The following is a 60948-nucleotide window of genomic DNA, read 5'->3' on the forward strand; positions in this document are numbered from 1 at the left end:
GGACACTGTACGCAGACAGCACCAGATCTCTCACCGAAAACCACACAACAATAGTTTTTATGAACATCAGGGTATTGGAACGCCCCCTCATGCGTAAAGTAGGTACAATACAATCAATGTAGACAACTTTTAACACATTAAAAGAACATCTTCTTCTTCCCGAGGCCAGATCCTTCCCAGTAATCTTCTAACTCTGCTTATCCCCTGGAACAAACAGTTTCTCCTGCAAGCATAATCAAACAGCTACAAGGCCTTGCAAACTATTATTTAAATGTTTGAACTCTCCCCTCTTCATGAATTTAACTACTGCTTGTGTGTGTGTGCGTGTGTGCCTTGACCTCAGCCTTCACTCTGTCTATAAGGACAGAGGCCAACTCTTCATGTGTGCAATAACCTAACTGAAACCATACATGTAGTCTGTTGAATAAATGTTCTAATCAAATGCCACTACTCAAAGCTTAATAAAAGAATATAAATGAATAAAGGATAATGATGACTAACATGATATATGTGTTTTGTAAGCATGTGCGGCCTTCTACGCTCTACGTCACTTCCCTCAATAGATCAGCCAGACATCCCGCTGACTGTAGCTTTTAACCCTTACTGACGTGAGCACAACTCCATAATAAGCACCAAGCGGCAATATGTATAAAGATGATCATGGTTACACCTGTAATGAAAGATTATATGATTATACCAACACCTGTAAATAGAAGATTAACATGAGGTTATAACAATCACTGTAATACAAACGTTAATGTAATGTCAATAGCTTCAATAAATGCTTTTAATGCAATGCTTATTATATGATTGTGATATAATGATAAAATAACAGTAAAATATCTCTTCTCATTACCCAGCAGCAGGGGGCGGGGATACTGGTCCTATATATTAGAGGACCAGAGGACACTCCCAGCACTTTTTCCCCTCTGCTGTTTCCCTCTGTCCGGCTCTGTGTTGCTCTGCTGTCTGTGCTTAAGGCTGTACACCCCGGGGTTTTGCTTTGCTTGCTTTCTGCTGTGTAACTCTCTTGCTAAATGTCTGTATGTATTTTTCCTGCTGTTCATATGATTCAGTGTAATTCTACTCTTTTCCAAAGCATCTTTTTGAGAGTCTTGATTTTAATTGGATCTAAAGAGGTTGGATCTCCACTTCGTTGGTGGGAGAAGGTTATCAAGATGGCTTCAAAATTTGCAACCACAACCTCTACTAATTCTTTTAAATTTGATAAAAATCTACTTCCACGGTAATGAGCAGTAAGCATAGGGACCACTTAAGGATGTTGGGCATTCTTACAAAGTCTGTTTATGATCACTGTTTAAAGACATTCACATCAGTGACCTGCTGGGGAAAATTATCTCCACCTCCGTCATTCCTCTTTACACAAAGGAACAGATATCGGCCCTGCCGATAAGTTAAGGACCTTCTACGGCCCTGCTCAGCTCTTATAGAGTAACTATCTCCTTGAAACTCCACCGTTTCCTTTAGGCTGTGCTGGGAGACACAGCAAACCTTTTGGCAATGGCACATATTGAAGTGGCATCCTGAAGGAGCTGGACTAACTGTGCAACCTCCTGTAGGCTCCAGGTATTCCCTCATGCTACCAGTAATGACACTGACCATAGCTGAATGCAAAACTAGTGAAAAAACAAACAAACGTAAAAGTTGAGGAAGGAAAAATATCAGAAGCCTCCACCTGAAAAACTGTTTGCTGTTTTAGGGTTGCGGCTTGAGGAGGAACAAATAGTGCAGCGGATGTCATCAAGTAATGACGCCATGCGTTTGATATTTAGTTTAATTTAATAATGAAAAACGCACTGTTAAGACAAGTAAAAGAAGCTTGATGCATACTGACACAGAATCATACTGACACTGGCTCAGCTTCAGCACCTGGTGAGCTCATCATTGGACCCACTTCAGTTTGCATACCAACCTGGCATTGGAGTGGATGATGCCGTCATTCACCTCCTACATCGTTCCCTCGCTCACCTGGAGACCGCTGGGAGCACTGTGAGAATCATGTTCTTTGATTTCTCCAGTGCCTTCAACACTATTCTTCCCTCGGTTCTGAAGGACAAGCTGGAGAACGCAGGAGTGGACCATCACCTCACTACCTGGATTCTGGACTACCTCACCGACCGACCACAGTATGTGAGAACTCAGGGCTGTGTGTCGGACAGGGTCATCTGCAGTACGGGGGCCCCACAGGGAACGGTTCTGGCTCCGTTCCTCTTCACCATCTACACTGCAGACTTCTCCCACAACTCCACCCAGTGCTTCCTGCAGAAGTTCTCTGATGACTCTGCAATAGTCGGCCTCATCACTGATGGGGACGACAAGGAGTACAGAGGACTGACTCAGGACTTTGTGGACTGGTGCCAGCTGAACTACCTCCAGATCAACACCAGTAAAACCAAGGAGCTGGTGGTAGACTCCGCAGAGCACAAACATCCTCCACTGCAACCACTGAACATCCAAGGTATGGACATTGAGGCTGTGGACAGCTACAGGTACCTTGGTGTTCATCTGAACAACAAACTGGACTGGACTCATAACTCAGACGCCCTCTACAGGAAAGGGCACAGCAGGCTGTACCTGCTGCGGAGACTCAGGTCGTTTGGAGTGGAGGACCCACTCCTGAAGACCTTCTATGACTCTGTGGTGGCCTCAGCCATCTTTTATGGTGCGGTCTGCTGGGGTGGCAGCATCTCTGCCAGGGACAGGAAGAGACTGAACAGGCTGATCAAAAGGGCCAGCTCTGTTCTAGTACTTCATGACAAACTAGTCACTAAGTAAGTTAATTCAGTGCAAATAAAGAAAATTTGTTCATTATCACTGAAATGTGTGAGATGTATTCTCAGCAGATAGTAATATAGAGTTTCCAGGAAGAACTTATGACTTTCAGAGTGACTTTATTGATGGTTGTAGGTCAACTTGTTGAAAAAAAGTTTTGAACAATAAAGTGTGTTTCATGGAGAGTGGCCAAAAGTTCCCTGCTGAGATGCTGATTTTGATTTGTAAGCAAAAAGTGCAGCCTAGCCTTGCTCAAAGCCCATAGAAAATGTAAACCAAGTACACCAATGTAACTTTCTGAGTGTATTGGTGCACCGGGGATATATTTTTCATGGGATTTCACTTTACTGCATGATCGTCAGACAAGCAATCATCTGTGGGCCAATGGATTTTGTAACATAAGATCTTACTGTGACTGTGCTGACTAGTTATGACTTGGTGGTCTTTCTGAAAAAAGGTGAAACTGAATAAAAAGGAATCTGATTTGTGAGATCAGGGGCCTCTGCATGCAATGTGTGCAAATGTGTGTGAATAAGAACCACATGTGGTCCTCTTTGCTCCAGTTTCACTGTGGCAACATGTATACTTCGCAGAAACAACCATACAAACCAGCCACCACAAGCGCAACATGAAATGCTCAGAACAATCATTAATCTTTTTAATTTCTTTTTTTTCTCCTTGTTTGTGCTGTTAAATATATTTATTGTTGTATGTTAATTGTAATCTTTATGTTTATGTTTTACTAAGAGTTTTCTTCTTTCGTTTGCCTCCTGAATTCCCCTCTGTGCCCCTCTGTGCCCCTCTGTGTCTCTCTACGTGTGTGGTTTTGGTTCCTCTTTCTGTTTGATTCCTTCCTTTTAAACGTTAGACCCACATGTAACTTACAAAGACCTGAGTCTTTGTCAGGTTGTCAATGTTTTCTCATGCTGATGTGAAACGTGGGGGGAAAAAGGTTAAGAAAAAAAGAAAAGCCATCTTTTTTGATGCAAGTTTTATATTAATGTTACAGTCAGACATCACTGAGGTGATAATTCAGTCAAGTATTGGCTAAATTATTTGTTTATTCCCTTCATTCATCACTGATTTTTAACTAAAAGCTTTTATTAATGCAGCGCATTGTTATGAGCGGAGGACTGTAGCAGCGAAAACAATTCATGAATCAACACGCTGAGCTAAAGTTAGCAACCCCATAAAAGTGGTCACCTTTAAGAAGAAATAAGTTGAAATCTTATGAAATTAGAGAAACTTTGGGTTTGTATCTTTCACAAGAAAAATGTAAAATGCATGCAGACTGAGAGCAGCCAGGGATCAAACCACCAACTTTCCAGTTCCAGTAGAATTTGGCATATCAACATTACAAATAATAATAATAATAATTATAAAAACACAACTTACATTACAAATAAGTAAAGTTTGTACAACAATACAACACGTTTGGTTTCCTGCATGTGTTTTCCAGAATCCATTTTGTCGTCAAACTTCATTACATTGTTCATTAGGTTCTTGGAAATGATAGATTTATGTATCGACTTCCTTGTATGGACGCTGGCGAAATCGGAGTCTACAGACAGACCAAAATGTTTTCAGTCACGAGACTCTGAGGAATATTTTCAATTGGAGCTTGGAATTTGCCCCCCGCATGCAATTTTGTGCATCCCTGACCAATTAACACGGATTGCCTGTCTTATTTAAGAATCTGATTTCACTGTTCGACATTGTCAGACCAAAGGTATGCTTGTCTTGAAGAACTCACTCATTAGCTAACTCTTAACTTAGGAAAGGGACTTTCAGTGCTGCTGAAACAGTAAAATTAAATTCACTTGTTCATTTATAGAAACATCAATTTTTAAGGCAGTAAGTCCAAAAAAAAAGAGTTAAAGAGATCCAACCATCTAGAATTAAATATTCAGCAGCAGTCCAAAGATCACTGGAGAGCATATACACAGACCTTCTCCAACACGCTGTATGAAAAGTGAAGTTTGCTAACTAGATGTGATGTGAGGAATTCCTTCTTTTGCTTTCTGAGTCTGCTGTTTCAAAGTCCTCTTACCAAAACACTTAGGACCACCACAGGTGGTCAGGACTAAAGACACAGAAAGTGGAATAGCCATTTGGACATTAGCATGAGGCTGCACCTTTTTGGCAGGCTTACCATGGTGGAAGAGTTGGATGAAGGCTATCAAATTAGCAGAATAAAGCACAACAAAAAAATCACATCATTTCTAGACTCATAGTAGTAGAAGATACTTGCAACAAGTCCCAGTTGGACTTGTGATGAAGCGTTCATGTTTATTTAAAATTTGTGTAAATATTTATGTTTTAAAGGGTTTTTTTTCTCTGACCTGTAAGATGCTTTACATTGTTTGACCTGTTGTGCACTCGCCAGCCAGCGAGGTCACTAGGTCAGGTACTAGGTCACCTCTCCAATCAACAGGATGTATTACTCCTGTCATGGGTCTGGGTCTGGGGACCCATGGTTCATGTGTGCGTTATGGACTTCCTCATGTTCCTTTTTTTGTGTGTGTGTGTGTTCTGGTCTCTCTGCAATGGTCCTGAGACATTTTGACCCAGTGTTTTGTTTTTTTGTTTTGTTTTGCTTATTTTGATCATTCTGTATTTAGTTCACTTGTATTCTGTGGTTCCTAGGTTATTCCCCTTGTGTCTTTGCTCTCTCTTGGACTTGTAGTCAAGACCGCCTAAACCGAGACCAAGACAAGACCAAGGCCGAGACAAAAAAGTCTTTAAATTGCAGCCAGATGCTGCTTCGTTTACGGGTGTGAGGCATATTTATGTGTTTTTTGTTTTTCGCACAGCCCTCCTCACCACTGTCTACTGTCTCACTCACTTACTGAGAGGATAGACGCACGCTACACTTGACTGTCGCGTCCATCACCCTCTCTGTTTTTCACGTAATGATAATATGGTAAATGGCCTGTATTTGTATAGCGCTTTTACTTGGTCCTTAAGGACCCCAAAGCGCTTTACACACTTAGTCATCCACCCATTCAGACACACATTCACACACTGGTGATGGCAAGCTACATTGTAGCCACAGCCACCCTGGGGCGCACTGACAGAGGCGAGGCTGCCAGACACTGGCAAAGTACACTATTTAGATTCAGAAAAGTTTATATAACTATTTAGCCTTGTTGTGCAAACAAGCCTGCATAACTTAATAAATATAGAATTTGAAAAGTAACAAATGGTATCTAAAAAGATACACTAGTTACTAGATGCATGTTCTGATGAGTTTTGGCAAACAACCATTTGACTAAAATGTCTGTCTCACCTGGCTCGTGCTCCATCTCTGTTCTGTCCTCATTCTCCTCTCCATCTCCCTCTCTGTTCCTCTCTCTCCCTCTCTGTTCCTCTCCATCTCCCTCTCTGTTCCTCTCTCTCCCTCTCTGTTCCTCTCTCTCCCTCTTTGTGCTGACAATCAAGCCAAACACCAACATCATCAAATATACATTTGAAACCAGATATTTACATACTCTTCAGATAAAAACACAAACACTTTTTAAAAAAATTGTACCATCAAATCAGACTAAATGTTTATTTTTTTTAGATTGATAAATATAAAAACCAGTTTTGGTTAAACTACACGCCTTTGGAGCAGAAGATCGCAAGTTCGATTCCTGCCTGGGGCGTCTGTATCCAGTAAGGGTCCTAAGGCTAGACCCCCTATGCTAAGTGAGCCTACCATAGACATGAGCGAGACAGATAAATATGAAGGCATGCCGGCTCGGACGTCACCCGGATCAACAAGGTCCGCGTCAGGTGTTGAGGAACCAGGGCACCCTGACGACAAGTGGGCTACTGGAACAAGAAGGCATCGGTGGGCAAGAGGCGAAAACAGGCGTTGTTGGAATGCTACTACGCAAGTAACCCTGGCGGAAGGGGTTACATGAATAGGATGAGGGACCTATGGATTCTTCGATACCCAACATCCACAATGACGGCGAAACAACTAGTAGCTCAGTGTTCCACCATTCGAAAGAAGGGACTGCTATCACAGCTAGAGATTGACGAGGTACAACATAAATGCTACGGCAAGGAGGAGTCAGGATGCCAGGTCAGGGGGGAGATATCATCACCCCCACCCGAGATTGGGTACACAGCCCCAAGTGCGATAGGAGAAGGATCGTTGAGTGCGAGAGGAACTGACCTGAAAAATAGGATCATGGCCAAGCTTGAAACCTGGATCCCCCGTAGCTGGTTACCAAGATTACGTGAAGTACCCTCAGAAGGTCTGCTAGATGATGTTAATGCAGCACTACGGACGATACCTACAACCACGATTACCAACACTAACAAGCTGATCTACAATACGGAGGCAGTGATCAGTGAGATGCTTGGCTACAAGTTGAACAGCCACAAGGGGCAGTACCCTCCATGGAGAAGGAGGCTAGAGGCTAAGATCAAGGTAGCACAGAGGGAGATTTGCCAACTATCGGAGCTGGAGGAAGGTGCCTAAGAAGTACAGGAAGCTGTCCATCCCTGAGGCCTTGGAAACTGCCAAGCAACGACTCACAGCCTTGGCCAGCCGCTTGAGGAGGTACACCAGAGAGATCAAAGGCAGGAGAATAAACCAGCTGTTCTCCACAGAACCAGCAAGGGTGTACTCTCAGTGGCAAGGGAACAATAAGAGAACAGCACCACCAAGGCTGGAGACGGAGCAATACTGGAAGAGCATATGGGAGAAGGACGCAACCCATAATGGCAATGCTCAGTGGCTAGTGGATCTGAGGGCAGACCATAGCGACCTCCCTGAACAGGGTCCAGTAACCATCACAGTGGCAGATATCCAAGAAAGGGTCTCCAGTATGAAGAGTTGGACAGCACCAGGGCCCGACATGGCTCACGCCTACTGGCTGAAGAAGCTGACTGCACTCCATGAGCGTCTGGCAGCACAAATGAACCAGCTGCTAGTTAACGAGAGACACCCGGAATGGCTAACCGAAGGTCGGACTGTCCTGATCCCCAAGGACCCCAAGAAGGGACCGGTCCCATCCAACTACCGACCAATTACCTGCCTCGGTACTACATGGAAGCTCCTGTCAGGCATCATATCGGCTAAGATGAACAGGCACATGGGTCAATACATGAGTGGGGCACAGAAAGGGATTGGCAAGAATACCAGAGGTGCAAAATACCAGCTACTGGTAGACAGAACAGTCAGCCGAGACTGCAAGACCAGACTGACCAACCTGTGCACTGCCTGGATTGATTACAAGAAGGCCTATGACTCAATGCCCCACAGCTGGATACTGGAATGCCTAGAATTGTACAAGATCAACAGGACCCTAAGAGCCTTCATCAGGAACTCAATGGGGATGTGGCGTAAAACACTAGAGGCCAACTCCAAACCCATAGCACAAGTCACCATCAAGTGCGGGATCTACCAAGGAGATGCTCTGTCCCCACTGCTGTTCTGCATAGGCCTGAACCCCTCAGTGAGATCATTAACAAGACTGGCTACGGATACCGACTACGGGCGGAGCAGTTGTCAGCCACCTCCTGTACATGGATGACATCAAGCTGTATGCCAAGAGTGAACGAGACATCGATTCACTGATCCACACTACCAGGCTATACAGCAATGACATTGGAATGTCGTTCGGACTGGAGAAGTGTAGTGGGATGGTAACAAAGAGAGGGAAGGTAGTCAGAACTGAGGGATTGAACTACCAGAAGGCAACATTGCAGACATAGAGGACAGTTACAAGTACCTGGGGATCCCGCAGGCGAATGGGAACCATGAAGAGGCCACTAGAAAGGCTGCAACCACCAAATACCTGCAGAGGGTCAGGCAAATCCTGAGGAGTCAGCTGAACGGTAAGAACAAGAGCCGGGCCATCAACACCCCACGCCCTGCCCGTGATCAGGTACCCTGCTGGGGTAATAGGCTGGCCAAAGGAGGAGCTAGAAGCCACTGACATCAAGACAAGAAAGCTCCTGACCATGCATGGAGGGTTTCACCCCAAGTCCAGCACCCTGAGGCTGTACACGCGCTAAGCGGAAGGAAGGGGCCGGGGACTGGTGAGTGTCAGCACCACAGTCCAGGATGAGACAAGAAACATCCACGAATACATCAGTAAGATGGCCCCAACTGACAACGTGCTCAGTGAATACCTCAGGCAGCAGAAACCCAAGAAAGAGGAGGAGACGAGGAACCATCATGGAAGGACAGGCCCCTGCACGGTATGTACCACCAGCAGATAGAGGAGGTGGCTGATATCCAGAAATCCTACCAGTGGCTGGACAAAGCTGGACTGAAAGACAGCACAGAGGCACTAATCATGGCAGCACAAGAACAAGCTCTGAGTACAAGATCCATAGAGGCTGGGGTCTATCACACCAGGCAAGACCCCAGGTGCAGGCTGTGTAAAGATGCCCCAGAGACAATCCAGCACATAACAGCAGGGTGCAAGATGCTAGCAGGCAGGGCATACATGGAACGCCATAACCAAGTGGCCGGCATAGTGTACAGGAACATCTGTGCAGCGTATAACCTGGAAGTCCCGAGGTCAAAATGGGAGATGCCCCCAAGGGTGATGGAGAATGACCGAGCTAAGATCCTGTGGGACTTCCAGATACAGACGGACAAAATGGTGGTGGCTAACCAACCGGACATAGTGGTGGTAGACAAACAGAAGAAGACGGCTGTAGTGATCGATGTAGCGGTTCCGAATGACAGCAATATCAGGAAGAAGGAACACGAGAAGCTGGAGAAATACCAAGGGCTCAGAGAAGAGCTCGAGAGGATGTGGAGGGTGAAGGTAACAGTGGTCCCCGTGGTAATCGGAGCACTAGGTGCGGTGACTCCCAAGCTAGGCGAGTGGCTCCAGCAGATCCCAGGAACAACATCGGAGATCTCTGTCCAGAAGAGCGCAGTCCTGGGAACAGCTAAGATACTGCGGAGGACCCTCAAGCTCCCAGGCCTCTGGTAGAGGACCCGAGCTTGAAGGATAAACCGCCCGCAGGGCGAGATGGGTGTTTTATATATATTCCTAAAGTTGATGAAAGTAATAAAAAATAGACAGCTCTCTCTCTTTTTATTCTGACATTTAACTAATTCAAAATATATTTCAATATTTATTTATCTAAAACAAAACAAGTTTACCCTAAACTGATGTTTAACAGTAAAAAAATGTTTTTATGTTTTCTCCCTAAGTGTATGTAAATATCTGGTTTCAACTGTGAATATACTGCTGTGCATTGAAATTCCTCTTGTTTTGCATAGAAATATACTGAACAACATACAACGCATAATATATAAAATAATAACATCTACCTGAGTTGGGCTCAAGACCGGTCTCGAGACATTCAACTCTACTCTCTCTCCCTCTGCATATCTGTGTTTATTTAGTTGTGAGTCCTTGTGCCTTGTTTCCCCTCCTTGTGTCTTATTCTATGTTTACCCAGGCCATCATGTATGTGCTCTCCCTCGTGCTCCTCATTCTCTCTCCCTCTCCAGTCTGCATATTGTGTACATCCTGTTTTACTTTATTGGTCTCCCATCAGTGTATGTCATGTTGCGTTTGGTCCTGCCCTGTGTCGTTATGATAATTCATGTCAGCTGTGTTCCCTGTATGCTCTCACGTCATTATCTTTGTATAGGGCTTTGGAGTTGACGTCACGCCGCAGTGCATTGTGGGATCACAATGCACAATGCAAGCCATACCACTGCGGCAAATCAGCTCAGAAGTCAAAGGACTGTATCGAGACCAATTGCGCCTGGACACCAAGAGACGGTACTTGGAAAAAATAGTAATGTGGAGCCGTATGAAATACGGCAGTGGAGTAGAAACCCTGAAGACCTACCGCCATTGTCCTATCCTGATACCTTCACGTACCTTGTCTGTGGAGTCAGCGCATTCACAGCGAATCATTTTCGGAATTATAAATCCCTGAAGGCGCACATCTAATTCACAAACGGTTGGGTACAAGATTTGGCCATTTTTTAAACCTCCAGTTTGTGAGTATGTTGACCATATGACCAAGATACAGCCAGACGTTACACATAACACTGACTTCTCCTCAGCAGCTGCCCCAAAAATTGCTCTAGATCAGGGGTCGGCAACCCGCGGCTCTTTAGTCCTTATAGTGCGGCTCCGCGTGGTTTGGGAAAATAAATTAGAAGTATTTTGCTGAAGTGTATTTTATTTATGTTAGTTCTTTTAAACTTGTAGTTCTAAATCGGAAGATTATTGTGATATTGAAATATAAAAATAAAATTATATTCTATTATTTTTTCCTCGCTCAAAATAAGCGTCACACTCGCGGAAGCCGGTATTCCCGCCGAAACACCGTGCATTTATCGAGACTTTCAACCCCAGGTAGGCCAATTATGGATCTTCGGATCCACATTATGTCGGCAGCTCCACCGTGAACTATGTTATAGACAAACACTGCTCACGCCTCACAGACGACAGATGACAGCTTACAGTCCTGCCAATACGTTCTCACTCCCAAAGCGTAACATTTTACATTAGGTGACAAATCTTCAACATATTACGTTTTCGGGCACCCTCTGCGTTCCTACGTGACGACAACGGAAAACTGCGGACACATGAGAACCGTTTGGACTCCATCTACACATCTTCGCTTTTTCCCTTAAAATCGCTTGGGAAAACACTATTTCACGTCATTAAAATGCTGGTTAAGGTTAGGAATAAGGTTATGGTTAGGTTTAGCGATAAGGTTAGGTTTAGGCTTAGGGATATGGTTAGGTTTAGGCGTAGGGATACGGTTAGGTTTAGGGATAAGGTTATGGTTAGGCATAAGGTTATGGTTAAGGTTAGGCATAAGGTTATGGTTAGGCTTAGGGATAAGGTTTAGGGCTGCAATACAGGGCTGGAACCGCCGCTGCACCATAACAACGTGGAAGGTCACCTTCGCGTTCCTCAGGAACGCCGTGATGCGTGACAAAAGCGCCGGGATGTTACGCCTCGGGAGTGAGAACGGGCTCATATGGACGGTAAACAATTACATGGCTAAAAATCACATGGTCCTGTGGCAGATTCGTGAGCGGTGTCTCAAAAACTGATCAGGACGGCTAGCTCTGTGGTCGGCATGAAGCTGGACACTCTGGTGTCAGTGGCAGAGAAAAGGACACTAAAAAAATTGCTGGACATTATGGACAATGCTGGGCATCCTCTGCACACGGCCTTAAACAACCAGAGGAGTCTGTTCAGTGACAGGTTGCTTCTCCCAAAGACAAGAACCAACAGACTTAAAAACTCCTTTGTCCCACACGCCATCAAACTGTTTAACTCCTCTCTGGAGGGGAGAGGGAGGGGAAACAGGAGGACAAGGGAGGGGGGAACAACTAGCCTCTTCACTTCACTGTGCAATACTTTTTGTGCAATACTTTTTGTTAATAGTCAACGGTGCAATAGACTTCAATACTTGAAATGTGCAGTTCCCTTGTATTCTTATTCCTATTTATTCTATTTATCCCTTTTGTATATTTTATTTATATATGTCTCTGTATTTATATATGTGTATATACTGTACTTTCTGGACAATAGAGCGCACCAGTAAATAAGCTGCATCCGCTCTATTTTAAAAAAAAATTTTTTTTTAAAAAGATATACAAGCCGCACCCGGCTATAAGCCGCAGAATATCTATGATGATGAAAATGAGATATTTACTGCATGTACAGAACGATTTTGTACTGTAAATGTACATGTATGTACTTGAACAGATTCTTTCGAACAATGCCTTTTAACGCGGCAGCAACTTTGCTGATTAAAACGGAACAGAACCAAGAGAAAATAACCGCTATTTATTTACCTTCATTTTTCCTGTATTTGAAACCACAAGTCACTTTAATCATCTTCGCTGAAACCCATGAAGTCGTCTTCTTCAGTGTCGGAGTTGAACAGGCTCAGAAGCGCTTCATCACATCTGTCTCCATCAGTCTCGCTCTCCGTGTCACTGTCATCCTCCGGTGAAGTTGGCTCTGAAGGTGCGCCGCTCTCTTCGGCGCAGCAGTCCAGCCTTCGGAACCCTTTGGTGATGGTGGATTCTTTCACAGCACTCCACGCTGTTAGGATCCACTGACAGACATCAGATAAGGATGCTTTTCACATGCGGCCAATTTTTGTGAATGACTTTTCACCCCTTGTCATCCAAGTCTCCCACTCAACCCGTAGTGCAGCTTTAAATGCCCGATTTACACTGATGTCAAGTGGCTGCAAATACTTTGTTGTACCTCCAGGAATCACAGCTGGAATGGAGTTTGTTTTCTTGATCGCTGCTTTCACAGAATCTGTGATGTGGGCCTCATGCTATCCAAAACAAGCAGTGTTTTTTCGGTGAAAAAATCCTCCGGGCGCTTCCCATAGCACTCCGTTAACCATTCCTTCATTAGGCCTTCTATCATCCACCCTTTGGTGTTAACTTTGACCACTATGCCTTTCGGGAGTTGTTCTTTCGGCATAGTTATGCGCTTAAAAATCACCATTGGTGGAAGTTTTTGTCCGGATGCCGTGCATGCCAGAACGCAGGTGAAGTGCGTCCTCTCGTGGCCTGTTGTTTTCAAAAACACGGATGATGCACCTGTCTTGTTAACGGTCCTGGTCAGAGGCAGATCAAACGTTAAAGGTACTTCATCCATATTGATTATGTCGTCTGGTCCGATGGAGTTTTCTTGTATCTTTTTTTCAACGAATTTGTGGAAGTTTTCAACTTTTTCCTGATAGTCAGGGGGGAGTTGCTGACAGAGAGTGGTCCGTGCCCTGATGGACAGGTTTTTACGTCTCATAAACCTGAAACACCATGAAGGCCCACCTTTGAAATCTCCAATATTCATTTCGCGGGCGATTGTTTTGGCTTTCAGTCGGATCTGTACAGTGGATACACCTCGGCCACAGGGGCGATCTTAGCCCATTTTGGAAAATGAATCAAAGCACCCCCAAAGATTTCTTACTTTTTTTTGACAATATTTGCTGTTTGTGTGACACACTACTAAAAATATAAAAAGCATACAGTACTTGGTTGAGACGGAACATTTTAACAACAAAAGTATAGATAACCCTCCCCTCCCAAAATGGTTTGTTCCAGCTCGCCTCACGCTGGCTCTAGGGTCGTAGCTGCCAGAGCGATGGTAGCTGAGACGCAGCGGAGCGGAGGTGGAGTGCCTGGATTAAAACAGGACATATTAGCAGCATTTAACCTTCAGTTACTCTTTATGTAGTTAGATACGAGTCATGTTTCTTTTAGCTGAAAACCTTACACCCAGGTAACCTGCAGTGTTGAAAACGTGTTTTCCAATGATGTTTGCTACCTACAATCCATCCTACTCTGTAGTAAATTCAGCGACATTTGACCGTCCTGTTGCTCCCACTGAAATGTATACAGCCTATTTAAAATGTAAAACTTAAAATTGTTCGTAGCCTGCTGTTGTTACCACTGTCCTGTTTGAAATGGATACTAACTAGCTAACTGACTGAATGCCCATTAACCTTATAACTCCTGTTGTGTGTGTGTGTAGAGAGAGACAGCCAGGTTCATAATGGATATAAGGAAGTTTTTTCAAAAACAGGAGCCACATTCAGGTAAAAGTGTAAGAACAAATGATCCATCAATAAAGGATAATGTTGGATCAGTGTTTCAATATTTTATATCTTTTATTAGATGTTCATGTGGTTTGGTTATTTGCCTTTTGGTTGAAAGTACACTGAGAGAGGACTTTTCGTTAGTGATCTTAATAAAAAAATTTCATATTAATGTAATTTTTTCATCTAATTGAATACAATCTATTTGTGTATGATTGTCAGTCCAAAGAGAGGAGAGAGGAAAGAGGGGAACGTGAGGAGAAAGTACAAGGTCAGGAAGAACCAGGTAAGAAAACAGACAGGGAACAGTGACAGGCAAAACAGAAACTATTAAACTGTCGAAGAGAAAAAACCTGATTTTACTCATACAGTCTGGAAGTTGTGTCCTCCCTATATTAAAGCTGCTATACAGAATCTACAAAACAAACTGGGTTGAAACATTTTTGACCCTCTTTAACAACATTCCAACATAACATTATCATTGATTGGGGAGATTAAAATTAATGATATATTTTTATGTGGTTCAGCCACAACTCTACTAAAACCTCAGCCAGTAATAGGTGGGACAACTTTTGGACTGTCCAGTTGTCTGTATGACTGCCGCATACAGACTTATACGGCAGAGAAACACTTATCAGTGTTTCTCAAACTTTTTACAGTGTGTACCACCTGAGAAAAATGTCAAGTTCTCCCAAGCACCACTATGAAAGCATGAAACTCAAATCTTACAACACAAAATTAGTATTATTAAATTAGTTAAATTAGTATCTGCAGTAAAGATTTTTTCATACATTGTTTCATACATTCTACCACAGGCAAAGTTGCCTCCATTTTTATAGTTTTTTATTAATATTTTGTAATAATTTATTCTGTTTTGGGAGTGTTTTTTATGTATCTGTATTATATTATACATACACATTAAAAGTGAATCTCTGTCCAAAACATGCACTCAGTTTACTTCTTACTCACTATGAGCATCATTTAAATAACCTTTATCAGATTTGATGGTTTTGTTACAGACTTCTCAAAAAAGTGTTTTGCCTGTCTTTCACAAATGTGGGGGTTGTGTTAAAATGTACAAAACGGTGATGTCATGTTTTGTGACGAGGACCCAGGCAGAGAGAGACTTGATGAATTTAAGAATCTTATGATTTAATAAAGAAATTTGCAGACTTGCACAGAGATGGTAAAATTATGATGACTGATAGCGGAGATGAAGACAACAGACGATGAGGACAGGGAGGAACAGGGGTTTAAATGCACCAAGGAGACAGTCAGAGGGAACTCGGGACAACTGGAGACATTTAAGGATGCATGGACTCACAGAGACAGGGAAGAAGTCTCATCGTGACGTGTAAAGTTTATCTTGCCTGGCTGGGCAGCTCTCTGGGTGCTCAGCACCCCCAAAGCTCTGATCCTAGAATCACCCCTGCTCGGCCACCTGCTCTCTGTGTGTTCACCCATTCCTCCAGGACATTTTCAAGTTCAGGCCACCTGCTTTTATGTCCTCTGAAAGCTTTTCTCGACTTTTGGCATTGCATGAGCTCTTCCCGCTGCCGCCTCCAACGTCTCACCATAGACTCATTGACGCTAAGCTTGTGTGCAGCAGCGCGGTTTCCCTCCTGGATAGCAAGATTGATGGCCTTCAACTTAAAACTTGCATCATATGAACTTCTTCGTGTGGTTTCCATGATGAAGGGGCGAAGAATTTTAAAATAATTACCAGTTGGTAATTTGTTGTGCGTGTTCTATCTGCTAAAGAAAAAGTAGCGTATTCTTCTTTGCATTGATTTTTCATCTATCTTGTTTTTTATTCTAATTCTGGTTAGAGTGCCCCTAGTGGTGGAAGAAAAATGCACAGAATAGCTGCACCTTTTAATAAAGTTTTATCTTATCTTATCTTATCTTATCTCATGATACCATCCACCTTCAACCACAGTGTGTTTGAGGTGGATGGTTTCATATGAAGCCACAAGGGCTGGCAGTCTCCACCAGTATATTGCCAACAAACCAGATAAGTGGGGCTTTAAATTGTTCTGCCCAGCAAGTTCATCTGGCATCGTCCATGACTTGCTGCTGTATCAAGGGGAATCCACATTCTTCAATGCTCCTCTCAGTGAAAATGAACAGAAGCTACCTCTAGGGGCCAAAGTTGTAAAAAACAGTATGCAAACCCATAAAAGAACCTCAGCTCTTCACAAGTTTTAGCTTGGTACACTTGCACACCTCCTTGGGTGTCAGGTGCATTGGTACTGTATGACCAAACTGCACTGGTGGAGCTCCCCTGATGGCAGACAAAGACCTGATGAAGAAGGGCCATGGAGCCTGTTATTACAGGTCTGACGAAGGTCTGATTGCAATAAAATTGTTTAACAACAAATGTGTCAACCTTCTAAACAATGCCTGTGGGTTTATGCCTGTTTTCTCTGATCATATGCCGGTTCTGTTTGACATCTCTTTATCTAGAAATGAATTCAGGGGGCATGTCCCTGCTAAGACATCTCGTTTGTTAAATTCTTCCACGGCAGCACGGTTCTCCACCTACTATAATCAGTTCTCCATTCCTGAGACACTCCAATACGTAGAGGAACTCAGTTTTTGGTTTCATACCACTTGTCAGACTGTCTTGGATATTGTTGCCCCTCTAAAAATCAGGCATCCTAAGACTAAGTTTGAACCTTGGTTGAATGATGAAACCTGTGCTGCGAGGCATAAATGTCGTAGGGCTGAGCGGAGATGGAAAAAAAATAACTTACAGGTCTCTTTACAAAATTTAAGAGAGCGCTGGGCCTTATATCAGCTTACAATAAAAGAAGCAAAGCGGAAATACTTTGCAAACATTATTATTATGGTGAATTATCAGAAACCACATATATTGTTTAAGTCAATTCAGACTATTTTAAGCCCTCCCTCTGCTCTTAGTTTTGAGCCTTCACATGAAATGTGTGAAAAGTTTCTGCACTTCTTTATAAATAAGGTAGCCTCGGCTAGGGCGTGGATTATTTTGCCCACATCTGACCCCTCTGATCTTCCAATTTGCTCAGCTGTCTTTCAACAGTTTGAGTCGGTTACTCTTGCTCAGCTACAGGAGGTGGTGGATCATTTAAAGCCTGTAGGCTCACCTTGTGATCCTATCCCTCCCCGTTTTCTGAAAGAAGTTTTTTCTACTATAGGTCCAACTATTTTAACCATTTTAAACAGCAGCCTTACCTCAGGTATGGTTCCAAAGAATTTCGAAGATGCAATTGTGCAACCACTTCTTAAGAAACCTGGGCTAGATACAAACGCTGTTGAAAATTTTAGACCAATATCTAAGCTGCCCTTTTTATCTAAAGTCTTGGAAAAAATTGTATATGACCAATTGATCCCATACTTGAATGCACAAAATGTTCAGGAGATTTTTCAATCTGGTTTTAAAGCATTGCATAGCACTGAATCAGCACTTTTAAGAATTTTTAATGATATATTTTTATCATGTGATTCTGGTGAAAGTGTCATTCTTATTTTACTCGATTTAACTGCTGCATTTGACACTGTAGACCATGAAATTTTAATCTCACGTTTGGAGCAGTGTGTCGGTATAACAGGTGTGGCTCTGAAATGGTTCAGGTCTTACTTAACAAATCGAACCTTTTCAGTTCGCTTAGGAAACTGTGAGTCCTTCCGTGCTCCGTTGTCTCATGGAGTTCCACAGGGTTCCATTCTGGGCCCTATCCTGTTTTCACTTTATTTACTTCCATTGGGCTCAATTCTTAGGAAACACGGACTCTCTTTTCACTGTTATGCAGATGACTGCCAGATTTATGTTCCTCTTAAAAAGAAAGATGGGTCGTCTGTAAATCGTTTGCAAACATGTCTGGAGGACGTCAAGTCATGGTTGGCGCTAAACTTTATTTGTTTTAACGATTCTAAAACTGAAGTAATGGTGTTCAGACCTGCCTCCACTGCTGTTCCGTGTGTTGATTTGCAATCCCTGAAATCATTCTGTAAACCAGAGACTGTTAATCTGGGTTTTAAAATGGATCCTGAACTTAAGCTTGAAAGCCAGATCGGGTCGGTTGTAAGGTCTAGTTTCTTTCATCTGAGGCAACTGGCCAAAATTAAGCACTTTTCTTGCGAGACAGCAATTTGAAACAGTAATCCATGCTTTTGTAACCGTTCGGCTGGATTACTGTAATTCTCTTTATTTTGGGTGAGTCGATCTTCTGTTTTTGACTGCAGCTAGTTCAGAATGCTGCTGCGCCTTTTAACTGGCACTCGTAGATGCGAGCATATCACCCCAGTTTTATATTCACTTCATTGGCTGCCCGTGCATTTTAGGATCCATTTAAGCTGCTTTTATTTGTTTTAAATGTTTGTCCAATGCTGCCCCTCTGTACCTCTCTGAGCTTCTTCATCCATACATACCTTCCCGGTCCCTCAGGTGGCAGACCAGCTCCAACTGAGTGTGCCCAGGACTAATCGTAAGCTCAGAGGGGATCGGGCGTTTGCTGTGGCAGCACCAAAATTGTGGAATGAGTTGCCTTTACATGTTAGACAGGCACCTTCCTTATCTGTTTTTAAATCACATCTTAAAACATATTTATTTACCTTGGCTTTCAGCACAGCAGGACTTGTTGATGTCTCTTAATATGTTTTCTTATTAATTATATTATTTTTAATTTTAAGATATTTTATATGTAATTTAAACTGTTTTCTCTCTGTTTTATATTTATAGCACTTTGGTCAACATTATTGGATGTAAAGTGCGTTATAAATAAAGATGCTATGCTATGCTATGCTATGCTTTCATCGATCAAACGGTGGAGCAAAGAGTCCAATGCAAAGATCACAATTTCATGCCCATCATTTATCCCTGTATATAATTACCATATGGGAGGAATTAAGCTTTCTGATATGCTATTACAACTGTATAAGACAAGTTATAAGTTACAAGTTAAGGAGATGGCATATTCCACTGTTCGGATACATTCTTGACTTGAATACCTAGTCTACAAGAGGGACTGTGCCCCACTGGACCAGAAACCAATGGCTCTCAAAAGGTTTCTGCCTGGCTGTGTCTGAACCAAGTTAACAAGCCAGCATCTAGAGTTGGACAACCACGATTCAGCTCTCCAAGACTACAGAATAAATGTTACACCCTAAGACCCCAACGACCAAAACTACAAGCTGATGTGCTTGATTTGCTCTATTTTTATTTTATTTTTTTAAAAACAAAAATGATTTTGCACAGTAACATTTAATCAGAAGTGGCCTGTATTTTGTGCTTTTGCACATTTTTCACATTTGCAGATTAAAAAAATATGTATTATGTTGTTTGATATAATACTTTTCTTTGATGGAATGAAAACCAGCAATGGTCACTGGCATGCTACTAGAAATAAACTGTATCCAATGCCCTGGATAGTTTTTGTTATTAATTTAATTATAATTTGGCCCTTTATTTGATTTTTTCAACCGTATTATCTACTGTACTTGTATTTGCATGACATTTCATACGTTTACCATTAAGTGACAACTCAACCATTTGGTAGAGATCAATATTTTAAAAACTACAGTGTCTATTGAAAAAAAAAATTGATTGTGGTTATTACTTACCCAAGTCAATAAGAAATGCAAACAAAAACAAAATTCCATTGCTTTTTTCTTGGTGTGGACCTCAAAGGGTTAAGACATTCCTGCAATTTCACATATTGGACGCCAGGTCAGGGGGTTAGTGCGATAGAAGAAGGATCATTGAGTGCAAGAGGAACTGACCTGAAAGATAGGATCATGGCCAAGCTTGAAACCTGGATCCCCTGTAGCCAGTTACCAAGACTATGTGAAGTACCCTCAGAAGGTCTGGTAGATGATGTTAATGCAACACTACGGATGATACCTACAGCCACCATTACCAAGACTAACAAGCTGATCTACACCACTGCAGCAGTGATCAGTGAGATGCTTGGCAACAAGTTGAACAGCCACAAGGAGCAGTACCCTCCATGGAGAAGGAGGCTAGAGGCTAAGATCAAGGTAGCACAGAGGGAGGTTTGCCAACTATCGGAGCTGGAGAAAGGTGCGATGAAGAAGGGGCCTAAGAAGTACAGGAAGCTGTCCATCCCTGAGGCCTTGGAAACTGCCAAGCAACGACTCACAGCCTTGGCCAGCCGCTCTTCAAGTGGCTGGGCAGATCGAAGGCAGGAGGATAAACCAGGTGTTCTCCACAGAACCAGCCAAGGTGTACTCTCAGTGGCAAGGGAACAATATGAGAACAGCAACACTAAGGCTGGAGACAGAGCAATACTGGAACAGCATATGGGAGAAGGATGCAACCCATAGCGGCAATGCTCAGCGGCTAGTGGATCTGAGGGCAGACCACAGCAACCCCCCGACAGGGTCCAGTAACCATCACAGTGGCAGACATCCAACAAAGGGTCTCCAGTATGAAGAGTTGGACAACACCAGGCCCCGACATGGTTCACGCCTGCAGTCTGAAGAAGCTGACTGCACTCCACAAGCGCCTGGCAGCACAAATGAACCAGCTGCTAGTTGACGAGAGACACCCAGAATGGCTAAACAAAGGGCAGACAGTTCCGATCCTCAAGGACCCCCAGAAGGGACCAGTCCCCTCCAACTTCCGACCAATAACCTGCCTCAATACCACGTGGAAGCTCCTGTCAGGCATCATAGCGGCTAAGATGAACAGGCACATGGGTCAATACATGAGTGGGGCACAGATGGGGCACAGAAGGGATGGGCAAGAATACCAGAGGTGCAAAAACCAGCTACTGGTAGACCGAACAGTCAGCCGAGACTGCAAGACTAGGCTGATCAACCTGTGCACTGCCTGGATTGATTACAAGAAGGCCTGTGACTCAATGCCCCACACCTGGATCCTGGAATGCATAGAACTATACAAGATCAACAGGACCCTAAGAGAATTCATCAGGAACTCAATGGGGATGTGGCCGGTGACACTAGAGGCCAACTTCAAGCACATAGCACAAGTCACCATCAAGTCTGGGATCTACCAAGGAGATGCTCTGTCTCCACTGTTGTTCTGCATAGGCCTCAACCCCCTCAGTGAGATCACTGACAAGACTGGCTACGGATACCGACTACGGAACGGAGCAGTTGTCAGCCACCTCCTGTACATGGATGACATCAAGCTGTACGCCAGAGTGAACGAGACATCGATTCACTGATCCATACTACCAGGATATACAGCAATGACATCGGGATGTCATTCAGACTGGAGAAGTGTAGTCGGATGATAACAAAGAGAGGGAAGGTAGTCAGAACTGAGGGAATCGAACTACCACAAGGCAACATTGCAGACATAGAGGACAGTTACAAGTACCTGGGGATCCCGCAGGCGAATGGGAACCATGAACCATGCCGCTAGGAAAGCTGCAACCACCAAGTACCTGCAGAGGGTCAGGCAAGTCCTGAGGAGTCAGCTGAACAGTAAGAACAAGATCCGGGCTATCAACACCTATGCCCTGCCCGTGATCAGGTACCCAGCTGGTATAATAAGCTGGCCAAAGGAGGAGATAGAAGCCATTGACATAAAGACAAGAAAGCTCCTGACCATGCATGGAGGGTTTCACCCCAAGTCCAGCACTCTGAGGCTGTACGCTAAGCGGAAGGAAGGAGGCTGGGGACTGGTGAGTGTCAGCACCACAGTCCAGGATGAGACAACGAACATCCACGAATACATTGGGAAGATGGCCCCAACTGACCGAGTGCTCAGTGAATACCTCAGGCAGCAGAAACCCAAGAAAGAGGAAGGAGATGAGGAACCATCATGGAAGGACAGGCCCCTGCACGGTATGTACCACCAGCAGATAGAGGAGGTGGCTGATATCCAGAAATCCTACCAGTGGCTGGACTGAAAGATAGCACAGAGGCACTAATCATGGCAGCACAAGAACAAGCTCTGAGCACAAGATCCATAGAGGCTGCGGTCTCTCACACCAGGCAAGACCCCAGGTGCAGGCTGTGTAAAGATGCCCCTGAGACAATCCAGCACATAACAGCAGGGTGCAAGATGCTAGCAGGCAGGGCATACATGGAACGCCATAACGAAGTGGCTGGCATAGTGTACAGAAACATCTGTGCCGAGTATGGTCTGGAAGTTCCGAGGTCAAAATGGGAGATGCCCCCTAGGGTGGTGGAGAATGACCAAGCTAAGATCCTGTGGGACTTCCAGATACAGACGGACAAAATGGTGATGGCTAACCAACCGGACATAGTGGTGGTAGACAAACAGAAGAAGACGGCCATAGTGATAGATGTAGCGGTTCTGAATGACAGCAACATCAGAAAGAAGGAACATGAGAAGCTGGAGAAATACCAAAGGCTCTGAGAAGAGCTCGAGAGGATGTGGAGGGTGAAGGTAACAGTGGTCCCAGTGGTAATTGGAGCACTAGGTGCAGTGACTCCCAAACTAGGCGAGTGGCTCCAGCAGATCCCAGAAACAACATCAGAGATCTCTGTCCATAAGAGCGCAGTCCTGGGAACACCTAAGATACTGCGCAGGACCCTCAAGCTCCCAGGCCTCTGGTAGAGGACCCAAGCTTGAAGGATAAAAACCGCCCGCCGGGGCGAGCTGGTGTTTTGTTTTTTTCCTTCATATATATATATATATATATATATATATATATGTGTGTATATATGTGTGTGTGTGTATGTGTATGTGTGTGTGTGTGTGTATATATGTGTGTGTGTATGTGTGTATATATAAGCTTAGACAAGCAGCTGCAACCTGCAAGTGCATTTTGGCCCTTCATAGTTGCATTCAACCAGTGTCCAAATGCCAAGGAACCAGCTGCTGTGAAACAGTTAAAGTTGCCTCCAAGTATGTTGGAGAGTCTCCAACATACAGTGCTGTATATGCACCGATTTAGGGTGTTTGGATCCATCACTAGAGTCAGTTTTTAGAGGAAAAAAGTGGCAAAGGGGCATTCATAGCTTCCATTTAGTGTTTGGCTTTTCTGCTCTTACTGTGCATTCAAAGCTTTACACATTCACACACACGATTTATTGCTGCAGAAGCCTTGAGGGAGATATTATAGGCTCAGAGATGACTCACTTGCTAGAGATGACATTAACTTTATTTAGCTTAAAATGATTGAAATAATTAATTTCATTAGAACATTTAGGATATTTATCAAAGTTAAAAGAATTTTTACATGTCATATCCTACTTTTCATAATATAACACAATCTCACCCATAATCTAAGCAGCAATAAAGCAGCTGAAGTGATTCATTTGGTGATTTATTTGATTGCTTTATGCATGTGTGTGTGATGATTCATATACTATCAAATGAATAATACCCCAAAAAAAAAAAAAACAGTATTATGTTTAAAGAGAACTATTTAAATAGGGATTCTTGATGCCTTTCCACTCTAAGTTCTAAGTTGTAATGTGTACAACCAGGCGTGAGCAAGAACAAAGTAGCTAAAACAATATATCCTTCAGGGGCAGAGAAAAGAAAGTACCAAAGTATAGAACTCTTTCTCCTTTCATGCATCTAACCTTTACATTATTGCCATCTTGTGGCCACAGTCTGCTATTGTTGATGAAAACTGTGCTGTCAGTGTAACGTGTTCATGTTTTGCACATGTGCATTGTGGATAAAACTCTGGTCTTTTTGGTGTAAGCTGCCGTGGGACGCCTAGTGTATATATGTATATGTATATATATATATACATATATGTGTGTGTGTGTGTGTGTGTGTATATATATATATATATATATACACGTGTGTGTGTGTGTGTGTGCATGTGTATGTATATATATGTGTATATTCATATATGTATACATACATGTATATCACATACACATTTGCTTTACAAGTACAAAATATTTATGACTACAATTTGAGCCCATAAACATCCATCTTCAGCCCCCCCTTGATCAGTTTATCCTCATAACAAGCAAGATGCTAGTCATGAAAGTGTTGTACTTTCTCTCATTATATGCAGTTGTTTGTTTACTCATAGCTGCCATTGTTTATCTCATCTACATAATTTAGTAGGTTTCTCACTATGTTTCAGTATTATTTTTACACGTTAAAAATGTCTGACAAGTAATGTCACGCAGTTCGCGGTCAAGTGTCTCCAAAACATCTATAGGCTGTAGATTTGATGTAACAGTCAAATGAAGTTCCAAGATCATTCAAAATGCTTTTCTGTTTGCAGAACATTATTGGACTTATGAAATACAGCCTTCTTACAGTAACAGTGTGCTGTAGTTTTTACAGAAATTTGTTACAGTGCTCCTTTTTTCAGAGGAAAGAACAGGGCTAAACTAGCACAGAAAAAGAAAGCGGAACAGGAGCTGAAGTGATTAATTTCTATTCTTTGGAATTCAGATCATCACTCACCTCCCGACAGCTGTACTTGCTGGATGCCTTGAACTTCCTGATGCCAGTATACCAACTCCTTCTTCAGAAAACTCCAACATGATAGCGCATGTGAACGCAGCATGAACATTTACCCCCTCCCTTAGCTGTTAATCAGAGGTTGGCTTGCTCAAGGACATTGTAGTGACAGAGGCATTCTGACCTGCATGCCGTTTTCTTTTTTTCACACCGCCCAATAACAATGGGCCGCAGACTAAAAGTCCTTTTGAAAGTGTGCCATTTCGTTATTTCATAGAATACAACAATGCATGTTTTTGAGGGATTTAACATGCTGGGAGGCTAAACAACTTTAATTTTGTTTTGTTATTAGTGCCAGAGGTTGTTTGGTTTGTGGTAGCTGTCCAACTCAGCTTTCAAGTGTGGGCAGACAGAAGTCAAATGAAAGTTAAGGTGTAGGCTTTCTGTACCTGTGGGCAAATAATGTATGAGTACCTGTCTACTTTATTAGGTAAACTTGTTTCCTCTATCAGGGAAACTTTATCAGATAGCAACTATATTAGCTTCAGCTTTGGCAAACTAATCGGTATCCCTAATAAAGCAGTACAGTAAGTCAGCTCCATTGTCCAGAAAATATTATTTAACTCAAAGGCCTTTCAGCTTTTCAGGCACTTCTGCTCCCAGTTATGTGTTTTTTACATTTTTAAAGCAAATTCAACAAACACAGTTCCAGTTTCTGCAATTTCTGATTCATTAAGTGTTATCTTCAGCATCCCATTCTGCTTTTACATTTACGCTGGTACATGTTTTCATAATGCAATGCAGTTGAGCTGGGTCAGTAAAATTAAGCTTCAGGCATTTCAAATGTTTAAAGCAATGGCAGGCAACAATCGTCAAGCTTTCAGCATTGAAGTTACAATTTTGAACAATTATGTATGCCCGTGTGCCCAGACACTATATTCGATAGACAAGTTGCAGCAGATCACAAATGCCTGCAGAGAATGAAAGACTTAGTCACAGCAAGTGGTATGATAATTCACCTTTGGATTTCAAGCCAAGTTGTTCCTTCTGCCAAGTTTCTTTTTTACATCACAGTCGGTTCTAAGAAAACTTAGACATGTCTTATCTAACACCTTCTTTAGTTTCCGTAGAACTGGGATATGTTTAGAGAGTTTTATTTTGTATAAAAGATTCTCAAGAAACCTGTGGGAAGTGTATTTGACTTTGTATGGTGTCTTGGTGCCTGCCTGGATTACTTTTAAATCATGCTTTTTAACTATTTTGTTTTTAATGTCTCTGTAAAGCACTTTGAATCACCTTGTTGTTGAATTGTGCTATATAAATAAACTTGCCTTGCCTTGCCTTGCCTAATGTTGTGAATTTAGTTTTTTATTGACTTTTGTTTCCTATTTAGAGTTTAATATACCTTCTTGTTTTGGGTTTTTTTTTAGATCCCTTTGCTTTTTCTGTTTAGTTTTCTAATGTGATGTCAAGTGCACATTACTGAAAAGTGGTCTACCCTGTAGGATGTAACACAGCCACTAGTTGCTTTGGAAAAATGTTTATTTCCCAACTGGCTGTCACTGGTTCCTGGATGTTGCTGTTGCTGGGTGATATTGGTTAAAGGAATGTGCTGCAGCAGAAATATCACTTTAAATCTTATTGATTTCTTTGGTTGCTAGACAATTGCCACAGATACCTGCAATTTTTCATGTTTGTCTTCAAATATTAATTACTAGTCCTTTGGTTGTAACTTGAAAAAGTGGGATTCAGACAGGAAACGGAGAAGGTTTGCCTTCAAGTAAAGGTTGTGCCTCAGTGCTGAAGCCATAAGGCACAACTTTTAGTTTGACAGCAAATGGTCTTCGTTTCTGGTTTGTATTGCACTTTTTACAGGTTCATTAGAGCTTAGACAGTAGCTCAGAGAGTAGCTGGCTAGCATTTGAAGACCAGTCCATCACTTCCATTCAAACACAGCATATGCTGTCAACCAAAACAATTGCAAGGAGGTTTTGCCAACTGTTTGAGGAGTACTTGTTTAATAAACACATTATTTAGAGTCAGTGTTGGGTAAGTTACTTTAAATTAGTAACTTAGTTACATTACTAGTTACTTCTCTAAAAAAGTAACTCAGTTACTTCAAGTTACTCGTTACTTTCAAAGTAACTAGTTACTAGGGAAAGTAACTTTGGTTTTACTCAGAATTCTCTTGTTAATGTGTTGCTTCCGTAACTGGATACCCAGCCAGATTGCCAGTCTTTAGCTTGCTTACTTGCCACAAGTGCACTGTGCCACCTACCAATAGAAAGGAAAAAATAATGTGCACATTTCCACGAGAGAAATCACGCCTGGACCGTCGTTGACCGCCGCCATGATTCTAGCCTGCTTTTATATCCAACACAAAAACTGCAGTCGTGGTGCTTTTGATTGTACTCAGAACTTGGAAATTCTGCCTTCTGAATAGGAAGATGTAGGTAACACCAGACTGCAGATGAGCTGCATACAGAGCTGGACTGGGACAAAAAAAAATCGTCCCGGGCATTTTGACTAGAGACCGGCCCACCATTATAGGAAAAATCATAAAGCCTTTGAATGAAAATAAACACTGTTGTGACAGTGATGTACACTGTTCTGATGGTATATATGTATCAATCTATCAATTGTTTATTGTAAGACTCAGATAATTATTTTTTTAAAAGCGAGACATTTTAAATGAGAATAATAAAGAAAAGTATTTCCTTGTGCCCCCTTTCCCTGTTAATGCCCTACCTGGCCCCTGGCAACACTTTGCTAGACCCGCCCCTGCACAGTTACCAGCTGTCAGCTACGTAGAAAAGGATGCTGGTGTTATTTGTCTCTCAGAAACAGTTCATAACTTCCTTCAACTCATTCATGTGACCCAAAAGGTAAACCTGTTTCTACATCACCTGTTCAGCTCTGATGATTCAGTAAGGACATCTCCTGGTTTCATCTGCATGTTTCCCTCTCACCAGATAACCAAACCGATATCATGACCAGCAGCTTTACAGCTGTGGCTCCAGCAAACATCAGCTGATACTAGAAATTAATATTAAATAAATTCTAACAACAGCTGATCAAGCTTAAACGTGCTGCTGTTGTTTAACGCGACATCCGCTGGTTTCCTCTTTCTGGCGCAAAGTGGGCCATAAATAAACAAGAGAGAAAAGCCGATCAGCTGATCACTGATCAGTTTCTTGATTGAAGTAGAAACGGGAGAGGAGAGAATGAGAGAAGAAGAGGCAGCTGTGCAGCTTCAGCTTTGTGTCTTTTTCATTGTAGCTGAAGTCCGGGACAAACTGTGTTCCTTTTCACCTCAGTACGAAACGCGCAATATTTTCTCTGAATACGAGACGATTCTGTTTTTTACAGGACGGTTGGCAACTCTAATAATTAACCGTATGAACAAAATAAAGTTCAACATCAGTAACATAGCACCCACACAGCTGTATAGAAACTCCGTCATGCTAGCTAGCACGCAGTACGAAAATGTCAGCATACCGAAAATAAACTCCACCTAAACTTGGTTTATATCTGACTCAGACAGACTGCAGGTCATAACTTCTTACCTGAAGTTCAGTTCACCTGACACGCGGACCCGGCGGCCGCTCGGGTCTCTCCTCTTGCCTCCTTTTCCTTCATCCACCTGCTGGCTTCCACCACTTGCTAATGTTATTGAATCTGTGGAAGCTCCGCGATATCCACCACACACAGTAACGAGTAACGAGCCTATCTAAATCCCAGTAACGAGTAGCGCGTTCCTGGTTTTGGCATAATAACTAGTTACCGTGCTCGTTACCACAATAATAACGTAGTTACTGTAACGCGTTACTTAATAACGCGTTAGTCCCAACACTGTTTAGAGTACACTGAAGATGAAACTCACTTCTGTATAACATGTGCAACTTCCATTCACAAGGGGTTACAACAGGCAAGCCATTAGGTAACCCAGTTGCTTGCATACTTTCTTTGGAGTATACCATTTCTTGCACAACCCCCAAGGGTTTTATGTCTACTTCCAAGGGGAAGGAGACTTCAAAGGAATCTTTCACATATTATGCAAGGTTCTATACCACTACACTTTGAGGCCATTATTAAAAGAAAACAAACAACCCTCATATGTTATCAAACGAGTTTGTCTTAGTAAACGGAATGCAGCCTGATAACTTTAACTTAAGTTCTTTTCCAGTATAATATTAGGATCCAGGTTAACTTCCTTTTACTAAGGTTTTGAATCAGTTGCACTCAGCCGCATGTTCCAGGCAATGTAGTGGTGTGGTTTGGTGTGTTTTCATTTTCTCTACAATAGTCAACTTAATTTGTCAGTTAGCAATTTTTCCATTTCAGGCCCCTATGAGGGTTTTCTGTGAGTAAGCCCTCTATAGGTTGCCCATAGAAAACCCTTATGGAGACCCAAGTGGTTAAACTATCGTGTTCTAACCCACAGAGGAGGCAATAAGGGTTTTCTGTCATATATGAGGTGCCACATAATTCCACCTTGGGGAGGATTCTGAAAAAAAGGATCAAAACAGAGATTCTTGGGTAAGTTATTGTTTTTCCTTTGACTTGTGATTGGATTTATTGACCTTTTTTAAAAAAAAATATATATATATATATTTCTGTCTGTAATGATGTGGTAAATTACCAGGGAAAAAATATGAATATCTGATTCTTCATGCTCCCCGTCAAATATTAATCTCATCTAAGTAGGGCTTAATTCATTTTTATTTTACTTTCTCTGTAAATGTCAGACTGCCCGAATGTCTACCCCCCGTGTAGATGTTGCTACAAGACTAGCAACTCTCAGTACGGTTTAATCAGCAGCCACATCCATTAACATTAGCTTCCTCTGAATGATCTATGGTTTGCTAGGTTTTACTTTTGTGACCTGGAAAATAGGCCCCATGGATCTGTTAATTTTAGGGCTAGAATAATTTATAAGAACCTTGAAATGATATTAGTACTCATTCACTTTACTTTTAAAAAAGAACCCCCAAAAAAGGAATGTCCGTAAAATTAACTTTAATGGCAGAAAAGATATTTTAATTAAGCAATTTTACCTGGAGCAAAACAAACAGCTCAACAAGATGATAACAATCAAAACATCTTAAAATTTATAAAAAATTATAATAATTAATAATAATCAAGTCTAAATTGCTGCTAAATATCTACTACTGATCTTGATGTTGTTGTAGAAGAGAAGAGAGAGAACACTCAGCAACAGATGCAGTCTCCTCCCTACCATGCAGGATGACACACATTCAAAGAGAGAGAACTCTGTACAAAGTTCCAATCCAACATGGTGACAGTGAGCAGAGTAAATCCCAAAAATAGTCAATCCAATTTATAATCCACAGTGGTTTGGAAAAAGAAGGTTCAATTCTCTGGGATTCTTGCAGAAAATCCTAACTGTGAATTCCAAGGTCTTCTAATTCTCCACTCGACCAACAAAAAACAACTTATTCCATCTGCATGTGATTATTATACATGTTGTTCTCATCTCTGCTTCCCCTCTTTAACACCACCATCAGCCCACATGACATTCACATTGTCTCAAAGTTAAGCCACACCCTCTTGTTCTCTCTCTATAACCTTTCAGACAGATTAACTAAAGAAAAGTTTAATCATTCATTTCAGTGGTTACATTTTCTCATACATATACTGTATTTCATTGTACATTTATATGCTGTAGCTCAGCCACACATGAATATGCTCTTCATCATGTCTCATTCAGTTTATATGCTGTTTTATTTCAACATAATTTCTCATTAGCTCAATCACATATAAACATACTTTTTCTCTTTATGACTGTGTTAATCACAATGTACTCAATAAGACTTCTTTCCTAATCATACATGGTGAAATCAGCCATTCTCACATTTCTTTGTCTTTTACAATCTTACACACTCACTCACAAAGAAAGAGCCAAGGATGCACTATAGTCATAACAATGCTCCCACAATCTAGGTGAAAAAGCAAGGAATCAAAATTATTTCATTATTCAAATAACATAATCTTACTCATCATATTGATTAGATTTATCCTTTATTATACTATGATTAGAATTAAGCACGATTAACTATTAGCAAAAACACAAGTAAATAAACTGTTTTAACACTTTTCCGTTACAAAGGTCGAATGTTGGGTCCTTCTATTCAACTTTTGGGTAAAGATAAGCTGGGGGATTTCAATCTTTCAATCAATTTTTTTGGCTGCTCTTCTTTTCTTTTCAATTTTATTCCCCCCTTCAAGTTTGGCCAGGATTTCAACTTGCTCCTCCAGGCCAGCAATTTTCCCGACCAGCCTGGAAGCAAGCAAGCCACCATGACTCTCAGCAGCTTTAGCATGAGTCTCAGCAGCCGTACAAGCAACCAACCAATCAACTGGAAGGCATGAGAAATTAAGCAGTACCACAAAAGAACCTTGAGAAGCCACTGTGCAATAAAGATCAGTCCTTCTGGGGTGACTTTGCTGATGGGGAGATCAACTGTGGACAACAAACACAAGCAATGACATTTAATATAACAATCCTTTATTGTGTGTTTATTAACAGCTTTCCTATAAAGCACATCGCACTATGATTTGAACTGAATCAATTATTTACTGGGAATAATCATCTGAATGCAAGTCTGGTAGGTCCGATCAGCAGGTGGAGTGAAACACAAACACCAAGATTTTTCTTTAGTTTTACATTGAACAGAACACTATTGTTGAGTTTCTATATTTAATATTACTTATTTTGTTGTTTGCTTATGATTTGTTTTGAGACTCATTCTTAGATCCTCACCCCCTGCTGACGTTCACCCGCACCAGTTTGAATATCGAGCATAGAGATTGACAGAGGATGTAGTCAAACAGCTCTCCATCAGCTCTTACAAAACTAGACCAGGAAAACATCCAAGTGAGAATGTTGTTTGTAGATTTGAGCCCAACTTTCAATAAACCTGTGCCTCACAAACTGGTTCAAAAACTGAACAATCTGGGCTCAGTTAATTTGCTGTGCATTGGGATACTGGGTTTCCTGAGTAACAGGGCCCAAATTATCAGAATGAGAGATCATATATATCATCTAGTGTTATCATAAACACTCGTTCACAACCATGTGTGTTCTCAGCCTCTCAACCCTCACTTCCCTCATCACCTGCTTGACCACCTACTATCAGTCAGCATATCTGCATTATAAATACTGATACCAATATATCCAAAAAAGTGAAAATTGATTAATACATATCGGCTGGGCTCTAGTGATCATATCAAATATTGACTTTCAAGCTTGTTGGAATTGTGCAGTCTCTGTTGTTCCCCTATATAATGTATTTTCATGCAGGTTTGCAAATTTCAAAAAAATTCCATAAACCATGTTCCATTTTCTTAGCAAAAAAGTAAAGAAATGTGGTGCTGCTCGAGATTTTTGCACAGCACTGTAGCTAGTAAGGAACCAAGCATTTATTAATCTTTTCTTATCTAAAAAAGTAAGGCTCCAAAACAGCAAGGAAAATTCAATACTGCAGCAGCAGGCCTATGTGAGTGTTAAAGGCTGTGGGGACACAGTCCTTCCTCTGCCAGTCACAATAGCAGTGCTATCTGACATGTCTAAATTACCCTTTTGTGCAGAAGGAAGAAGTCTTCCATCTTTACATACAGCCTATGCTTTGTTGGTGCTATTTAAGCATCTACTCCACAGAGCCTGGTGAGTGTAGAATGGTAGGTGAAGGGCAATGCCACTTTTTGAGCATGTCTAAAATTAAAACTGTATGTAGTTTTCTAGTCACTGGCCCATCAGAAAAAAACATTCTTACCTTGAATTTCATTAGCCTGCAGGAATTGTGAGCTGTACTGTAGTACTGCATTTAGATGATTAGCCACACTTTCAGCAACCACACCTATAACCTGAGAGAAATCCTGGAAGGTGGGGAAACAGGGGTTAATAGAAGTAAAAAGAAAAAAAAGAAGGGGGTGGACAGATGGAGACATGGTTAGTTACAGCCTAGATTTACCTCATTTATACCTCATATTGCTTGCATTTACTCAGTGTATCAAACAGCATTGTTCTACTGTGAATTGTCAGTGTGATCTTGTTAGACATATACAGTAACTCTGGGCCAAAACAAACACACATTTATCCATGAAGACAGATTACTGATATTCCATTTAGGAATGTCCATGATGAATGATGGCCCCTTGTTTCTTTAAAAAAGTGTGTGGGCTGTGTGGGCTTAATGTCAACATTGATAAACTTCTATTATCATTACTAATCCCAAATAAACTGGATGAATTAATTAATCAATTAAAAAACAATCCAAGGTCTTTTTGTTTCCATTCTTGGTAACAATTATTACCATGCTGACACCAGCCAAGAGGCAAAAACCTTAAATGACATTACAGGTTTTTTCCAGGTGGGCGGTTTGTGTGCACATGTGAAGCCTTGAGAAATGAAAATGTTCCTGAACCAATTTGATGGAAGGACACAACGTTTCACAAGGCTTCACCTGGCCATCACTACAGGAAGAAACAGCACACGGGAACAGACACGAAGAGAGAAAGATAAACAAACACAGAGACAAATCAAAACATGGTTCCCAGAATAAAGAACTAAAAGCAAAAATAATGCCAACTATAATGAAAAAAAAAAAAACAATACAGAATCATAGCCTAAAGCAAAACTATTCTAAATTAATAAATATATAAATAAATACATATATAGAGAGAGAGACAGAGTTTTTCTTTAAGATAGATAACAGCTACCTTCTCCACTGACAGATACGTCTGCTCCCCGACCAGCCTGCCCAGGTAGGTCCTTCCCTTCCAGGCCAAATCAACCAGGGTTGCCCGAATCTCCCGCATCTTCTGGGGTCGACCCTCGAACTCTGTTGCCTCCAAAACTGCAAGCACGAAGAAAACCAACGCAAAAATTCTGCCAAAACGCCCTCGTAGGCAACGGAAGAACATTGTTGATAATGGCTTTATTTTATCGCTGACAGCTAGTAAATAAAATACACCTCTTAACAAAAAAGAATGCGATGCGCAAAACTGACGTTAAGGCGCTGTTCTGACTGTAAAGTATTTTGAGGTACAACACAGGTGTTTGGAAACCCTCCTCCTAACTGTAAAAAAAAATAATAAAATAAACTCTGAATGCCCGCCTCTTTTTTGTCTTCATTTTCCATGAGTGTAATCACCTAACGTTTATTCCACCAATTTGAGTTAGGAGAGATATCTGCCATCTGCTGGACCGAGTCTGAAACTTCCTTTAGTTTCTCTTACACAGACACACACACACATATGTATATTTATGTATATTTCCTATTTTTTTTTGCTGTGGTCAAGCGCTTGTAAAAATATTAATAATAATCCATCCTCAAAAACGGTTCTATTTAGCTTAAACCCAGGTACATGCACAAATTCCCTCTACCCACACATGTGCAACAAGACTGCTATATGTGCAATTCTTTTTCTGACAAAGTTGTACTTTTGTATTTTCTTACTCAGTTGTATATAGCATTTGTATTCTATTTTTATTCTATTGTATATATTATTCTATTTTATTCTATTGTATATAGTATTTTATTTTATTTTTTATTGCATTCCAGTGTTTTCTAATTTCTGCTACATAACTTTGCACTTTTGCTGTAATGAAACAAATTTCCCACCTGTGGGACTAATAAAGGTCATCTTATCTTATCTTACCCACACAGCACAGAGACACTGTTTAATTGTGTTAATAATGCAGAGAAGGGGACCTGCCAAATAATCAACACTGAAAAAAATACTACTGGACTTTGGCAATTTCAGTTTTATTACAAGTTGTTTATTTATTCAAGATTTTTGATAAAATACAAATGAATCATGAAGCTGTTCCAGTATAGATCAAAGGATCCAGAAATTTCTTCTGAATCCCTGAAATATGTGAGATTTATTCACCGCATGTTATTATTATAGAGTTGCCAGGAAGAACGCACACTTTCAGAGTGACTTTACTAATAGTTTACAGTTGTAGCTCATGGAAGTGTTTGAGTGATACAAAGTTCATCTTCTTCACTGGATCCTCTATTTGCAGTTTGTTGCCTGCTCGGCTAGTGACAGTTTTCATTTACCTCAAGCTGTCACTTTTTATTCACTTTACTGAACATGCAGATGCTGTGACACTTAATGGAGTTTCCTCATTTGTTGGTATATATAATCCATAATCCACAGTGACCCAGACACTTCTGTGTCCATAAATAATAATAATAAAAAAAAAATATTAAGGTGCATTCTTGAAAAGTACAGTAATTTGTAGAGATGGCTGAGCAGGAAGTGGTTTTCATACCGAGACGAGAAGTTAACTGAGGTTTGCTTGTTTACTCGTTACTCTGCTCGACAAGACAGGCTACAGTAAAACGATACTGATAGCACAATATTAAAATATGAACTGAGATGTGATGTAAATGAAGAACTTAATTAAAAATGAAAAAATCAAAGCTTGATAAAGAATGTAAATCAGTGCCGTTAGTGTTAGTGTTACTAAATAATTGGACTTTAAGACATAACATTATGCACACATACCGTTTATTGCTGCTGACACTGCATGTTTTATTTTGTTGGTTTGCTCATCATAAAAAAATGTAATGAGTGAAATATTTTTTTTCTTTGAAGTGTACTGACTTACGATATTGGATTCAAATCTTTTCTCACTCCCCATCAGCAGAACTCATGCGAAAAACAAACCTGACCTGAAATGTCCAGTGTGACTCCAGATGAGTAAAAAAGAGAGGACTGTGTTTCTGTTTCTCTTGTTCTCTTGTGTGGTTACTTCAAAGAGACAAAGCTGTTCCCATAACATATTATCTCATTTTAGTAATAGATTTTAAGTTAAATAAAATGGTCAAAAATAACAGTATTATCTGTAAATATAAACATTATAACAATAATTATATTATCTTTCAGACTTTTATGGTTCTTAAAATGAAGTCTGTCATGTTCTGACACAAACTCATGAAAGGACTAATCAGTTTATTTGTAAAACAGGAGTACAGTGATGAAGGACAAATGATCACATGTGATAGTTTGGGCTGCAGCACACAGGTGATGATGCTCCCCAAAAAACAATGATAGCCAAGACCAAACCAAGAAGCTTACAGCCCGCTATCATGATGAGCTCTGCTGATCTCTTCAAAGAGTAAAGATGGTGTGTTTTTGAGAGCTGCAGTAATTTATCTGCATGAAAGGAGTTAAGCAGGAAGTGGTTTTTTAGGTGCTTGTAATAATTAAAGGAGAAGTTGACTCCGTCTTCACTTCATGGTTACTTAGAAAGCCTGAAAGTAGGTTGAACTATATAAAGAACAGCTTAGAGATAACCGCAGTCCAAACAGCAAATGCCACAAAAGTTTGTAGCAATGGTTTGATGCTCACTTTACTTTTTCATTTCAAGCTATGCCTAGAAGAGAAGAGTAATGAAAATGTAACAAAGAAAATAAGACGTCTTACTTTGGCTTTTCTTTTATTTGATTTTTGATTTGAGGTTTTATCATTAAAGGATGATTGTGTGTCTTTAATAGACTAATAATCAGACCTGTTTGGCACTAAATTATATTCTAAACTGGAAAAGAAGTGGCCTCATAGTGGTTCCTGTATTTTCCCCCACTTGCGAGGCTTTGCCTTGCAGATATTCTGTGTCATTGCTATTATTATTATTATTATTATTATTATTATTATTATTATTATTATTATTATTATTATTATTATTACTTTTTAACTTTTCATTTCATTTAATTTGTACATAATGTGAATTACTAAAAATATTGTTAGTTAAAATAACTACAAACTAACACATGATTAAAAGCCCAAAGCTAATTTTAGCAAGTTAAGTGTTTAATCAAGCCCTTCCCCGTGTCATTATAAGGAAAGTATTTTTAATTTCAATCACCCACTACACCAAGGGTCTCAAGCTTAAATGAGCCGTTGGCCACTGCTGGAGCTGTCACTTTACTGTTCAATTAGAACAAAAACAAAACAAACAAACAAGAAAACACCCACAAATAGTTCCTAAAATGTGGTGTTTGTCTGTTTTTTTAAATATAACAAGACAAAACTGCAAACATGAACGCTGATTCTTTTCCTCCCTCCTAACTGAAGCCTTTCATTGACCTACCAAATAAACACACTGGTACTCTCTTTCTGGTCAGACATTCAAAAGGGCTGTTGGGGGTGGGTTGGGGGGTAATATATATACATATATATATATACAAAAAAAACTTTAATTTTACAGTGTTTATTTATCAGATAAAATAAGTTAAATGTCACCGTTATTACTGTCTGGCTGGAAACAGCGGGGGTGTCCAAATTCAGAGGCTGCATCCTCCTGAGGACCCAGCCTTTGCAGTCTAATTGGCCAGGTCCACTGTTCCCCTGTGTGTGAGTTTGGACCTTTCTGGCTTACTTTGCAGGCTGTGTGTTTTTCTATATTTTCACTTTCCTCATTTGTTCTTTTCCAGTCATCACTGCCATCTGTTTACATGTTCCTATAATTGCTTTCGTTTTCTTCGTTTAATCAGCAATAGTTTTTGGTTCCATCTCCTTTGTATCACACATCAAGAGAAATAAAAATGACTGTGTGTTTGACTTTATTCAGGGTTATAAAAATTCACCAGAACTGTAAAAAGTGTTGGACATTTGGACCTGGTTTAAATTTAGTAGTTTTAACCAAAGATTTGAACCATTATTTTAACCCTATAAAACCTGAACCATGACATAATTGGTAGAATTTTTTAATGGTGTGTCTCTTCAACTTTGTGACAGAATTTTAAAAAAGATACAATTCATACATTGTATGAAGTTCGATACGTGCTGAAAACAAAACAAAATTACTTTTGAGTCTTTTTAACAAGTATGTTCTAATAAAACTTGGAAATAAGAGCTAAGTGTGGCAGCATTGTCTTCCATCTTCCATCTCATTGTTGAATAAAAGAGTCTACAAAACTCATTAGTCTTTCAAAAAGGGAGAAGTCTATAAACACAGAGTTGTTCGCTCATTTTATTTCACCTTTTGACAAAAAAACACACCATGATAAAAAAAACAAACACGTGAACTCATCTGCTTGTAAAAATGCTTGCTAATTTTTGCTGCATATGCAGTACAACAAACACAAAACAAAACAAATACAATCTGAAAACTATTCAGCTAGAAAATGCAAATCTGTGACATGATCATTAATATTGAACCAGTTAAAACTGATTTCAATTTAATTCGCATCTAGTCCCATAAATATAGGAAGTACTGCATAAACTGAAAACCCAATTACTTTTTACTCTGTTTATTATACTGTTTTTTTTTTTAAAAAAAAGAGTGGCTATGCTAAGATTAAAAAAAGCAAACACATGATCTTACATGCTTCTAATGTTTACCTTAATTTCATATTACATATACATTATAAGAAAGACACAAAAAACAGAAGAAAACTGTTCAACAAAAAAAGAAAGACCAGTCAAAGATGAGGCCTAGACTTCTAGACTTTGTGTGTAAATAGTGTAACAGTGTAAATAACCTATATAATATATATTACACAGCCTAAACTAAAAGAAATGTGAACTAAATTTCTATCATGGTGTAAAATATATTAGAAAATTTATTGTAATTTGTTGTATTTGATTCTCTTTATGCACACAAAGAGATTCAAAACACTGAACTGTGTTCCCTCAATATATTCTGGATGCAAAAGTAAAAACTTCAGTAAAGTTAAACACTTGTACTGCAAACATTGCTGCTTATTTGAATCACGTTACTTTCCTAATTTACAGAAGTATGATGTGATTTCTGCTGCAATACAATTTTCCTAAGCGTACAAATAAAATATCTAATTTGTTGTTGTACTCAGGGGGCACACAGGAGGTGAAACTTTGAAAACCCCTTTTTCTTGTTTTCAATAGCGGGTTGTATATTTAAATGTAGGACTTACACAGCACGATGGTTGGAGTACCTAACCTCACAGTCAGTGTCATTCATACGAGGACGGGAGCTGCAGAGGAGAGGTCCTCCCAAGAACAGCAGTCCTGCAGAGCCCCAGCCGATGTAAAGCGATGAGCCCAGCTCCCTCCTCTGAGCACTGATTAAAATTGGGTTGTAGAACTCGTGAATGATAATGTGGGCTGTCCAAGACACTGGGATTAGGAGCAAGACACCTGCAATGATGACGATAACCCCAGAAGCTATAGTCACTTTGCTATTTTGTCTTTGATCCATCCTACAGTTACTGCAGCTGTACCCAATTACACCAAACAGGATCCCAAAGAACCCTAACAGGATGGCGATGACGACGAGTGCTCTGCTAGTCTGCAGAGCACGAGGTAAGGCCAACATTGAATCATAGACCTTACACTGCATCTGGCCCGTACTCTGGATCACACAACTCATCCACAAGCCTTCCTGGATTATCTGAGCTGTGACGATGTTGGCACCAATGAAGGCTGTCACTCTCCACATGGGGAGCACACAGGTAATGATGCTCCCCAAAACGCCGATGATAGCCAAGACCAAACCCGGAAGCTTACAGTCAGCCATTGTGATGAGCTCTGCTGATCTCGTCAAAGAGGAAAGATGGTGTGTTCTTGAGAGCTGCAGTAATTTATCTGCATGAAAGCAGTCAGGCAGGAAGTGGTTTTAGGTGCTTGTGCGCTGCTGCATGGAAAGTTACATATAAAGAACCCCACCCTTTCATACAGAAAATCTGCATATTAGCAGATTTTTTTAAAAATTCATTTGAAAAAGACATGAAATTGTTTCTTGGATGACGCACACTTTTCAAGAAATCTGTGAAATGGTAAATGGACCAATTCTTCTTTTCTCCGTTCCCAGAGCACTCAAAGCGCTTCAGACAACATGCCTCTTTTACTCATTCACACAAGCACCTTTTTCTGTCCTTAAGTGCTTTCTAACAGTCACACACATCCAGTAGTGGTTTTGATACGGAAAGCAACTTGGGGGCGGTTGCCCGTGGCGGCATCAATATTGGGGAGGCATCACGGGCATCGCCAAATCAAAAAAAAAATAATGAAAATAAAAATAAAATTGCTCGTACTCAAGTTGCAGGGAGGGGACGTCATGCCAGCACATATTGGGAATGTCATAGGCACCGATCGGTTTTCTATCGCCCATTTGCTGGGAGTCGGGCGCCCTCCGTTTGCGAGGTGCGCCTGCTGGTTGGAGCACAGGGAGGAGGAGGGAGGGCGGCTGGGGGTTGTTCTCTGGCTGGCTGGAGCAGCGTCAATAATCAACTCGCAAAATAAAGAAAATAAAACAAACAAACACGAAAACACCAGACATCATGATACAGACTTATAATTTGCACCGATGTTTTTTCGAAATTCATTTGAAAAGTGAGCGCTGAGAGCCCTCGGTGCGCCTGCTCGCTGCTGAAGTCAAAGTAAACTTTATTGTCATCTCCGCTACAGTACAGTCCAGTATGCAGCTAAAGACGAGACGACGAGGCTCCTGTTACAGCAGTGCAAGTAAACAAACAATAAATATAAGAAGAGTTAGAAAATAAATATACACTTTAGGACTAGGGGTAAAGGGATCAATAACAATGTAAAATTTATAATTTACAGTTTGATGATCTAAAGTCTCACACACAACCCGTCGAAAGGGGGTGGGGGGGCTGCTTCCAAATAGAGCACATTTCATTCATAATGTTGTAAATCCAAGCCCATTATGCATTCATGATTTGAATCCTGGGTTGTGCGAAATCCCAGAAAAAAACCCCTAGACAAAGTGAATCTGTGAACTAAGGTGTAGGTCTGTTAGGTTATGTTGTGGTGATCTTCGGGTTGGGGAATGGGTGTTCATACTGGAGTGCAAAATTAAAACAAGTGGAAGATGGACAAGAAAAGTTCAAAGCCATCAGGTGCTCAGTTTAGAAAAAAGAGAAAAGAAGAGGAGGAGAAACGTGCAAAAGATACAGCAGATGTGTCATTGGATAATGGCAGGTCATCGTGAAACAATCAGAATACTTTATTAATCCCTAAGGAAATTATATGGGTTACAGTTGCTCCAAGAAGAAATAGTAAAAATAGTAACAGACTAAACTCCAAACAATACATTATGTTACAGATTTTAATTAGCCAATCAATTAATTGTCAATTGTTGATTTGTCCTGTTCTCATTGTATGACGAATTATGATGGCTGTTTGGTAGCCGTTTGCATACTATGCATACTCTCTCTCTCTCTTCATGTGTGTGTGTGTGTGTGTTTCTCTGGTGAAATTCAGTATGGTTCCGACAACAGTTTTATGTTAATGTACAATCCTTAATATGTTTTATGTGTGTGTGTGTGTGTGTGTGTGTGTGTGTGTGTGTGTTTCTGTATTTTTATGTATATATTTGGCATGCAGCCAGAGATTAAACCACCAAGGTTCCAATCAAAGCTTGTGGTGGAGGTTTGGTCCCCGTCTCAACTGCAGGTGAGGGATGGTGCAGTGAGCTCAAGGTGCAGTGCCAGGGAAGGTGGAGGGACAGATGGCCTATTGAGGTTTTTCCTTTTGTGACCAAGTGGTCGGCGGGGTTAGATAAAAACTAATAAAAACAACAACGTCACCTAGGGGACTTCCACCCTCAGGAAATATTTCAGAAAAATAAATAAATAAATAAAAGCAAATAAAAGAGGCCGCACAGATTCAAGGATGCGCACCGAGGCAGGTTGGCTCCAATATTAATACAGTTTTATTTATAGTTAAAAAAATAAATAATAAAATATTAGAAAACGAAACGTAGCGTCGTAGTTGACAGTGTCCTAAAAGTACAATAAAACAATCATGGAACTTGAACTTACCAGCAGCCGTGGACCCAAAAGAAAAATCACACAAAAAGAAAGGATAAATGTAACCTTAGCCTCCTGTAATTGTGAATGCTAATAAAAAAATAGTTTTAACAACAACCCCAGGACCAGAGGTGCTATACTGCACTGGTGAAGATAACTCAGCAGACTCACTCTCCTAACGCTGGAGTGAAACTGAACCGCCACAGGAAACTATATTATTCCAAATGAGACCAATCGGAGGTTAGCGAGAGCCTACCTGTGGTCATAAGCGATCTGCTCACTTGCTGATCGATCTGATGAAACTATTGTGCCAGCATTCACTGCTGCTTTTGTCATGACGCACGGGAGGAACAATCCAGGAGAACACAATTTTAACTATTACCTACGGACTGACGCCACCCTGCAATCAATATGCAGGTGGGTTCCCAATGAACCTATTCTTCCTCAGTCCGAAGCAGCGCGGGAGAGAGTGAGGCAGGTAGAGCAAGTGTTGGAGAGAGAGAAAAAGAGAATGGCGAGTAGCCCATCCGGCTACACTTTCTTATAGTGAGGTGGAAGAACAGAAGAGAGCAGTGTGTGGAGCCAAATGCAAAGTTGGCTGTCATTGTATGCATAACCAAGGAAGTTGTATATGTGCAAAATCAACAAAGAATCTTAGGTCGATCGCAAAGAGCATCGTGTTGGGTCATTTACACAGCTAAAGCCGAAGTTATCAAACTTGTTGATCATTGTGAACACATTTGAACATCAATGCTGATTCTCCATATCACAGTCATAAGTTATATTTATAAGTCTTACAAATATTACTCTATTACATAATCGTAATGACTCAGGATCTAGTTACATGTTAAGGAATCAAATCAAATAATAAGACTGGAAAAGATTAATACATTATGAATTTGCTAATTGCATTCTTGTTTTTAAGGCTTTTAAATAATGCATGCTGTCATAATCATGGGGTTTTGGCACAGCGTTTTCAGTTTTGGACTTTCAGTTTCTGTTTATTATTCTCTGTTTGACTTGGTGTGTTGTTGTTTTTTCAGTTTTGAATATTTGCTTTGCTTACGTTGAGTTTTCATTCATATTTGGCAGAGGTGGTAAAAGTACAGACATTCTGTAATTAAGTAGAAATACACATACTAGTGTTGAAAAATACTCAAGTAAACATTAAAGTACTGATTCAACTTTTTTTAAACAAGTAAAGGTGAAAATGCACAGGCTCTGAACTGCTCCCAGAGTTAGAAAGTAAAATTAACTCTTTGTTTCTATCAGCTGATTTGATGCAAAGCTAACTGAACAGTGTGCTACATTAAAGTAATGACAAAATAATATTGGTAGAAAGGAATAAAAACTTTATTTCAGTCTAAATTTTAATTCTAATAAATGTACTCAGCTTGAATCAGAAGAAAAAGAAGGAAAATCAAATTCATCTCTACTTTCTGCTGCTCACATTCTAGAGGGGGACTTTGCCCCTAAACAGGAAGATGAGTATGAAAGGGGTTAAAGTGGATTTAGTTGGTGGAGGAACCCTAAAATCAGCTTTAATGGTTTGGGTTTGTGGTCACAAATTTTGAAACCAATATGATAACCCTATTAACAAAATGATGTGGAGGTCAGCTTTTCAGAACCAATTAAAATCAAATCACTCAAAAAGATCATCTGTAAACAGGAATTCTTGGAAAGAGTTCAATACACAGAATCATATGAACAGCAAAATGTCATTTTACAGCAAAATAATGAAAGCAAAGCAAAGCAAACCCCAGGGTGAAGAGCCTATAAGCACAAACAACAAAGACACACGAAATGACAGTTTGGGAAAAAAAATAAGCAGCAGCAGCGGGCATCTCGACCCTCCTCTTTACATTGGGTCAATGACCCTTCTCCTGCTGTTGGGTATTTTATTCATTTTCCTTGTTTTTTACATGATCCGCATTAAATTTAAACTAATACGTATTTCTACAGGTGTCAACATTAGGAGAATTATCAGATATAATATATTTGTCAATGCTTTTAGGAATCAGTTGTCAGTTTGCACTTTGTTTTTCTTAAATCTCTGACACTTGTGTTAGATAACTTTTGGTACTACTACATAACTCTCTGAGAATGTTCCCAACACCAATCATTTTAATTGGGAAATTTGACAGTTTTAAGGCCAAAGTCAGATATCAAACATACTGCGGATAGAAAACATTAATCCTCCTGACAGCTTTCCAGGTTTGCTGAGGGTGTGGCTACTATATCCGTTAAAGAAGGGTTTTTCACAACTTTGGCAACTGGAGACAGGCAAAAAGTGTCCCAGGTGCACTCTAAGCGGGCAAAATTTACTTACTTTATGGGTTAGAGATGGGTGGTTCACCACCTTCTGGCATGGATGAGGCTTTCAGGTGCAGCTTAGTGGGGCCAAGTTTATTAAACCGTTTGTTTGGACTAGTTACCACCGGCCAAAATACAATCAAAGGTTACTTATTGATCCTAATCACTACACTTCAGACAGTATTGATCACATATACTCATTCAACAAGTGGCACAAACTTCATTAATATATTTGTGAATAATATTTGGTCTAAAGGTGTGGGTCTTGTGATCTTAAACATGCAGGTTAAATGCTTATCACAGTGATTCTATTAGATAAACACTCAAGTGTAGGTATGTATATTTAAAATAAGTATATATGGTGACATAGTATATATGTGAGTATATGTTCAGTGCAGGTATATATGTCATAAAAATCCATAACAGTGAAGAGAAAAGAATTGCAACTCTCAATAACTTCTAGTGAGAGCTACAGCAGATTTTCTTAATATAAGCTGTGATCAGCTGACCTGCTGCTTTTTGTGGATGTACGCACCTGAATTCATCCAGATGTCAGCAGATGTTTTATAAGTTGTCCTGGCTGACTTCCGTCCTCTACACTCAGAGTACACTGTTTATACTGTCTTGATATTAGACACTAAAGTTGGTATGAAGGTGGAATTCAGTCAATGGATCTCAGCATCATCACCTACAAACATATTTTTGATATCAACTTTTTTTAATTTCAGTATTTTCACTTTGTAACAAATGACAATAAGAATCACTAAATAAGATGTTTAAATGTAAACAAAGCAATCTAAATTAATTAATATCACTGACATATGTGACATATGTGACATTTATTGACAGCGGATGCAGATTCTGGGATTTGAGACAGAACATATGACTGTATCTTTAGCATTTATAGTAATCCACGAACTGTCCGCAATTTACCTTAACTCAACTAATTTAATTAATTCTTCCATGTTTCCAGAAACTTTGAATTTGGTCACTTATAATACGTTATAAATGATGTTTGTCCATCAAAGCAACTTTTAACATTTCTTAAATGAACTTAATTCATCTTTCTATTAACTATTGGACACAACTGACAGTGAAGCACACATGTGTTGTGTTAAGACTAACATTGGATGTTTCTGAGCTGGAGAAGCACATTTTTAAAAAAGTAGCCTTATTTAGTGTTTTGAAGAAGTGTCTTCTAATCAAACTTAGAAATACAAAGAGTGAAGTTATCTTTGTTAACAATGTTTTTATGTCATTAGTCTTGGATGATTAAGCATGCATCAAGACAGAAACACATTGTCTCACATTCATATGACAATACATTAGAAAATAAAACACAATCTGAAGATTTTATTGCAGTCTTAAAAGTAATGAATATACCACATATCCCAGAAAGAAAAATGTGAGTAGCCTGTTTACTATAATAAACAAGATGCAAACAAATAAGAAAAACAGATAAAAGGTATATTCATAAATTTGGTCAAAATTCTGAATATGTGCCATTTGTGTCAAGGTTGACATGGCCAAGGGTTATGCATGAACCCAAATGCAGCTTATAGAAGTCTTAGGTTTTCACCCTTACACAAGGAATAAGCCAATAACTGTGGAGGCACAAAGATGATGCAGATTTTTTTTTTTTTTTCAAATTCTGGGGCCAGGGGTGGGGGGGTTGAATTACAGGAGGTTTTCCAGATGGGGGAGTCTCCTAGTTTGTTTCCTGGGGCTCGATAACCACTGGAGGTTGAGCAGGCAGGTGAGAAACAGAAGGAACGGATCAGCTCACAGAAAAAGGCTGGTTATCAAGGTAAGTGATCGTTCTTCAGCCAGGTTTTCTCATGTTGCCTCTGAGCTGAAAAAACTCTGTGCTGTTTAAAAGTCTAATATGAAGACAAATAACTGAAAGTGAATTAAATTGAGAGCTTTTATATTAAATATAATTTACGGATACTGACTGTGTGGTTTTTTCCCATATTTCTAACATGCCAATGTATTTTGTTGTGATTTATTATCAACCAGACTAGGGATGGGTATCGTTTAGGTTTTATCTGATACCGGTGCCAAACCAGTACTTTGTCTCACATTCATATGCTCAAATGCATTAAAAAATGGAAACACAAAATCTGAAAACCTTCATGTTCAGCTGGTTTTTTGTAAAAGATAACAATATAGCCTTTTCTGCAGCTATAAGAAAAATATGGTCTCACTCTTGGCTGGAAGCAGTGCTTAAACAATGGAAAAAACACACTTTGTAAGAAAAAAACCTCTCATGTTTAATTTTCACTTTTTCTTTGGTCATTTTAGCCTTTTTGGCCAGGGTGAAGGGAGTATCTGCCATCAAACAAGAAGACAGCCGCATGTAACTACGACGGTGTTTGCAAGTTCACCCATGCATTAATGTAATAATGTGGTTAGCGTACTCAACGTTAATTACACACGAAGGAACATGAAGCTACTCACTGAGGAGAACGGCTGCTGCTGCCATCATCATCCTCATCATTTCTGCTACACTGACTGGGGCTGGGGCCAGGACTCTACTCTTTTGGGGGATGTTTAACTCCAGGTCCGCTAACAGGGACCACACCCGCAGTAGATTGCACGGTGTGAGGTCTCGCATAACTATCAAACACGGCAAATTTCTCGGCTTTGAGCGTCGCCAGGTGTTTCATCAGATTTGAGGTGTTACCTCGGATGACAGCATCACAGTATCAAAAAAGCACTTGTTGCAGGCTGCTGAATTTGCACCTTTGGCTGTGAAGTACAGCCAGGTTTTGACTTGTTCGCCTTGGGCTGAAAAATCTGTAGCTCTGTCTGAAAGAACGTAATACCTGGCCCCGCCTACTATCCTGAAACGTAAAATGATTTAAATTGGCTCAAAAAAAAAAGCACCGAAATAAAGCACCGATAATGACTGCTGCTTTTTTTCCCTGGTTACTAACGTTTATGGCAATGGATTTTGGTACCCATCCCTAAACCAGACCCGTATTTGCTTTAAATGACAATTTTATTTAAGACGGAGTGATTTGTGTAAGTCTGGGATGGAATGTGTTAACAGCCGCTCATAGATCCTACCTGCCGGATCTTCTTTTCATTGATGTTGCTGTTATGACTGATGAGGCCGAGCTGGTGAGTTTCTGTGTTGACTAAATAATGTGTTAAGGCTATAAATATGACTGTTACCAAACTGTACTGTCATTAATAGGGTTGCTTTGTTAATCTTGTATGGTTGTTTTATTTTGTGTCTTTCAGTTGATTACCTGGCTTCTGTAAAGGCACGGTTACTGTACTGGTGTCAGCTTATACTTGTGCAATAAAGCTTGTAAAAGGCAGTAATCAGATGTCCGAGCCTGAGTATGACACAGTTTCATCAGTTAAAACACACCCTTACGGTGGGAGTTTACTAAATTAAAGGTAGTTAGCTTAGTAAAAACCATACACTGACTCTGAAAACAGTGCTGGAAAAAATGCCACTGCTGTGTTGGAATCTTAGAAACAGTATCATCTATTTTTTTATTCAGAACAAAATATACACTGAATCACCAAGTAACTTATTTGAATGTAAATCAATTCACATCCTACCCAGTAAGTGGTCAATATGATGGGCATGTGCATCTAAACAGTTGCTTGAATGATACAGGGCGACCACAGACCTAAGACTGAGACAGAGGGCATATTCAGGAAGAGTTCCAATTCTTGACATGACAAGAAATAAAATGGCACTGACTGCAAAAAATCCTGTGTAGACTTGTTTTTCATTGATATTTGGTAGTATCATATTGCACATTTATTTATTATGTTTCCCCCTGTTGGCTTCACTTAATTTGCTCTAAGATTTTTTTTTTCATCCTAACATTATTCACCAAGCTTTGCATTTTCTTGTTTTGTTTGTTTGGGATATAATTTGACGATAGTCAAACATAAACTGAAACACAAATTTATTTTTACATTGTTTATTTAGACGTTTGGCAAAAAAGCAAGTGCAATGATAAGATGAATAAAAGAACACATGTTAGTAAATATGCACATTCATTTCATCTACATATATACCATAACAAAACAAAAAAACACAATCAGAATAAAATTATTCAAACTACAAATGCAAATCCATCATATAGTCATCAATGTTCAATCAGTTTCATAAAGAAAGAGTAAAATCAAAGATGAGGTCCAGACACAAACTGGCTACACAGTCAGACATTGTAGCATTTTTAAATGCACATGCTTTGAACTTTCCACAAATCCCAGAAAAAGAAATTCTGTGAGTATCTTGTCAATATATCAACAGCATAAATAAGCAAAATAAGAGTGGGTGTTAAATATAAAATATGGGTCTATATCCTCTATGCCCTCTGTGCAGATCTATCTTTGAGAAGATATAACTTCGACAAAACTTTTTTCTTGTTATAAATACATGGTGTGATATCTAAAAATCAAAACAGTCCAACTCAACCTCAAAGTCCATCTCATTTATGCAAGGACAGGAGCTGAAGAAGCTAACCTCAGAGTCGATTTTATTTTTGCAGAAACAGAAGCAACAGAGGAAGCTCCCTCCTAGGAACAGTAGCCCCGTAGAGCACCAGCCGATGTAAAGCGACAGCCCAAGCTTTCTTCTATGAGCGCTGATCGAGGTTGGGTTGTAGAAAGTATTAAAGAGGTTACTGGTTGTCCCGGCGATAGGTATGAGCATCAAGACACCTGCAATGATGAAGACAACTCCAGAAGCTATGGCTCCTTTGTTCTTTCGCCTTTTGTTTAGCACAGAGTTTCTGCAGTTGTCCCCGAAGACACCAAACAGGATCCCAAATAACCCGTAGATATTGGCACTGATGATGAGCGCTCTGGCAGCCTGCAGTGCTGTAGGTGAGACCAACATAGAATCATAGGCTTCACACTGCATCTGCCCTGTAGTGTGGTGCACACAGCTCATCCACAAACCTTGCCAAATTATCTAAGCAGTGTAAATGTTTTGACCAGTTAAGGGTGAGACAATCCATTGCGGGAGAGCACAGGTGACGACGCTCCCCAGAAAGCCGATGATAGCCAATACCAAACCTAGAATCCGTCTACACCCAGCTGTCATGATGAGGCTGTGCTGATGGGTTTTTTTGAGAGCTGCAGAAAAGACTTGAGCGGGAAGTGGCTGACTGTGGGTTCCTCACTTAAGCATGAAATTGTTTACTTTACACTCTGAACCACATCTCTGTATAACCAACCTGAGCGCCTTCTTGGTAATTAACCTAGTTTCAAGCTAGAGATTCTCTGGGTCAAATTCCCAGGATGAAGTTTTCAAGCTTTTCCGTATAATTGCAAGGCTTTCAAGCTCCCAATCACCACACCACCGTCTTTGTGGTTGTGACATCATCGTGTTGCATCATCAGTGATTCCCTTTTCTCTTTTTGCCTCATCATTTTCCTCACCTAAAAATTTTTTTCCTCCTTAAAAAAAAGACGTGCCCACTTTTTCCTTTTCCAATGGCCTTAATCCTCTTTCGTACATACCACCACTACTCACTTCACTGAATTTTAGAGGGGAACATCCAGATGCTGTGTCTCTTGTGTCAAATAAATAAGCAAATAAAAGATAAAAGCCAAACTTTCTTCAGAAACAGTCAATAAGATAAGACCGTGTAACTTTAGGTAAATATGTACTTGTGTATCGTTATGACTGTCTGTGTTTTCTTTACTAAAAAAGACAAAATTAAACCTGCTCCACTCTGTCTTTTTGATGTTTACTCTTGAAACTGCTAAAATCAGTATCTCACACCCAACTCATTCTACATCATTTTAATATAGAAAACAATCTATACAAGAATGTGTGTGTTTACTCCCACACCTGCAACAAAACATCAGAATAGTTTAAAGAAAAAGAAAAGATAAACTTTCTTCGGAAACAGACAAACAACAATAAACAAATTGGATTAATCAGTCTTCACATGTAAATGCTGGGTTTGATTCTAACCTCTTATTTAAGCATGAAACGTTTAGCAGAGGAAATAAGCACTGAAAGTAGGTTAAACTATATAAAGAACGGCTTAGAGATAGCTGCAGTCCAAAAAGTAAGGTGAGCATGCCCACTTTTTTATTTCAAGCTTTTTTATTTTTTATTTCAAGCTATGCCTAGAAGAGTAATGAAAAGTTATAAAACAAAGAAAAACATCTTACTTTGGATTTTATTTGATTTTTGATTTGAGGTTTTCTCACTAAAGCAGCGGTCCCCAACCTTTTTTGCGCCACGGACCGGTTTATGCCCGACAATATTTTCACGGACCGGCAATGAGGTGTCGCGGATGAATACAACAAAATAAAACTAGTCCCGGTACCGAAAAAAAAGAAGATTTATTCATAACACACGTGAAAAGACCCAGGAAAACCGAGTTAACGATAAAAACGATAACAAAATAACGTTGAAAACCGATAAAAACCCTGAAAACCATACATTTCACACCTCTCAAACTCGCGGCCCGGTACCAAACGACTCACGGACCGGTACCGGTCCGAGGCCCGGGGGTTGGGGACCGCTGCATTAAAGTATGATTGTGCGTCTTTAATAGACTAATAATCAGACCTGTTTGGCACTAAATTATATTCTAAACTGAAAAAGAAGTGGCCTCGTGGTGTTTCCTTTGCCTCGCAGATATTCTGTGTCAACACTGTTATTTATTATTATTATTATTATTATTATTATTGTTGTTGTTGTTTTTACTATTATTATTTTTACTTTTTAATTTTTCATTTCATTTCATTTGTACATAATGTGAATTCCTAAAACATTTTTAATGATTAAATCACTACAAACTAACATATGATTAAAAGTCCAAAGCTAATTTTAGCAGTTTAAGTGTTTAATCAAGCCCTTCCCCGTGTCATTATGAGGACGGTAAAAGTTTTGGATTTTAAATCACCCACAACACCAAGGGTCTCAAATTTAAATGAGCCGTTGGCCACGGCACCGTCATCTCATTGGAGGGCCACTTTAGTGTTCAATTAGTACAAAAAACAAACAAACAAGAAAACACCCACTAATATTTCTGAAAATGTAGTGTTTTGTGTTGTTTTTTTATTTCAATTATTGTATAACAAGACAAAACTGCAAACGTGAATGCAATTTTTTTTCTCACTCTTAACTAACCGAAGCCTTTAATAAATACCAAATAAACACATAGGTACTCTCTTTCTGGCCAGACACGTGGCAGCACTTCTCCTATAATTTTATTCATATTTAAAAAAATAAAAATGCAGACATAAGTGTACACGTTAGTTTTTGACTGTAGTGAAAATTGTTTTCTTTAAAAATAAGTCTCTGTTTGTGCTCTCTGCTCATATTGCATTCATATTATTTATTTATTTTTTGCTTTTAAAGAACTTATTTTAACATTGCAGTCAACAACAAACTCATAACAAAAAAAGTAACTTCAAGGGCCAAATTGCTTTATATTTCGTCACGTCAATATATGGGCTACAAGTAGGGTTGGCATGGGCCACAAGTGGCCCCTGGGCCACGTGTTTGCACTACACTGTATTTCATTATTAGACTATTTGTGAACAAAAAACATAAAATACATCTTTATGCCAGTGGTCAAATCAATGTACTTCTGTTGGTTATTCTATTATTGTAACACAAAGTACCTTGAGGTACCTGCATAAATAAATATGACTGAATTGAATTGAATATTTTTCTCTCCCTTGACCCACTCTTTATGCAAAATATACACAACTCCTTAGTCTCTTATGAATGAAGACATAAACACAAACACAAATTGTAATCAGACTCTTTATTTAGCTGATTGACAAAAAAAGAGCCACTGCTATCAGATGCAACAAAGTAATGCCTGATCTCACATGCTTGTGTGTTAATTTAAAGTACCGTTTAATGGTATATGATCACACATTAAACAAACAAGCACAAAAAAATATGAAGAGAAGTATTTAAAAACAGCAAGCAAGACAACAATCCAAATCACTTTGAACCAGTTTAAAAAATCATAGATTTAAATTGTGGCTGCTCAGTCAGATTTTACAGAAAGTTTAAATTCACACACTTTGGATTTTACTACTCATCCAAATCACACATTTAAGTTTCAAAGAGCTTTTACTCTTTCTAATTAACTGCTTTTTGTTTTTGTTTTTACAAGACCCTAATTTACACAGAGGGAGGTTTGGAGTACTTAACATCATAGCTAGTCTCCTTTTTGAGTGGACGGGAGCTGCAGAGGAGACTTCCACCCGGTAACAGCAGCCCTACAGACACCCACCCGATGTAGAGTGCAGCTCCCATTCTGTCCCGAGTGTCGTTGGATTTGTGAGTGATGGTGATTGTGGTCCAGCAGACTGGTATGAGCACCAAGACACCTGCAATGATGAAGGCAATTCCAGAAACAAAGGCCTCTTTAGTCTTTTGCCTTTCATCCTGAACATTGGTGGTGCAGTTGCCCCCAACCACACCAAGCATGACCCCAAAAACACAGATGATGATGGCCATGATGGTGAGCGCTCTGGCAGCCTTCAGTTCTTGAGGTACATCCAGAGAATTATAAGCTTCACATTCTGTCCCGTAGTAATAGTCCCGACTCTCACAGTACTTCCACAAACCCAGCCCCTTATTCTGAGTAAATTTCCAAGTGGAGCCGATGCAGATGGCCATGCATCCAAGAGAGCCGAAGATGGCAAAGACCAAACCCAGAAGCTGCCTTCCACTAGCCTTCATTATAATGATTTCTTGTGTTCTTCTAAGAAGAAAATGGCGTGTTCTTGAGAGCTGCAGTAGCTTATCTGTGAGCAAAGAGCTGAGTAGGAAGTGGTTTGTAGGTGGTTTTTATAATCAGAGATGTTATCTGTAGCTTCCTCAATGAGTATTCACATGTTTAAAGTTGGCTGATTATTTAGTACTACCCTTTAGCTAAAAAACTGTTTCTAAATGAAACACAGAGTTACAGAGATGCATGTACCAAAAGAGGCACAACGATATAATTGCTTATTTAATGATTTGAAATATTTTGAAAAAGCTCTTTTTTTAGTTGAATGATACTAACTATTCTAAATGAACTGCTATATGTCCCCAACAGATAATAGTGGAAAAAATAACACTACCTCAGGGGTACTTTAGTGTCAGTGTCAACTTTTCATTTATTCAGAATTGAGGTGATAAAACACAACTAAAATCAAAGGGTAAGCTGTTTCAGTGATGTTAAAGGAATCTCACTTCCTTTATTATCACTGAAATGTGCCCAGGCAGAACACATGACTTTCAGAGTGACCTCAGCTCATTTTTGATTTATTACCTGTTCAGGCTGTCACTCTTTCTTTTTCAGTGAGATTAGTTTAAGGGAACAGATGCTGTGACATTGTGATTTTCAAAAACTTCTTCAGGACTTCAGTACCTAAAGTTGTTGGAATAATGCTGTACGCCCAAACTATTACATGGAACATTTGAAATTATTTTGATACAGAAGGAGCTAGAAAATGACCCCTGGAACCAGTGGTCTAAACATACTATATGCAGACTGTATGCTATAATGTGTTCTGATTTTAGAAAGAGTATTCAAAATGCTATTTATTAAGAGAGGACAATGAAAGGGAGAGGAAGACTAAAGGCATGTGCCCACTTAGAGAACAAGGGGAACTACGGTGTGTTCCTGCATTGATAGGATTGGCTCTTCTCAGCAGCCGTCTAGTGCACCGGTTGATCTTGACTGGCGCTCCCAAATCCCTGTTCTTAGGATTGATCATAATTGGGTTGGAAAAAGCATGAATGATAAAGCTGGTTGTCCAGGAGAACAGTATAAACACCTAAACAGCTGTATTTAGAAAGACTATTCCGGAAGCAATACCTTCTTAAGTACTGTAGTTTGCCTTTTGTCCAGCACAAAATTGATACAATTTCTCAGACCGCACCAAACAGAATCCTAGAACCTCCAAAGAGCATGAAGATGGCAATGAGTACTCTGGCAGCCTGCAGTACTGCTTTGCACTCCATCTGTCATGTACTCTGGACCACATAACTCATCCACAAACCCTCTTCAATTATCTGAACAATTTGTTTTGACCAATGACGGCCATGACAATCCAATAGGGGAGAGCGCAGGGGATGATGCTCCTTAGAAAGCCGATGGCCAAAACCAAACCCAGATCGGAGTGTTGACTGTGTTGAGTGGTGTATTATTGAGAGCTGCAGTAATTTATCTGTGAGACAGCTGAGCGAGAAATTCTTTCATTGTAAGTTATTTTTCACTGAAAAGTGTGAAATTTATTCACAGCAGATGCTAAAGTAGAGTTTGAAGGAAGAACAGGTGATTTTCAGAGTGACTTCACTGCCAATCTATACATGTCTCTCTGCACTGGCATGTAGGGTGTGTGTGTGTAAAACAATCTGGATGCAAATCATGTGTGGCGAGGTAAGGACCCAGGAGCAGACGACACAGGAAGACAGGAACTTAATGAAAAGCGAAAACATGTGCCAGGAGTAGAAGTAACTTAGCAGGAAAAACCACAACTAAACTAAGTAATAGAAAACTAAAACATAACAATACAACAGAAAGAAATCCTAAACTCAAAATGCTGGGTCGAATGACCCAGAACCATGACAGTGTGAATATCAGGCTCATCTTCTTTAAAGAGAAAACACTAATGGATTCTAACACAAACACATTCCTCATGTTTGACAGGTAAACACAGACTTTAAGTATTTATACAAAGTAACCAATCTAATGTGGTAATATATGCTAATATAGGTATGATTTCCACTGATGTGCGATCTACAGTAATTTCTTTATTTTTGTACACGTTTTCCCAAGCTTGTCCAATCCTGCTTTATAGCTGGAAATGCGACAGTTCCCTGTGGGTAAACTAATAATAAGAGTGTTGATATAATTGAATATATTATATGTTATGAATATGCTATAATTGAATGTTTAAATATGAATTAAACATTTCACAACAAATTTATTTAGAAAAAGACAAACAGACCATCCAGTGTCTTTTTCTCTATGTTTGCATTCAGAGGTGAAAAAACACCAGCATCTCACACACTGAGGTTTTAATTTGGCATTTCCATGCAATGGCAAACTACTACATCTTTTAAAAGTGGAAAGAAAATATCTACACAAGAATTTTTGTGTTTACTTCCACAACTAGAACAAAACATTAGCATTAAACAAATGTTATCAGTCTTCACATGTGAATGCTGGGTTTGATACTAACATGTGTAAAACATTTAGCACAGAAAATGTGTGCAGCAAGTAGGTTGAACTATTTATAGAACAACTTGGAGATAACAGCTCAGTCTTCTGTGGCAGTGTTTTGCTATTTAATGTCAGTTTAGTTTAGCTTTTCCTAGGAGCACTTTCAAAATAATAAAGCAAATCAAAACTGACTCTTCTTTTACTTTTAATTTGTGGTTTCATATATTACAAAATAACTTTCTTTAATGTTCAACTAAACTGCATATGCAACTACATTTGTTAACCATGATGAACATGTGTTTCCTGCAGTACATCTAGCCTGTTGCTTGAATGATAAAGCGTAACCACAGACTGACACACACGTATACAGACACAAATTAAAACATATAAAAAAACTTTTTTTGCAGTTTTATTTTTTAATAATAATAATGATAAAATAAAAATAATCTTTCAAATGAAGATTGATTTTTTAAAAAAAGTAACATCTCTTGGACCAAATTAACTCATCTTCTTATTAAATGTTGTGTTGATGACACACTGTTGTGAACTGATAAAACACATTTAATAAAATGTAACACATTGCTTGGTTTTTATAACAGATATTTACACTGTAAATACACTGTAACTTAGAAATGCAAAGAATGAAGCTCAACAGTGTTGTCTTTGATAAAAATATTTTCCTCTCCCCGACTCTTGATCTTTAATAAAATAAAACTTTAATTCTCATTAGTCTTTTAAATCCTGAGAGATCTACATAAACACAAACACATTCTGATGATGTTCATTAAATGTTCACAGAAAAAGATCCATCATGATCAGATAAAAAAAAAGAACATAATATCACTTGCTTGTACATATACACCTTCACTTATTATAAAATTTTACTGGCATGCAATCTTACATAAAGAAAGAAAATGAAAAAAAAATGAGGACACTATTCACACTGTGGATCAGTGACGATATCATCAGTACTCAACAGTTCAGTGATGAAAGAGTAATCACAGACCTGACCTACACTTAAAACATTGGATTCACTGTCAGAGTTTTTGGAAATTTCAAATGAAGAAGATTACAACCTACAACCTAGAAAAACCTGTTTCTATAACTTTAATATATTATAATAAGAGACTAAAAGAAATATTTGTTTTACACACTTACACTGCGAACATTTTTGCCTGTTTTGGTCGCATTTCATGCTTTATTCTTTTACTCATTAAAGGAAAATACAGATAGTAAAGCTTTTCTAAAACATTTCTCTTGATCCCGAGAGACTGTATACATTTAAATGTAGGCCTTATTTAGTTTATTGTAGTATTTATATATTTTTACACAGAGCTGGGTTTGGAGTACTCAACTTTAATGTCATTCTCATTACTGCATGGACAGGAGCAGCAGAGGAGGCTTCCTCCCAGTAACAGCAGCCCTGCAGAGGCCCAGCCGATGTAGAGTGAGGCTCCCATCAATGGAGGTCCGTAGTAATAGGTTCTCACCATGGTGAGAGTTGTGATGGTGCTCCAGCAGATTGGAATGATCACCAGGACACCTGATATGATGAAGATAATTCCAGAAGCTATAGCCACTTTGCTATTTTTCCTTTTATTTGACACCAAGGTGGTGCAGTTGCTCCCCGACAACACCAACCATCACCCCAAAGATCCCGACAATGATGGCGATGACGATGGGCACTCTGGCAGCCTGCAGGTCTTGAGGTAAGTCCAGCAAAGAATCATAAGATTTGCACGGTGTTGTTGGTCGTCGATAGTAATGATAATCAGAGTTACAGGACTTCCACAAACCCTCTGATTTACTCCACTCAGGGGATCTCCATGTGGGGAGAGCACAGCTAATGATGGTCCCCAGGACTCCGAAAATGGCCAAGACCAAACCTAGAAGCTGTCTCCTACCAGGTTTCATGATGAAGGTTTCTTGAGCTCTTCAAAGAGGAAAGATGGTGTGTTCTTGAGAGTTGCAGTAATTTAGAAAAGAGCTGAGCAGGAAGTGGTTTTTAGGTGTTTTCATGATCAGAGGAGCTGACTGTAGCTTTCTAACTCACTAATCATGCTGTTAAAGGAAATGACAGATTGTTGCCTTTAAGCTGAAAATGTTCTCTGAGAGGCATAAAATGCATAAAATGCAAAAAGTATAATTAGAAAAAGGAAATCGCATATATTTGTGAATGAAATCTAAAAAAAAATGTAATAATTGGATTATACAACTTTTTTTTTTTTTTTTTTAAAAAGGTCTGTGGAAATCTTGGTTTAATTTAATTTAAATAAACTATTTAATGATTCAGCATTTTGTGATTAAATTAAAACAAAATCAAACATTATTATTTCATCATAAATAGACGAATATAAACTCCTTCAGTATCACTGAAATGTGAGATTTACTCAAAGCAGATGCTAATGTAGAGCGCCTAGGAAGAAGACGTGACTTCAGAGTATCTTCATTACCAGTAGATACTTGTAGTTCAGTCACTGAAATGTAGCTGTAACTATGTTAACAGGCTCATCTTCATCACCAGATGTTCTCGTTGCAATTTGTTGCTTTATTCATTGTTCAGCTTGTGATCATGTGTTTTAAATGAAGTGGTATGTGCTTTTGGGCCATCTGACCTCAGGAAATCACATGATAGGGTGGGGCCAGGTTTCACAATGAGCTCACCCGAAACCCTGGCTGATTAGGTCCCACACCCACTTTCACACCTTGGCGCATGTGATTAGAGGATCACCAGGGGTCCTTTGTCCCTCCTTGGGGGATACTCCCACTGGGTTTAAATCTGGGACTCTTGGCCATTTGACCTTAGAACTGAAGAAGCTTCTCGGATGAGAGGTGAAACGTCTTCAAGCAACTCAAAGAAGTCCAGACGCTTTTCTTTGCAAACTCCTTTGACTACGATGACCTGGATGACTGAGAACCTTCACAGACATATGTGCTTTTTACTGAGTTTACTGAAATTTAGAGTGGAACATCCACATGGTCTGACACTTTTGTTCAGTGCATTTACTCATCTGTTGGCTCGGCCTCAGATCAGATAATCTAAGGCTCCTCTGTGATCCATGTTGTTCTATGTGCTCATAATTGGGTACATTTTCAAAAACTTCTTAGGGAACTAAAGTTAGTTAATGTGATATGTGCAAAATATTTCTGTTATTTTAAAAAATTGTTATTGAAACTATGTCAGGTATACTCAACCTATTCGAGATGTACGTGGTGAGATTAGTTGTCTCGCCCACACAGACCAACCAAAAGTAAAGGAGCTGCCAGCCATGATTTAATTATGTGTCTTCTATATCACACAGCACTTTGCTGTTACTGGGGTTTGTCGCTAGAAGAGACTGGAACTGCCAGCCACAAAGCTTCAGCACCAGTGACAGAGGAGGCTGGACAGCGTTGTGTAAAACAGTCAACAGTCCAGTTGTCAAGTTAAAATAAAACTGTGAAGTCAGCTGTAAACAGCCATGTTGGCTGTACTTATGTTATTATTTTCTTGAGTGTCCTGCTTTAACAGACAGGCTGCTTTAAATGAGCAGCCTAGCAACAAGAAAACAAGCTCTGGATGAGCACTTCGAGTGACAGATTTCCTGGTGGCCAGCTGTGAGTTTAAATAAGTTTGTGGGCCTCTTAAAGTCAGCTGACAAGCTGTGATTCTGTCAACCTGTCATTTGTTTTTCATGTTCTACCTTACAGCATTTATAACATGTGGATGCAGATGCAGCCTGTCCTTTTCTCTCACTATCTCTCTCTTTGCAAGACATGCTTTTCTACACCTACATTTGTCTATTTTAAAAGTTTTTATTTATTTGTTAGTGATGTATACAGTGTCTCTGACTGTCTACCTTTCTTCGCTCTCAGTTTGTGTTTAATTCTCTTTACAGTTCCAGTTGATTTATTGATTGATAGATTTATTTGTATATAGGGAAACTGATGATGGCTGAGGCCAAACCAAGAAACTGTCTTCCACCACTTCAAAGAGGAGGGGTGATGTGGTCTGAGTGCTCCAGTTATTTAACAGTGAGCAACAGCTGAGCAGGAACTGGTTTTTATGTGGTTTTCATACTTGGAACCACTCGAGTGGCTTCCTCACTCGCTGGCTCACATTGCGTGAGAAAGCACACATTAAATTGTACTGATGCTGCAATCTCCAAGCCACAAAATAAATAAAGATATATTACTTAGAACATGTGAACACCAATATTGTTGACAGCCATAAGACGCATTTTTAAGCAATAAAATATGACTGTCTTAGAAAATAGTTTTGACTTCTCGGGAATTGTGGATAAAAGATGAGCCTAGTATGAGAAGCAGGTAAAAACAAGACCTTTGTGCAGTGACTTTTCTTTTGCATGAGAGTTGGAGTGAGTTGACAGAGCTGTGAGAATTTGCACATCGTGTGGAACTGTCATTTACACTTTATGCTCTCGCTGCACTGTTTATAGCTGGCATCTCAAAGTGCATATATTTACACGTGCAGCCTCCTCTTCTCACACTGCAAGGCCCACATCTCTACATGTAGGAGATTTAGACGAGCTGCACAGTGCACTGGACGATCAAAGCAAAGGTGGAGGAGAGAGGGAGAAAATTAAATAAGAGATGGAGCTATATGGTGGCATGCCATTTAGGGAGCAGATCAGAGAGCAATTGTTAATTACAGACAATATATCATTTTAAATAAATAAAATTGTTATAATAGCCAGGAATCAGGGATGCAAAACTACACATTTCCAGTAATTTTCCTAGCAATATTTCTAACAACAGTGGACCATAAAAACATATCTGCATTTGCCAAAAACAGACACACAGCAACACACTGACACGGTTTGTCAGTGTGTTGCTAACTAAAGGTCCAGCTGCTGTATTTCACAGGCAGAGAAAAAAAAGAGAGAGCCACCGTCACTCAGAGATGGAGAAAGATAAGAAAGAGGACAGGAGAGGAAGAAGAGAGGTTAGATTTAAAGATAAGGATAGCTCATTTAAAGCTCACGTGTAAGTCCTCATGTTTTTAAATCAGACGTGACATTATCGTTTTTTTTATATTGTGAAACATGCTGCAAAACAAACTGAGGCACACTAACAGCTATTTAACCCTTTCATTATGACAACCTCAATCAGGATTATTCATCTTTAGGCATGAAAAGATTGTAGACTGTACCTAATCAGTTTCAATATTTTATTAGAGTGTCGGTACTTGTAGCTGGGAGTGTATGATGGATTCAGTACGGGGCAGGAAATCAAAACAAAATAAAAATAAATTAGTGGCATATATGTAACCATTTTAATGTGCAGAAACATGCTTATAACCTGTGGAAAGTGTGTGTGCTGTATAATAGAGAGAAATGATTAAACTCTACAAAGACATTTAAAAAATTGAAAATGAATGTGGACAATGTGGACAGTGGTGGTTGGCACTATTGCCTCACAGCAAGAAGGTCCTGAGTTCGACTCCACCATCTGGCTCGGGCTTTTCTGTGTGGAGTTTGTGTGGGTTATTTTTGAGTACTCTGGCTTCCTACCATAGTCCAAAGGTTGATTGATGATTCTATAGGTGTGAGTGTGAAGCGGTTGACCTGCGGGTGACGGGTGACCTGCAAAGGTTGTGCCCGTGTCTCTTATCCTATAACAGCTGGGATAGACTCCAGCCACCCTGAATTGGATAAGCGGAGGAGAATGGATGGATTTGCTGGGCCGGGATAAGTGTGGAAGTGAATGGATACAATATTACAAACACAATTTCAACTATAGGAGTAAAAAGGTACAATGGGCTTTATTTCACATCTGAACTTCTCAACTGGGTTTATCTGTATCTCATATTGGTGTCAGATAAGCAGCTTTAGAGGTGTTTCTTTAATCTTCTCTTTCCCTGCATATTTCTTATAGTATGTGCAACTTTTAACTCATTTTTTCTTTCTGCTTCTTGTTTTTTTATTCTGCAGCACATTTGT

General features: G+C 39.8%; 3 protein-coding genes and 1 pseudogene across 4 annotated transcripts; all 4 read right to left on the reverse strand.

Annotated features, from left to right (window-relative positions):
- Positions 1-29743: 29743 nt before the first annotated feature.
- Positions 29744-33814, reverse strand: LOC120442317. Its single transcript, XM_039618686.1, has 3 exons — positions 33473-33814; positions 32527-32629; positions 29744-31214 (listed from the first exon to the last, which is right to left on the reverse strand). The coding sequence occupies exons 1-3, from the start codon at positions 33674-33676 to the stop codon at positions 30883-30885; spliced, it is 639 nt and encodes a 212-aa protein (XP_039474620.1). The 5' UTR covers positions 33677-33814; the 3' UTR covers positions 29744-30882.
- Positions 33815-34017: 203 nt separating this feature from the next.
- Positions 34018-39334, reverse strand: LOC116325794 (claudin-4-like). 2 transcript variants are annotated; one of them, XM_031746812.2, is made up of 2 exons: positions 38711-39274; positions 34018-34043 (listed from the first exon to the last, which is right to left on the reverse strand). In XM_031746812.2, exons 1-2 carry the CDS (start codon positions 39261-39263, stop codon positions 34018-34020), a joined length of 579 nt encoding a protein of 192 aa, XP_031602672.2. In that variant the 5' UTR covers positions 39264-39274. The 2 variants fall into 2 exon arrangements, with proteins under 2 accessions (XP_031602672.2, XP_039474543.1); XM_039618609.1 differs by lacking the exon at positions 34018-34043 and having other exon boundaries at positions 38567-39334.
- Positions 39335-48444: 9110 nt separating this feature from the next.
- Positions 48445-52574, reverse strand: LOC120442322 (claudin-4-like). Its single transcript, XM_039618709.1, has 2 exons — positions 52082-52574; positions 48445-48684 (listed from the first exon to the last, which is right to left on the reverse strand). Exons 1-2 carry the CDS (start codon positions 52531-52533, stop codon positions 48486-48488), a joined length of 651 nt encoding a protein of 216 aa, XP_039474643.1. The 5' UTR covers positions 52534-52574; the 3' UTR covers positions 48445-48485.
- Positions 52575-55429: 2855 nt separating this feature from the next.
- LOC120442320 lies at positions 55430-57001 on the reverse strand (annotated as a pseudogene).
- Positions 57002-60948: the final 3947 nt, after the last annotated feature.

This window comes from Oreochromis aureus, linkage group 10 (genome assembly GCF_013358895.1).
Source record: "Oreochromis aureus strain Israel breed Guangdong linkage group 10, ZZ_aureus, whole genome shotgun sequence".
NCBI classification, from domain to species: Eukaryota; Metazoa; Chordata; class Actinopteri; order Cichliformes; family Cichlidae; genus Oreochromis; species Oreochromis aureus.

Coding starts and splice junctions, on each gene's coding strand:
- LOC120442322 (XM_039618709.1), bottom strand. CDS start 52,533: ATGAAGGCTAGTGGAAGGCAGCTTCTGGGTTTGGTCTTTGCCATCTTC. Junction 48,685..52,081: donor GGAGCTGCACTCTACATCGG/GTGGGTGTCTGT, acceptor TCTCACCTACAG/CACTGCAGGCTGCCAGAGCG.
- LOC120442317 (XM_039618686.1), bottom strand. CDS start 33,676: ATGTTCTTCCGTTGCCTACGAGGGCGTTTTGGCAGAATTTTTGCGTTG. Junction 32,630..33,472: donor CGTATCTGTCAGTGGAGAAG/GTAGCTGTTATC, acceptor CCCACCTTCCAG/GATTTCTCTCAGGTTATAGG. Junction 31,215..32,526: donor GCAGGCTAATGAAATTCAAG/GTAAGAATGTTT, acceptor TGTTGTCCACAG/TTGATCTCCCCATCAGCAAA.
- LOC116325794 (XM_039618609.1), bottom strand. CDS start 39,263: ATGGCTGACTGTAAGCTTCCGGGTTTGGTCTTGGCTATCATCGGCGTT.